This window comes from Tenrec ecaudatus, chromosome 9 (assembly GCF_050624435.1).
Source record: "Tenrec ecaudatus isolate mTenEca1 chromosome 9, mTenEca1.hap1, whole genome shotgun sequence".
NCBI lineage: Eukaryota > Metazoa > Chordata > Mammalia > Afrosoricida > Tenrecidae > Tenrec > Tenrec ecaudatus.
In genome coordinates, this window is record NC_134538.1 from 149,563,038 (window position 1) to 149,623,985 (window position 60,948).

At 51.4% G+C, this 60,948-nt stretch overlaps 1 protein-coding gene across 2 annotated transcripts; it reads right to left on the bottom strand.

Annotated features, from left to right (window-relative positions):
- Positions 1-8,606: 8,606 nt before the first annotated feature.
- CEP41 (centrosomal protein 41) lies at positions 8,607-53,506 on the bottom strand. 2 transcript variants are annotated; one of them, XM_075558666.1, is made up of 11 exons: positions 53,413-53,506; positions 39,812-39,875; positions 27,668-27,715; positions 23,149-23,210; positions 21,672-21,741; positions 15,469-15,613; positions 13,369-13,520; positions 13,001-13,068; positions 11,672-11,786; positions 10,803-11,018; positions 8,607-9,979 (listed from the first exon to the last, which is right to left on the bottom strand). In XM_075558666.1, exons 1-11 carry the CDS (start codon positions 53,443-53,445, stop codon positions 9,846-9,848), a joined length of 1,107 nt encoding a protein of 368 aa, XP_075414781.1. In that variant the 5' UTR covers positions 53,446-53,506; the 3' UTR covers positions 8,607-9,845. The 2 variants fall into 2 exon arrangements, with proteins under 2 accessions (XP_075414781.1, XP_075414780.1); XM_075558665.1 differs by lacking the exon at positions 8,607-9,979 and adding an exon at positions 9,992-10,296.
- Between the last annotated feature and the right edge of the window lie 7,442 nt (positions 53,507-60,948).

Here is a 60,948-nt window from a genome sequence, read left to right on the forward strand (position 1 = left end):
AGGGGGAACACACTTAGTTAGACACAGATCACATGCAAAAGCTTGAGACATGCGTCTTTGACATTTCACCTCCGAAGCCTTCAACGTGACCGTGGTGCTGCTGGGTGGGTTTGGGTGCAGAGACACACCACGTGACAGCGATGAAAGGGCCCCAGAGGGTCTTCCCGGATGTCAGCTTGATGGGAGCAGGTTGTCACGCCGCCTTTCTCCCATGAAGCTTGTGTTCGTCTGGGTGGACTAGAGAAACAAATCCATGGACACACACATGTGTATAAGAAAGAGGTTTATATACAAGAGCAATTGAACATTGAGAAAATATCCCAGGCCAGTCCAGATCAAGTCCATAAGTCCGATATTAGCCCACATGTCCGATACCAATCTATAAAGTCCTCTTCAGACTCATGGAACACATGCAATGATGCCGAATGCAGGACAATCACAAGCCATTGGGTAGAAAGTCTTTGGGCCCAGTGGTGGTGTAAGATCTCAGTGCTGGCAGAGGTCTCTCTGTGGCTTCTCCCGGTTCCGAGGTCTGGTTGCGTCCATGTGGCTTGTCTTCTGCAGTGTCTCCCAGGGAGTAGCAGAGAGAAGTGACTTCCTCCTCTAAGGAGGAAGTCCCAGATTTCCCAGAATTCTCAGGAGAAGGCCATGCCCACACAGAAGTCTCATTGGCTATCTCCAGATTGACAGCCTAGAGACTCCACTCTTAATCCTTAAATTGACACTAGATTGGGTGACTACCACAGAGCTGATGGGTGATCCCAATCGCCAACCCATCACGTCAGTCAACAGCCAAGAGCTTAACTATGTGTGCCACTAGGACTTCTTGGCAGATAAACCCCAAACACTTACCGTCGTCAAGTTGATTATGACTCCTATTGACTAGAAGACAGAGTAGAACTGCCCCTGTGGGTTTCTCAGGCTTTAAACCTTTACAGGAGCAGGCAGCCTCATCTTTCTCCCAAGGAGTGGCTGCTGGGTTCCAACTGCTGACCTTGTGGTTAGCAGGTCAATTCAAAGGCCACTACGCCACAGGGACTCCTTGACATATAGATGTCTTAGGATGATCAATATGTAGATGCTGAATACATGCTTTCTGTTTTTCTCCTAATACATGCAGACATTGTATAATCTTTGTCACTCAGGCTTGCTGGAAAGAACAGAACTCACAGCCATTGAGTTGATTCTCACAATGACCCTGTAACCAAAGCCAACTCACGCATATCACTCTGATGCTGACTCAGGGCAACCCTGTGGGCAGTGGTGAGATTCAGCCCATTCTCACTGATTCCGTAGAACCGTTACTTAATTTTTTGTTGAGTTTAGGGAACCGGTTGCTAACCTGGCACTTTGTAATCAGGGTTCTTTATAAGGTGGGTGCCCGGGCAGCCGCCACCCATTGTCGAAATAGCATATCCACAGCCCGTACTGCTCTAACTTTCATCTGTGCCACCGTGTATTCGAAGCACTCAGACAGCAATGTTCATTCCATCCATAGGTATGAAAACTTAAGGTGGAACTGTGCTTGTAATACGTATTGATTCATTTCATAAAACTGGTTATCCTTTTGATGGACTATGACATTTTCACTTCCGTGCGTTTGGTACCTCAGGACACAAACACATGATATGTGTTTGAGGGGAAGTGCCCAACAACCGGAGGGGACACACTGTTGTCTGTTCAGCTTTTTGTTATGCCCGACCTTCCCACGAGGTATGATGGGTGAATTATGCACTTTCCAAAGGGTTCAAAGAGCTAAAAATATTTGCCAGGACACTTGATGTAAGTTTAGCAGAAGCAGAAAGGGTTTGTTTTTTTCTCTCTCAAAGACATGCAATATGTTCAAAGAAGTGGCCTGTTTCTAATATGCCACACACAGTCGCTATTGTCGAATTGGCGACCACTAAGTCTACGGAAATGGCTCTTATTCCGACAGTGGAAAGCTGGTTGCGGATAGATGACCCCGCGCTGATGCTTAACTGAAAGTGGAGAGTATTTCAAGGGAGGATGCCAATCAAGAAGCGATATGGAAATATCTTAAATGACAGTTGTATTGTTTTTTGGTCAGTTCTTATTTAATATTTCTTCATTAGTATTTTAAAACTTATCTAGCTTTGTGGACCTTTTATTGTTCTTATTTAGGTATTAACTTAAACTGTATGAAGTAGTAAAACTTTCATTATCTAAATTTTTTATACTTAACAGAAGCATTAAGCCAGTGAACCAGATATTAAGTCACGACTGCCTACTAGGACAGGGTAGAACTGCCCCTGTGAGTTTCCGAGACAGACTCTTTGCGGGAGTAGAAAGCCGTCATTCTCCCGGGGGTCAGCTGGTGGTTTCAAACTGCTGACCGTGTGTATCGCAGCCCAACATGTAACCCTGTGATGCACATAGGAGGCCTTTCGCAAATGCTTGTTATGTGGTGACACGGGTGTCCTTGGTATTTTTATCACTGTTGATATTTTCAGGTATAGGAAGGGTTTGCATTTTCTTTGCAGCTATGAGTTTTTACTCATTTTTGGGTAGAAATTCTTTAATTTAGAAATGAAGACATAAAACTAAAAGACCAACAGTAATTCTGCTCAGTATCGACAGACGTGAGGGGGCTTCAAAAAGCTGGTGGGGAAATTGTCTCTTTCCACCACATTTTCCAATGGGGTTTTGGAAGTTCCTTTGTCTAGAAAAAGCATGAATGACCTCATGGGGTGGTGGTGGGGGAGAGCAATGATAAATAAAGGACATTTTAAAAAGGACCCAATATCTCAACAGGAGAAGCAGGCACATGCACAAAGCCAGCAACGGAGGAAAAGATACCGATTTCTTCTTAAAGGGAAGCAAACGAAGCACTTCTCTCCCGTCAGATTAGCAGGCTGAAAAGATGCATGGCATGGCCTTATCAAGGGTGTGAGCTGGCATTTCCAGACCCTGCTGGTGCAGGCTGAACTTAGCACCTGCTGGCAGGCAGTTTGGCAGATAAGTCAGCCTTTTACATGTACATGACTCTAAAGAGTGTGTGGGAAAAGTTCCATAATTTTTAAAGCCAATTTTCATTTCAAAAATGAGATTTTTAAAGGCCCACCTGGACCTCACCCCGTGGCTTCTTTGATCCAGAACATTCGCAAGCAGGAATTTATTGTGTAGCCATATTTGAACATGTTAAAAAAATGCAGACTTAACAAGATTGTTTTGTATTGGTAAGGAAGGAAAGAAACTAACTACACACCGGGATCCCCAAACCAACCTCAGCTCTGTCAAGTCCATTCCGACCCACAGCGGCCCTACAGGCCAGGGTAGAACTGCCCCACGGGTTCCCGAGCCGAGGAAGTCCCGCCCAACATCTGGCGCACCAGCATAACAGGTAGAGCAGGACAGCGCCACACAACGGACTATCATGACGCTGTTTCCGTCGGTGCTGGCCTGGGACAATGGTCACAATGCACTGAGTGGAAGAAGTTGCCTGTGTGTTGGGATTGTTCTCAAGCCGGCTGGTGGTCATCCTTCCTCAACTCTGCCAGTCACTAAAAGCCCCTGCGTTCACTTCCGATGCACAGATTTGATGGTACTTGCCTTCCACCTCAAAACAGTTGCTGCTTTTGAAGCTGGCTACTAATAGCGTGTTGAGTCTGAATTTGAGTTTTTCTCTCTCTCCCTGGAAACATACACTCCCAAATAAGAACTGTGGTTCCCTTGGCCCACAGTAGGTCTCTTTATATTATCTTGGGGTTGTTTTTCTTGTCTTTTTAAAATTTAACAGTAAGCCTTCAGTACCACTTCCATGATCAGAAAAACAAAAACCAACTTAACTTGTATTTCAAATACAACCAAACCCACTGCCACCAAGTCAATTGCAACTCACAGGGACCCAACATAGGGTTTCCGTGGCTCGAGGTCTTTATGGAAGCTGACAGCCTCCTCTTTCTCCCCCAGGGTGGTTGGTGGCTATGAACTGCAAACCTTGTAGTTGGCAGTCCAATGCTTACCTGCCAGCGCCACTGGGGTGTTATCTGGGCTGTTTGATATGAAGTTACCTAACAGCAACTTAGGAGCAACACCCAGCACTTCCATGGCCGTGATGGCCCAGACCCTCTTTGATGATGTGTCCACACGCATTCCTTCTAGGCAGGCTTCCTCCGGAAGGACGCAGTTCGTTTGATCTTCAGAAGAACCAACCCCAGAGAGAGCTGGGGGCCCTTGGTAGGAGCTACTCACATCCCCGTGCGGGGGCTACTTCTCTGCTGTCGTTCGGGTGAAAACTCAATTCAAAGCTGTCTTGGGAATTGATTGTGCCAAAGCCTGTTATCCGGGTTTTCTCTTGAGATAAATCTTTACTTATAAAGAGATTTCTTTAATTTTTTTCCCCTTAGATCTGTCCCATGTGGTTCTCCGGTGACCAGTGGGCCATTGGTGACCTGTGAAGACAATCCTTGGGGTGGCCTCTGGAGCTCACAATCAGAGCTCGAGTGTCTAGCTTTCTGGCTTGGGTCCCAAGTTAAAACTGAAATGTCATTGAGTCCCATACCTGACCCAGGGCAGGGCTGTTGGTCACCCTGGCCATTGCTTTATACAAGGGGATGTGGGACCAGGTGGATGTGAAGCTGCAGGGGCCTCGTGCTCCGAGGACTACGGAAACAGCCTGTGACTGCCCAAGGCCCCGCTCTACGCCACTTGGTGGCAACTGCTGTGGCCAAGCACAACATCCAAATTTGCCAGGCCACGGAAGAGCAAGGCGAGAATGCCCGCCCACTCCAAAACCCTGAGGGTAAACCGATTCTCCCCAAAGTTCTCACGAGCTGCATTCAGTTAGCAATTCAAACTGTGAGCATCCTCGAGCGGCCCCAGAGACCAACTACCGATATTGCCAAACTCCGAGCAAATGAAGCCTTCAGCTCAACCTCAGTAACGAAGTCCAGCTACAGTTCCATGGGGAGGGAATTTGGCCTCCGCGAACATGGGCCAACGCTCAGAGCACGGTTGTTTCCTCCCAGGAAAGGCCGGGCCTGTGGCCGCAGCCAATTCACACAATTTATGTTTCAGCCTAAATCAGAAACATCGCCGCACAGGAAATTAGGGCTCAGACACAAATCATATCAACATGGTTCATTGAGTGCATGGGTCGGAGCCTCGCTTTCTCCTCGGTTCTAGTTAAAAGTTTGTAACTCTCGCTCATTGGATGCCCGTGCACAGGGCAGGCCTCAGGAACCCAGGCGACCATGGCAGTCAGTCCCCATGCCCAGCGATAGGTGTTCCAATCCCCGAGCTGACGGTCTCTTTCGTGCTGGCCGAAGGGAGCACTCTTCATGGACCCCGGTGCTAAGTGGGGAAGGGGAGCCGACCGTCCAGGGAGCTTTGTTTTTGTTCCCTGGCTGGAGGCATCACCGACCGAAAGCACGGCTGTGCCCACCCCGAGGGGGCGACGAGGGCAGGCGCGGGTGGGGAGAGCTGGCGCCACAGCCACAAGGCGGGGCCAGCTGCCTCATTTCTACACGGGCCATAGTTCCCCCCTCTGGAAATGGCGGAGGGCGGTGCCCACCTCATAGGCTCGCTGGAGTCAACGTTACATACAGCTCGTGATAACGACACTCCCCAACCTCCCGACCCCCCCAAGACGCCGTCCAGCAGTCTATGCTGCTCCCACACACACTTGCTCCTGGTGACTGCCTGGGACTCTTCAAGAATCCGGGCCGGGCAGTACCCCACCATCAGGTGGAGGTGGAGGTGGTGGGGGCACCTGTACTCACTGAGGTACTCAAGGGCACGACTGCAGGCTGAGAATAGCTCCCTGGCAGATCTTGGGATGCCTTGGAGGGTGACCCCCAGCTCCTGGGGTTGGGAACGCCCCACCACAGGAGCAGGGGACAAAGAGCGAGCTCTCCTGCCCTCCCCCACCCTGAGAGCGGGAACCACAATGGGCTCCCATGCTGGCCGTCAACCTCAGTGAATGAGCCACTAAGTCCTGGTTCAGCCCCTTTCCTCACAAGGCGCCTGGGATGGGGTCGATGGCTTCCACCCCCTGGGAGCTTAGAGGCCAAATGATTCCAAGTTGGAGGTGCATTTACATCCTCTAAGAAATTCAGCCAACAGCCCACAGCATGGCCCTCCTGGCCGCTGTTGGACCTGAGCACGGAGAGGTAGCAGAGACGAAGGGAATTTGCTCCTGGATTGGGAACAGAGAGGCCCAGCGTGGGCGAGGGCCACTGCAAAGGGCTCGCCGTGTGACAAATGTCGTTTTGTGAACACATGTTCCTGGTACCAACTGTTCAGCCAGGATTCGAGGATGACAAATCCCACCCCCCCAGTACATACTTAATGCACCTGCTGGCCTCTGCATCGAGTTTGGGACCCCACGATAATCATTCCCACAATGACCGCAGTCCGAGGGAGGCACCGCCATTCAAAGCTACCCTGGAAGCACCGCATGCCTTATTGATTGCTTTTTGTATGAAGAACAAATTTGCTGATTAAAAAATTAATTGAATGGCATATACACTCTTGACATGCCCACGCAATTACACTGATGAATTAGAATCCACGTTTCCCGTGCTTCTTGGGGCGGGGAGCGGGGTTGTGTTCAGGGAGTTAAGTCTTTGAAAGAACGGCATGGAGGGCCGGAGGGGGTGTGTGTGGAACTAAATGCACGACGGTAGTGGGACCTTTCTGGAAGTGGGCAGAGAAAGGTTCGCTCGTAATGACAGTGGTGTGCAGAGCCAGAAGGGGCACGGAGGGCTGGCAGCGTGGACATGCCCCAGGAAAGCCAGATGAGGTACACGGCACTCCTGACAGAACGACGCCAGCCCAGGGATGGTACCCGACATGATTCTCCTCAGCCCAGGGTCTGACTTTACATATTCTCCACAAAGGAACACGAGAAAAGGCTTTTGTTTTATTCTGTTGGCTTCATGAACACCCTCAAGTCTTGAGAATTTTTGTATCATCTAAATTGCAGCACAGGGGGTAGGGGGGCCCCTAAGCAACGAATGGACACGACTTGTTCTCTCTGAATTCTGACTTGATGGTGCTGGTTGTTTCATTAAAAAATATATATTAAAGAAAAAAGAATTTTAAGCAACGGTCAAAAGTCCAATCACTTTTCGGTCATTTGAATCATTGTGCAGATTGCAGCCGAGAAGGCCTTGTGCTATCGAACAGTAAGTGGGCGCCTGCCTCCTTCCTTTCCCCGCTTCAATACATGCCCCTTCTGGGTTAAAAGCTGCTCCTTCACTCGAGCAGCTAGAGCCGGAGCTGTGTTTCGGTCAAGCCCCTTCCATCCAGGGGTTGGGGGGTATGTGTCACAGGTTTGCAGGCAGGGGCTGCTCGCCGACCCCCGAAACACTGACCAGAGGCTGTGGTGTGGTCTGGTTATGGTGCCCAGGCACAGAGGACGTCAGGTCTTCTGTCGGGGGGAGGCCCTCCTCCCTCATGGAGTACTTCCGGATCCACTTCTAGAATGAGCATATCCTTTCCCGGAGGGGACAGCGAGCTCACGGCGCCTTTCCCAGTCACTTCAGCCTCACGTGCCACCCTCCACCCGCTGGCCCTGGCCCCCAGTCCTCTCGGCGGGGAGGGAGACGGAGGGGGCATGGGGCAAGGTTTCAGCGCGAGGGAGCACACAACACATTCACAACCACAAGCTTTAATCTTCTACCTTTGTCATCGCACAAGGTATCACTCATCGGTTGAGCAACACATCCACGGATCTAAGGAAGATGCTGGTGAACTCAAATGGGAGAAGCAACCCCACCCGGCCCCCCCACACCCCCCGAGCATGTGCAAAAGATGCCTGCTGGCAACATGTCCCCATCGGCGCGCGGGGTCCGGGACAGGCCTGCTGTGGGGTGCGGGACAGGCCTGCTGTGGGGTGGTTCTTCAGAAATGCTCACCAGCAAGGCCGGGTGCTCCTGCCAAGGGACGTGGAAATGCCTGCACTCTGCCCAGTGCTGGAGGGGGCTGGGTGGCAAGGCCGGCAGGGTTCTAGAGTTGTCTGGAGAGGGGAACCCAGCAGAGGACCGGCCCTTTGCTTTCACACTGCAGCTGGGTGCGGGGGGAGGCCCACGCTCCCACATGATCCACTTTAAAATGGCAAAACCAGAATTGTGTTACAGAGGGAAAACAATCAGGCAGTTCTTAAAAATGCCTCTGTGTCCAAAAAGGCCAATACCCCAAAAAACCATGGCTGAGAAGGGTCTCTTAGTGGGGAAGGCAGGGGGAGAGCGTCTGCATTTCCGAGCTGGGCTGTACTTGTGGCAATCTCCAGAGGCTGGGCCAGGCTCTCAGGCCGTACATTTGGGAGGGGTCGGGGGAAGAGGCGTGACAGGCTCCTCTCGAAAGCGGTGTGTATACGTTGGCTGGATTTTATACAAGATTCATGGATCTTGGGGGAAAGTTGGGCACGGCTTGACTCCTGAACGTCTCCGGCCTGTGTGGTTTCCAAAGCTTCGGAAAATGCGGCGCTCCCAAAATCAAGAGGGAAGGACACAGCCCACCACAGAAGCGGGCTGCTCGGATGAGTGTTTCTTCCCACCGGTCTCTATGAGATATTGACTGCCTCTGTTTCGCTAAGGAACACAACCCCCTCCCCCTCCACACACTCCACTACCCGCCCCCGCCCCCACCTCCGAAATACTGTGGTGGCCCCCTCCCCCGCTGCAGTGTGGAGAAAATAGTCCCATTAAGGCAAATCTTACTCAGCAGCAGGAACCACCTAAGAGCAGGCAATTTTCAGGTGGCTTTTCAGAAGCTGGTTGCCATGACAAAGGGGACAATTTATTCCTCAGTCCCTTATCGCAGCCCCAGATCGCAGACCATAAAAATTAACAAGGCTCGTTCCCTTTTCCGCAGGATTCCCCACTCCCTCGGTCGTCCTTACCTGCGGTCTTTTGTTCCCCCAATTAGATGGAACGAATGTCAGTCACCCAGCAATTCAATTAATGCTGATTCAAAATTCCGGCCTGAACCAGAATCTACAATCACAACCGCCTAATCACAGCTCAGTCGTGAGCATGAAAAGCAAGCAGAAAATTGCACTAATTACTCAATTAGACTAATACTGTACTTTTAAGTGAGGGCCTAAGGGGCTGTCGGCTCTGACAGAGAATCCTGGTCGGCTCTCATCTGCAATGCCCACTGAACCGAGCAGACGTTTGTGAACGGCCACTGTCTCTGCCTGGGCTGACAGGGTCGAGCTGGGCCATGGGGATTTACAACTGGTCAACCCGCCTCTGAGGAGGATGGAGGCCCGGTGGGTTGGGACCCTGGTACAATGCTCCCTGGAGGACCCCCTGGTCCCCCGTGTGGGGACAGCTGGGCACACTGTGGGCTGACTCAGGAGAACACTAGTGAGGAGGGAGGAGCTGGCCCACAGTCACAGAGAGAGTGAGTGCTGGGAGAGAAGGTCACGGGCCGCTAGGCCTTGGTGCCACAGAGCCGGCTGGCATCTGTGTCTGTTGCCTGTTTGGGGCTCCCCTTGAAAACCCAGACACTGAGAGGGGTGCTGTGCACCAGCAGAAATAACTGGCTGGTACAGAAGAGCGTCGTACAGGCCAGACTCACTGGGCCACCCAGGAAACCACACGAAGCCTAGAAAGAGTAGGCGTCACGTCGTCCCAGCCCCGTCCAGTTCCAGAGACAGGAGCATCTGAGCCCGCCAGGCCTCTGGGTCTGCTGGTGACCAGTTGAGATCCTTCCCCGTAGACGTTGGAGGTGGAGGCAGGAAAGGGGCAGAGGGCCTGGTGCATGGGGTGTGCCCAGCCTCTCCTCCGAGCGGCTTCTCACCATGGCCCACTTGGGGAGTGCTCAGGGGTTCCAAAAGGAGGGAGACGGTTATTTGACTGAGAGAGGTGGAGTCTTTACTTCCAGGGCTTGCCCTGTGGGGGGACGCTGCTCAGGGAGCGGGAGTTGGGGGTGCCGGTGGCCAGAGCCTTGGAGTCTCTTCCACCCTTGGCATCTCTGGCGGCGGTGGAGTTGGCGTGGCTCAGCCGGCCTGCGGGAGAGAGAGAGAGAGAAAGAGAAAGAGAGAGAGAGCGTGCGAGCGAGCAAGGGGAAGAGCTGCAGGGACGCTCCAGGCGCCATCTGCCAAGTACTCTCTTAGGCTAATGAAGTCTTCTACTGCCATGCCACTTGTCAGCTAATGAAGTCCTATTCAGCATCTCCTTCCAGCTCACGGTGACCTAGACCCCAGCCTTGACATCCACAGGAGGGGTGGGAACGGGGGCAGGGAGAGGAGGCCTGGAGAGCTTGTTTTTTCCTCTCGGTTTATCTGCAGCCGACCTGGCCCGTCTTCCTTCCTTCCTTCCTTTCCTGACAGAAGGATAATGACGAGAGATGGTTAGGGGAAGGGGAGAGAAAGTCCGGTGTGGGGTCAGGTTGGAAGGCAGACCACCGGTGCCTTGCCAAGTGGCTTACGTGTGCTCAGAGGCAGCTGGTGGAAACCGACTTTGCAGGAAAGTGCCCGGTGCCCGGGGCTTAACTTCTCCACGGGGCCTGAGGCACGTACAGAGCAGGTAGCAAGCAGTTCAAGGTAAAATGGAGCGAAAAGACACCAGGATTTTTCCCTCCAGCCTTACGGAGCCCCTCGTACCTATTGACTGTCTTCTCTTTCTACGTTTATGCTCAATGCTTAGACTAGTTGAGATCACTTCACCTTGGCCCTCGGAGCAAGGCTTCTCTCTCATTCTCTCACTCACCAAGACTCTGAACATATCAGAAGAGATCAGGCTTTCCCCATGATGGGATGAGGCGGCAGTCACAGCCGACACACCCAAGCTCCGCAGGAAACAATCTATCCAAAGGTCAAAATATCTTACCAGGATTTTCTGCAGGGTTTTGATCCTCTTCCAGGTAATCTTCTATCTTTTTTAAGTCCTCTGGGGTAAATCTCCACTTATTCTCAGCTGGTGAGGGGGGCACTTTGGGGCTGGATCGCTTCCGGGCAGAACCAGGAGGAGGGGCCTGTTGGCAGGATGCTGGAAGGGAACCAGTGATCAGGCCTTCCGGGAACTTCTGAGCTAAGACTTTTAGACCTAGGTGTAAAACATCAAGGGGGCGGGGGCGGGGAAATCAGCATTAAACGTGGTAGAGCGAAGCCAAAATCTGGACCGGGGGCCGGGGGAGTCAGTGTTTCTCCTGAGTTCTGGTCAGTAAGTAGAGGCCAGCAATCTAGGGCCCGGACACTTTCACCATGAAGCAAGCTGAACCAGAACATGTCAGTGGATAGGTGGGATTCTAAGAGGGAGCCCTGGTGGTGTGGTGGTTACACTTTGGACTGCGATCCTCATGGTCGGCAGTTCAAAACCACCAGCGGCTCTGAAGAATAAAAACTGGGCTTTCTGCTCCCGTCCCCAGTCACTGTCTGGAAACCTGCATGAGGCTACCACAAGTCGGCACTGAGTCCAGGACAGGGAGTCTGGTTTCGGAAGCATGCCACACAACCCTTCTGCCTAAACCTCCCCCGTTAAGGTTTTCTCACAAAGCAGCTCATGTGGTTCCAGAGTTTGGCAATGCACCCACAGACCGAACGGATGTCTTTCTGGACTCCTGGTCCTTCTGGGCCATTTGGCCTTTCTCACGTCCCAGAACATTAAAGAGAGCTGAAAGGAAAATGTGGGTGGGCTGGGAGGGATGGGAGACCCGACTCCTGCCAGTGATGTCCCAGGAAGAATCAAAGCTGGCTTACCCCCGGAGAGCATGAAGAGGTTCTCGAAGCCCCGCTCGCACATGGTGGTGGCCGCCTGGCTGGCCACCCTCTCGTCGTCATCGTACAAGATGATGATTTTGCCGTGGGCGTTTTTCTAAGGGTCAGTGGGTTAAGGTTCCACAGCACTGAGCTGAGCAGGCTCCCTCCTGGCCCATAGGAAACCCCCTGAAATGAAGGCTGGGATTGGAGACGCCGTGTGACTGTGCTCACTGCCACCAGGCCCGCAGCCGTCGGGTGGTTTCCGGTCTTGGTCGTCTTTGCTTTGCAGACTCACATCGCTCTGGTCCAAGGCAGCACTAGCTAAGTGATGTCCTCTGCCCTTGTGTTCTTTTCTCCTGATCACGCCGGGAAGTGACTACCTGCTATAACAACCCGTTACAGATGGGAAAGAAGAAAAACCCCCATGCCCAGGGAAGGTGTTCACTGCAGCGTTGTGAGTCATACCGAACCAAGCCAAGCGCACTGCCATTCACGGCAACCCCAAAGGACGGGGAAGCACTGCCAGGGCGTGTCCGAGACTGTAACCATGGGAGTGGCTGGTTGGTTTCAAACTGCTGACCTTACGGTTGGCAGCCCAACTCGTAATCACTCCACCACCAGGAATCCTTCTTATTTACAAATACTGGGGGCAGGGGGAGGAGGGGGAAGGAGGAGGAAACCACGCCAAGTTCAATAGAGGAATGGGTTGGCAAACAGTAAATCTGAAGATGAGACAGACTCTTGTTTCAAAAATAGAGGGCCCGAGATCTTGACTTAGTGGGGGAGGTACACACAATATAGATGAAAGCAACAACAACAACAGGAAGTTATTCCAACTTTGTTAGGAAACACACCCGTCTGGGATGAAGCCCTGCCATGTCACGGGACCTGGTGCTTCATCGGGAGGCTCAAAGGGAGTCTGACCCCCCTTTAATAAATATCTTACAATAGTGAAATGGTTTTCCATCCATATGCTTTTTTATAAGCTGGGGGTGGGGCGGGGTGTAATTACAATTTTCAAAAAGGAAAAAAATCTAATTAAAAGAAGAAGGAGGAAAATGACCGACTTCTTAAAACGTTTTCCATGGGAAAGTTTTCTAGGTAAAAAACAAAGCACCCTTGGGATGGACCCTCTATGAATCCCACATCAGGGTCCGAGGTTTGGAAGCGCCCGCTTCTATTGGACTGGAATTCCCAGCAACCACCAAGCACCCACACGCACAGCTCCTTGCAGCTGATTCACAACAAAGGCTTGCAACCCAGGTGGCTTCCCAGGGGCCTCTTTCCTGACTGGGTCTCTCAGCTCTCAGACGGGGCCACAAAGGATACGTACTCGAGGATGTCGCTAGAGTAAGGGTTCATTGTTCTGGACAGCGTGGCAATCGGGTAGCTGTAGGCTGCAGAAAAGATTGGGGGGGGGGTGTGAGAACTGAAGGCATGGGTAGCTTCCTCCTGGAGTCAACCGGACCCCATTCCCAGCAGCTTAAAGATCTAACTTGGAGCTGAGGGATCTGAATGAGAGTTCAATGGAGCCAATTTCAAGAACATTAAACCATAAATCAAAGTACTTCTTTGAGAGATAGTGACGCTGCCCCCCACTTTAGCGTGGGGTCCCTGCTCCCCCGGGACCTTGCCAGTCTCTCTCAGAGCGGGCTCTGCTGGCCGAGGAAGTGTGTGCATGGGGCCTTCTCTCTTACCTCCAACAATGTGTCCCTGCTGGTAAGAGTCTCTATCTCGCACATCTAGCAGCAGGAAGGGGCAGTCTGGATACGGGCTGTCTTTGGTGTTGGGCTCAGCTTTCTTCACTGGCGCTTTGTCTAGATCCAGCTCCCCAACACCGCTGATGACGCTAAAAAGGAAGAAATGGGTCAGGGCAGAAGTTCCTCCAGGGGGTGGCAGGGTGTGTGTGTGGGGGGGGGGGCGTGAAGGTCAGATGCACTCTGTCGGGACAAGAGGATGAGGCTCACTAGCCTTGGAAGGAACAAGGAAGGTGGGTGGTGTTGATGCCTATCCCTGATTCGATCTTCTATCTCCCTGGGCCCCAGAGGGAATCCACAGGCCCAAACTCGCCTTGGAAGAACATGTGGTAGAGGGCACGGGCAGAGAGTGGGCAGCGGTCCCACCCAGGGGGTCTTGAGGATAGGGAGAGCAGCAGAGATGGAGGCGGAAGAATAAGGTTGCTAAGAAGCCCCATTGTCTTTGAGTTGATTCCGTCTCAGTGATCCTCTCAGGGGCCCCTTCAGGTATTCTCTTTGCAGGAAGAGATCACTTGGGCTTTCTCCCACATTGCTGTTGGTGGAGCCTGAACCCCCAACCTGTCAGTTCACAACCAAGGGTCTAACCACGGAGCCACTAGGGCTTCTTCATAAAGTGATGGGCCAGGAAAGGGGCGATGATGTGTGTGTTGTCCTGTGTGGCCCGAGGGAAAGGTGATGTTTTAATCTATCTCAGATAGGAAGGGGCTTCAAAAGATTCAGGGGGCAACACCACACTATCTTTTTGTCCCGTGTGTCTGTGGTCTAACCAAACGGGCTCTCCTGCTGGCCCTTCAGCTCTTAGACTAGGTGGCACTCTTGGCCAAGTGTAGGGAAAGGGGAGGAGCTGGGATTCGAATGTGAGCCCGCACAACTCTCTCCGTTCTGCCCCTAAGGTCACCATGTCACTAACATGGGACAGATAATGTGGGGACACTCGAATGAATGGGGAAGACGTCAGGGTGTCACAAAGAGAAAGTCAAGAAGGGAGGCATCTGAATTAGAGGAAGGTGATACTTTCTGACCCCAATCTTGAAGCACACACGTCAACACACAGCTTAATAAGCAGCAGGGAGCGTCTTCCCATCGCAGCCCTCAAACACCACGCTTCAGTCAGAAAACCCCGGAGCTCCAGGCTCTCTCGGCCAGGGTGTCTGACTCATGGTGATCTGCAGGGTTTCTGGGACCGTAACTCTAGGGAAGCCTCAGCAAGCTCCTGCAGAGCTGCTGCTGGTTGCCAACTGCTGATCTTGCACTTGGCAACCCAATGCGGAACCACTCGGCCACCAGGCTCCCGTGAGCCCGTGCTAGGGGAGGGCATCTATTCTGTTGGCCAGGGGAGGCGAGAATGCACCCTCAGGGCGGCCTGCCCACTTCTGGATGCCGTGTGGAGTTTACCACCCAGCTCGCTGTGCAAGCAACGGCAGTGCTGTGGACGACGGTCATTCTCTGTCCAGAGAATTGGTCTGTCAACCAAAGGCCGTGGAGCATGCCCACCATCAGCACAGCCTTACACGTGACACCATTTGTGGAACAGTCTGTCTTAGTGCAAACAATGCGGCCCAGGCCTCTTTCAGCTTCAGCGTCAAGGCCAATGGCAGAAGCAGGGTGGTGGAGGGTGAGGGGGTGGCCTTCAGGCTTTGTGCCCGCTCTCTGTTCAATCTCCGAGCGCCACGTGCGGCTTCTGCTGCTGCTTCTCTGACTTTAGACAGGGTGACTGAAAGTGGCAGGGGGGAGGGGGGTACCGCACTCTTTGGCTCAAAAGAACATAGCTATAAAACTAAGTACTAACAGCAAACATGTGTGGGGCAGGCCGAGAAGAATGGGAATAATCTCCTGCTAACAACCTTATAGGAAGTACTTGTGTGGCTGGGGAGGGGGCTGTGCACACACAGGGGCTTGGGAGGCAGGGATTCAGTGGGGCTGCTGAGGCAGTCAGGCCTGCTTTGGAGCTAAGCTGCTGGTAAAATGGCTCCTAGATTCACGGGAATGGAAAAGGCAGTGAGCACACACATGTGTCATGGGCCGAGCAAGCATGGGCACCTCTGAAGCGTGGAGCGGCTGGAATCCCCGGCCCCGCTGTTGTTGATGACCTGGACGGGGCTTGCAGACTGCTCGCTGGGGCTCCCCTTCCCATTGGTCCGCACCGTGTTTTCCACGTCAGGGTCTGAGGTGCCAGAATCGTTGTCTAAGAGGGACAAACGAGGAAATCATCCCATGTAGCCCCAGGACTTGCATGGACACATTCGGCATTTCCCAACCCAGGGGCCCCAGGAGTCCCTGGTGGGTACACAAAGGTTAAGCACTCAGCCCCTGGCTGAAAGGCCGGCAGTTTGAACCCACGCAGAAGCGCCTCGGAAGACAGCCTTGGCGAAGCCTGCAGAACGCAGTTCTACTCTGCTCCCCTGGGGATGCAGGCGTTGGCACCAACGGAACTGGCATGGTTTGGGTGACAGGCAGGTCCACTGCCATCAGGTCACGACTAGAGAATCCTATCACCGCAATAAAGTTGCTCTAGATGTTCTCAAAAACCTAGGGATCCCCGAAAGCCCTCGCAGGGGAGGTTGGCATGCTAAAAACTACTTTTGTGTGGTCAAGCTACATTGCGACCTGTTTTTTTTATGGTGGCGGTATTTGCATCAGTGGCACAAAAGAAATGGTGGGCACGCCAGCGGGGACCTTGGGAGAGCCAGGCTGCGGCACCATTAGGATGCACACGCTCATGGCAGGCAGGCAGACAGGTCAGCCTCGTGGGAAAAGGTCCTCAGCGAAGCAACCAAAAGTAATCATTGCCTTACGCTCACCCTTCAAGGGACAGCTTTCTGCATCCTGTGTGATGAGGTGGCAGATCCCCCAAGGGCCTTTTGCAGAGGCTCCACGCACCAGCCTCGGCCTCAGCCGTCTCAAGGGCAAGTCCTGGCGCGCTTGTGAGTTACAACCCGGACTGGCCACCGTATTTTGTGAGTCTCATTTTCACTCGGTAGAAAAATGGGCTTGGAAAGCCACCAGTATTCCAACCGTGGCAGGCATTTTCTCACGAAAGAACGGGATGAGCCTGTCGTTTCAAGGAAAAGACAGTGGGCTGGGCCGTTGCTGTGGGTGATAAAACGTCTGGCAAGAGCCAGGAGTCTGGAAATCAATTTTTCAGCAGGCGCTTGACCGCTTCCCAATACTTAAACTTAGCCTTTTTCTGATGAGCGAGACGGTGAGCTTGAAGGATGTGGTTTGCATTAGGTTGGGTAATGAAATGGAAGCTCTACTTAACTCAGGGAGCTGGCAGTTTCCAGACACACGCTGTTACAAAATCACACGCGAGGATAAGATCCACTCACAGATCCCACCAGTGGATTTTACTCTAACTAACCGAGCACAGAAGGCTCATTGAGATGGTTTGAGATTTCACCTGGCACCTCACTTTTAAGAAACCACCCCAGGTGAGTTTGGGTGTAGGAGTAAAGAAATATGCCCACAGCTGTCTGAAAGGGCCGTGAAAACACTCGGCCCTTTTCCCTATGGTCTACCCGAGGCCAGGTTTTCTTTATATAGTTCAACCCAAACAGCATATTGTAACAGATTAAATACAGAAAGATGCAGAGGAAAATCCAGCTGTCTCCTATGAAACCTGAACCCACTGCCATCCAGCCCACTGGGACTTACCGTGAACCTATCGAAGAATAGCGCAGAAACGCCTCTTTTCAGTCTCCAGGCTGTGACTACGTGCCAGAGCAGGAAGCCCCTGCTTGCTCCCGAGGGAGGGGCGGTGGGTCAGAAACACTGGCCTGCGGGGGGGCAGTTCAGTTTGTGACCCATGACACCACCAAGGGCCCTTGTCTTCAACGAAGATAGAAAATTACAGAGATTTGCAAAAGGGGAAGGCAATGCCATTTGTCAAGGCGTTTATTTATTTATTTTTGCTCCCCTAACAAGCTCCAGCCTCGGAAACCCACAGGGGCAGTTCTACCCTGCCCTACAGGGTCTCTGAGTCAGCATCCACGAGATGGCAGTGAGTTTGGTTTGCGTTAGGAACATCAACAGTCGAAAAGAGAGACTTTATTGAAATGTTCATCCTTTCTAAAGTCCATCTTTAACCCCAATAGCATTAAAATAAAGAAAAGCTTAAGGGAATTTTAAAGATGAGAAGAGAAAAAAATGTATGTATGTAGGTGTGTGTGTGTGTGTGTGTGTGTGTGTGTGTCTATATACACACTTTGGGGAATCTGCTGTATCTATTGTATGACCTGTATTGCACATGGAAGATGTTGACAGTGGACATGAAAATAACCCTAGATTACGTGCTATAAAACATAACCTGTTTAAGATGGCATTGCAAATCAGCAGCCAATGAGAAAGCCAACCAGTCACTGGTGTGGGGTGCTTTAAGGAACTTAGAATACCCTATGTTGACAATGGCCCCACATCATCGACCGAGGTCCAGAGGGGTCAATGTAGGTGAAAGAAGGAAAGAAGCCAGTAGAAGAAACGCAGGAACTCACTGGACTTTGGGTTTCGGAGTCTGAAGCACCAGAAACAAACACAGCCACGAAAGGCCAATGGCTCTCAGGTGAAAACACAGACCACACACACCAAGAAAACTAAAGGGTGAGTAACACATTAGGACAAATATCTGTAACATACATAAATGAGAGAAGGTTAATACACTTACCTACAAAAGTTTTTTTCTTTTTAATTTTAATGAGTTGTCTCTTTAATTGAAACCAGGTCACGTGTCCATGGTAAATATGCAAACAGGATAAAATTGCTAATATGCCAAGTAAGTCCCCTTCCCACTTCAATACCAACAGGCCCTCAAGCCCCCAGCCCCAAGGGAACTCGGCTCACACACGGTATCTGCTTCCAGAAAGAAACGGTCACATCTTTCTGTGTGGATTCTGCTCTCCCTGTCTCACACATACAGGGGCATACCACTCAGACGCTTATTCTGTGTGTGCATTTTAGATATACTCAAGAACATGCATCGCTTAGAAATTGTCCCGCATTAGCAGTCAAGCGGTGTCTCGTTCATTTCCAAGGCTACACTCGTTGCCACTGGGCACAGAGGCATCTTAATTATACAGAGTGCTTACAAGTCAGAGGGAACCAAACGAGTGTCCTGTGATGAGTCAGGTCATGCCAGGCCTCCACGAAGAAACAAGTACCCACAATGCAAGACTCACCCACCTCTCAGATTCGCCAGTCTTTACAAGACGGGCTGGCCCAGGGAAGCCCAGGCACTCACACATGGGTGGGGGAAGGTCCGAGGGTAACAGCCACTCTGGCGGGCAGTGTGGCAGTGACCACTCAGGAAGGTCTCACAACGGTCCTACCTGCTGACCATCTCTCAGCAACGGATCCGCAGGAACCACGCAGACGAACCCACAGACACTCCCGGCCATTGCAATGTTATGGGGGCACACACACCATCATGCTCAGCACACGGGCCACCATGAAACCAAGGCCACCTTCACGGACAGGCCTCTGAAGACTATTCAGTGACACAGGGACACGGGCAGGATAAATCTTAACGCGAAGATGCATGAGACAACACTACCTGCAGAAACATGAGGCTGGCTGGGGTGGGGCTTGAGGTGGATGGGTCGGGGAGAGAAGGGCCACAAGTTAACAGTGATGATGAACTGTTTCCATTTTTCTTCTCTTTCCTTCTGTTGCAGTTTTCTAATTGTCTACGGCAGCGGTTCTCCACCGTCGTCATGCTGCGACCCTTTCATGCAGCTCCTCACAGGGTGGTGACCCCCAACCATGACATGATTTTCATTGCTACTTCATCACCGTCATGTTGCTACTGTTATGAATCGTCATGTAAATATCTGATGTGCAGGATGTATTTTCACTGTTACAAATTGAACATAATTAAAGCATAGTGATTCATCACAAAACAAGATGTAATTATATACTGTGAAACATTTATGTTTTCCGATGGTCTCAGGCGACTCCTGTGAAAGGGTCGTTCAACACCCAAAGAGGTAGCAACCGACAAGTTGAGAACCGCTGGTCTACAGATAGACATTTAAAAAACTTTTTTGGGGGTACTTGTGTTGAAAATAGACATAGCCAAATCTATCCCAAAGTCACCAACTCAACTATACTTTTCCATCAGGAAGAAAGCAGCCAACATTCTGCACCGCCCTCTCTGCTACTTCAGCCGGCCTGTGCAGAGCCACGCGGCCCCTGCTCCCCAGTGAGACGGGGCTCCAGACAGACCCTGCTGTCACTCAGGTGTGATGGTGGCCTACTTTCCAAGCGCCCCTTTCGCTCTGAGGTGCTGTCTCAACAATGAACGAAAGGCCCGAGGGCAGGCGCTTCCGTAACCAGGTTAAAAAGTGGGGGTGCTGGTACAGGAGACAAGATTATCTCCGGTACAAAGAGCCCGGCCGAAGGAAAGGCAGCTGTCACAGAGAATTTCCTGTCTGGTTCAGGTTCGCTCTATCCTCCCGAGCAAAAACCAGCCCCAGGAACCTGGCGCTGTTCAGAGTTGCTGAGAAACTTGTCTTGAAATGAGAAGTCACATTCCTGGCCTCCATCAGCCTGAACAAAAGCAGTCCCGCCGGGGACCAGTCCGCATTGACTGCCTGGCGCTGCCAGGGAGATAGGCACCTTCCTTCTGTGGCTCCTTTTCAGGAAAGGACAGCCACAGGGTTTCACTTTTCGACTCGCTGTTTCAGAAAGGAACTCTGGAGCTGACCTCCTCTCTCGTCTTATCTCCGACCCAATATCGACCCAGGTACTAACTGATGGATATACGCACGCCTTTCACTTGTCCCTCTTCAAGGCACAGCTCAGAAGTGCCCTCCTTAAAGAGACCCGCGTTAGCTTTCTCACCGGAATCCCTTCACGTCCTCTGAACTCCAAGGCGCCTGGCATCCCCCTCCTTAGGGAACATTCCAGAATCCCAAAAGGAGACAGGGAAGGCAGTGGGAAGGCCCTGGATTGGGTCCCTAGACAGGCTGAGATCTGGGTCCCAGATTCGGTTCCTCCTTTTCTTTTGTCTGAGTGTTGGGGTACATCTGACAGCTGTGCCTCCTTTAGCTTGGGTTTCTCATCTGTAAAGGACAGGTGTCAACACTTCCTTCTAGCCCTTGTTTCAAACGTTACATAGTTATATGAAGTACCTAGCAAATACATTCAAAAGCGACAAATTCCATCCATATTGCCATGATTATAAATTCTGCCACATTAGCCCTTTTGTGCTCCTGGCACCGTTTTACACACACACACACACACACACACACACACACACACACACACACACACACACCAAACTCCCTAAGAACAAATCAAACCCACTGCCATCAAGTCAATTCCAACTCACAGCAACCCTACAAGAAAGAATAGAACTGCCCCTTGGGGTTTCTGATAGTGTAAATCTTCACGGGAGCAGCCAGCCTTGTCTTTCTCCCGCAGTGCGGCTGGTGGGTTTGAACCACTGACCTTGTGGTTAGCAGCTGAAGGTACAGCCCACTATGCCACCACCAGGGCTCCTTAAAATGAAAGGTGTTGTGTTCACCTTTGTAGGCTCTTAGCACCCAATCCTGTGACCTGGAGAGCAATGTCGGTGTTGGGAGCTGTCAAAGCAAATGCAGCCCGGGGTGAACCTACACACAGCAGAATTGCCCCATCGGGGCTCTGGCTGCCATTGGTCTTTTCTCCCGTGCAGCCGCTGGTGGGCTTGAACTGCCGATCTTTTGGTGCTAGCAGAGAACTTAATTATCAGCCCACCTGGGCTCCTTTGTACATGAATCAAAAGCCTAAAATCAACCCTTTGAGTTGGTTCTGGCTGATAGCGACCCGACAGGACTATGTAGAACTGCCTCTTAGAGTTTCCAAGGCTGCTATCCCTACGGAAGCAGTCGGCCCGTCTTTCTCTCAGGGAGTGGCTGGTGGGTTCACACCGCTGACTTTTCAGTTAGCAGCTGAGTGCTTCACCACTGCGCCACCAAGGTTCCTTGTCGACACTTATGGAAGGCATCGGACAGCACTTGTAGGGAAACAGTCATTTGTAGAGCAACACATTCACTACAGAACCCCAGAAGGCATCTTGTTTTAAAGAATGAGAATGAACACTTAGCACAGTGGCGAGCGGTTCCCTGAGAGGAACAACTTAATTACAGGTCTCCACATCAAAGTCCCAGTCCCGTCCCGAGCAAGCACAACAAATGTGTCCTGGCAGGTCCTCCCGGCAAACGGCGGCTCCACTGATTTCCCCACAGCCTCAATGACCATCCTATTACCTTCTAGCCTTTGAATCTCCTCAGCTGTCACTTCCAGTGTTTGGTCAGACAGGGAAGCAACCTGGATGACCTGGTAGGAAAAAAAGAACAAAACGTGTAGGTGTGCGCACGCGTGCGAGAGAGTGTTTTAAAGACAGGCAAGGTTGCCTGTGCTTTATAAAAGGTGCAGAAAGGCTGCAGTGTCTAACCGGAAACTGCATTGTGGCTCCCCTCACTCATGGGGGGTGGTGGTGGTAATTACACCGCAGAGAGTCACTGTAGAAGACAAGAGTCATGTTAAGCATCACACAATTAACTTAAAAAGCCCAGAAGTGCAATTTAGGGGAAGAAATATAAGCAAGGGTTTAAAACCACATTTAGATGTGCTCTGGTCGGAGTATCCCGCGGTACACTTCCTGAAAACACAACCATGACCTGCAGTTACCAAGACTCACGCCAATAACTCTTCATCTAAGAAAGACACCAGGGTAATCTTGCATATTTTGATGACTGTATTGGTGGTGGTGCTGCTGCTGCTGGTGCGTCAGTTGCAACTCAGGGCGACCCTACCTGTCACAGAATGGAACGCCGCGCAGAGGTCGCGATGTTTGAGCTCACGGTTGCAGCAGCTGCCAATCCACCTCACCGACCCTCCACTTTACCAAGTGTGACGTCCTTCTCCGGGGGTTGGCCTCTTCTGGGTGTATTTCTTCCCAAGCTAATCTGTCTGTTCTTCTGCTGGTCCATGGTGCACTCGATCGTCTTTGTCAGCACCACGCCTAAAGCCCTTGGAAATAACTTCGCTCACAAGACCCAGTATCCAAATCGAGTTACACTGATTCGACTCTTGTTCAGGGCCCGTTGTCCACAATTTAAAATGAATGTGCCTTGCACGTAATTTGAAATGATGGAAGAAAGTGACCTGCCCCAACTAGCTGGCCCATGGCAGAGGGCCTTGGAAGGGAGCTCAAAGATGAGACGAGAGATCGCTTCGTTTCCACAAAGAAAAATGTCCAGACCCAATATTCTAGGTTCTAAAAACATTCAATGGACTAGCCAAGGAAAAATACACTTAAACCACAAGCTTGGTGAATAATCAAAGCTAGAATAGCTAAATATCTTTTTTACTTTACAATAAGGTGACCAGGTATCCCACTTTTGGTGGGACAGTCCCAATTTTTAACAATTTTTCCCGCTTCCCGCAGCGTTTTAAAAAATCCTAATTTTTGGAAAGAATGAACGATAAGCTAGGGTCAACGGTTTTCAGCGGCCATGTGGCTATTTCACCAGGATATGAGTTTTACCAATGGTGTCCTGCTTTACTCATGTTAAAATCTGGTCATACCACCCCTGTGTGGACACACATACACACATTCTCCCTGGTGTGAGAAGCTGAAATCAGGAGACACCCCTGTCAACATCCCCGGAACGGGCTGTGGAAATGCTCGTACGCACACACGAACCACTCTGTACTCCAGGGGCCGCTCGGGGGACTTACCAGCTGGGCAAAGGTCGTCACTCTAAGTCTCTTGAAAAGCTCGTCTTTTTTGTATCTGTAATCTGTAAAACAGGAGAGGGTAAGTATTTTTCTAGGCTTATTTCACTTTCTTGGAGCTAACAATAATCCATGACTTCGTTCTCATCATTAAACTGCATGCTGCAATCCTTTCCCAAGTTACTTATGCGCTCACACCGACTGGAGCTTTCCCTTCCTGGCAACATCACATGCCAGGTGTGGTGGGTTTTACCAGCACGGCTCCTCATCCTTCCCCTTTGCCTTTAAGGCTCAGTGGAGAAGCCAGCTTGCCGTCGTGAGTGACTTGATTCCACACCATCATTGTCTTTCTCCCAGGCTGCTTCCACGGATTCCATACTGTATTGTACGCATACCTGCCAGCACCCCGAGTCCATTTTTAGAAATGAATGGGACATTCTGCATAGTGCATGCTGCCCGTGCGGGGAGACCGGGGAAGCGGAGTGGCCCGCGGGTCACACAGTTGGGCAGGATGTTTACACCACACAGCTCTGACCCCAGCTGGGAAATGAGCATTACTCTTCCTGAGGCCACATACCACCCTGAGGGTATAGGATGAGGGTCCTCCACCCCGGCTCCCTGGGGTGAAAGAGCGAGCACACAGCTGTGCGCCATCGTCATGATCCCCAGCTATGGGCGCCTCTCCAACCCCAGGGCAGATCAGCTAAGACAGCACTCTTGACGCAGTGCCCCCACACCAGGGGGGTCCACGGGCACCAGGTCTGTGTCTTTACAGGCCCGAGACAGAAGTCGAGTGGGAGGTCTGTCTGCACGTGGCTGGCTCATTCTTCAGATCCCATGGACCAGGCCTAAGCTGAACGCGCTTTGTGTAGGAAGACACCCACAGCTACGTGCCAAGACAGCTTGCGGAGAACATCGCCTAAGACGGCCGGTCGTGGAGGAGCTCCCAGGGTGGGTCTCCCGCCTGCTCCCACCTCTCACACCTCTTTTCTACATTGTCAGACTGGCGACCAGGACTCCTCGTGATTTCAAAATGGCTCAAGGGTAGTTGGACACCTCCTATGGCCTTTACACCACAACTGTCTCATCAACCAAGACCTCCAGAAACAAAGGAAAGAGCTGAAAGCATTAAAAAAATTTTTTTCTTGAAACCCTGGATTATGAATCATCGTCCCCCTGGTCCCCTCTCCCCCCCCAAAAACAAAAACACCTGCACAGACCAGGTGGTCTCTTTGTGGGATAATGTGAGCTTGGTTTACCAAATACCTTAAGACACAGGGCCAGGAAATTGTATTTCTTTAAAACCTAGCCTTTGGTAAAAAAAGACCACGACTCTTACGCAGAGACGCTGAGCTGCCCTGCTCAGCGATCTGGCTGACAGCTGACCATTCCTACCAGACAACTCTTAGAACAGCTTCTTCTGAATACAACAAGCTAACAAACTTAGAGGACAGAAGTGCCTAGAACCTGCCGGGCGGTGGCTCCAGGCTTCCAAAGTGTGACTGAATCACCAGAGCCTTTCACCCTACTGCCAGCAACTCCCCCACCCAACGTTATTGATGTCCTGAAAACGGCAATAAATCAAACCATGGAAACAATCAACAGCTTTCAAGTCGTTTGCAGTAGGCCATCGATCCGTCCATCTCTCTCTGGGACGCTGCCCTAGTTTGCATTATGCCTTCTCCAACTTCCCACCTCCCCGGCCCAAAGTGTACATGCTCAGCCCCCTCCCGAGAGAGATTAGCTTAGGCCAGATACCACCGGCTGTGCGGTTTTCTCACAATTGACAACTCTTAATGTGCTCGGCCCAAGTGGCAGAACACACCCCAGCTGCCCATTTAGCCTCAATTCCACGTACCTGGTTCTGGTTTAGAAGGACAGCCATCACTAGGGCTCTCGGACATTGTTACCCGCCAAACTCAATGTCTACGGCTAAGTTTGAGATTTTATAATTTTTGGGTGTTTTTTTTTAAAAGGCTGACTTGGAAAGCTCCTCGCAAGAGCCAACAGAGCTTTAAGGATGGAGCTTCTGCTGCTGTAGCTGCTCCCCAAACTCTGTGCTGAAGACAAATACTCCTCGTTTCAGCTGTGTTATCAAATTTTGCTTCTCCAGCAAGTCTGGGGGCTCAGCCTGTCTCTCTCAAGTTACTGGAAGGACAGAGGCCTGACTATCCAGGATGGGTCACACTCGGTCCATCTAGCGTCATCTAACCACCAGGAACCAAGAATGGCCTTTGTGAGCCGTCAATAGACACAGTGTCTACTTTCCCCCAGACAGAGGTGAAAGAATATTCGGATTACAAAGGGTTTTCTTTCCCCCTGCGTTTTCAGGATTCTGTTCAAACATGTTATTAGCAAAGGGAAGTTGGGCTCACAGGAGACGCCAGATCAAGAGAGGCCACAGAATGGGCTTGGGATTTCAGAGCGAGACACGGAATCTCAGGTAACCGGAGTCCAGGGATGGGTCTGGGATGTCATGAAAAAAGACGATACCCTCCTCCCGGTTGACCCCGGAGAACACCTACAGCCGAAGGTGGGACAGGAGAAGGAAATCACTTCCACAAAGGTAGATTCCCCCATGCGAAAGTCAAAATCATTCTAGTCGGGCATCTAACCCAGAGTGCATGAGACACGGTGAGGGGGCGTCCAGGCCGACGGGAAGGAAGCCTAAAGAGGGTCAGAAAAGGACTCAGCTCCTGATGCACGGCTCTGGGGACCTGACCTCCACTTTGCGGGTAGGTCTGAAAGTAGGTGCTGTCCTGCTCAGAACTATCTCCAACGGGGGCGGCACGGGCCGTGTGTATGGGACATGGTTCTGGATTGGAGAGGTGAGGTGACAAACCAGTCGAGGGTGGACGAATGAAGGACAGCAACGTGACGCTGGTGAGTAAACGCGGCTGAAAAGTGCCGTGTATTTAATATGCTCATCTATGGGATGTACATCTTTATCTTGTAAAATTTAAACATATTTCCATGCGTACATCAATAAAATGTATGATCACAAAAGAAGATAGGGTGATTTTATGATTGATTAACTTTTTTAAATGTCGTTCGCATGACCCCTCACTGCTGGTGAAAATGGCAAATGAGGAGAAGAGCGGGCATAAGGCTGCTTCTCAATCCACATTGGCCGGCAAAGGTTTCCCAGTAGGGGAACGATTCAAAAGGAACAGAAAGAGCACCCTTTGAAATGAAAAGGGCTTGTTGTGTTAAAAAGGACAAAAAAAAGCAAGACAACACAAAACACAGCCTCTCCTGGATTTGCAATCCTCTCTTGCATGAGCATATTTCCCGAGCCCAGCCCTGAACTGCTGCCAATCAAAGGGGCGTCTTCTCTCCCAGCAGGGGGTTCCCCCCCCCCCCCACTGAAGCTTTGAGCACAACCCCTCAGAAACCCGATGTTCAGACTTCTTCTCCCTCCCTGCCCTCGATGTGTGCCCTTCAGAGACATTTCGGACCCAGAACAGACAATGGCATAGTTGGTATAGATTCGTCTTAAGGAGGGAAGGGGATGCAGTGTGGTTTCTGATGCCAAGGAAACCAGACTGCAGTGTGTTGATGATGCAAAGCACCCCTTTAAAAACCCATTCTTTCTTTCCACGCCTCTCAGTCCTTCATGAACACGCTCTGCGCGCTACTCAGAGGGACGCTATGACATGCGAGGGACATGATCACCCTATCCCAGAATACTAGAGACAGGACAGACAAGAGCCCCTTAGAGAGACCAGGAAGAGCTCAGAGCGATGGAATGAGACGCCCTGGAGTTTGACCACCCATCTGACGTCAGCGTACATGCCGACACCCACATCAACAGTCCCATGGACGGCCCCAAGAACCAGTCCATGTGTCTTGGAGGAAGTACGTACGGCCGGCATGTTCCTTATAAAGGAGGGTGAGCGACTTTGTCTGGTGATGGTGTCAGGAGAGAGGAAAGGACATCAGGCTTGGTCATGTAGAAGGGAGGGCAGGGAGAAGGAGGATCATGCTGGCTGCCACCATGGGCTCAGGCCCAAGAATGGCTGCAGGGTGGCCCAGGATGCAGCAGGGTTTCTGGGTCACTGGGAGTCAGAACCATTCCACCTCAATTGACCACCAACGAGATCCGGGGGAGCTTCTTGGCCGTGCAAACCTACCCCACAGCACTGAAGAAAGGCCTGCCACCTGCGTGGTGAAGACGATTGTAGTCAAGGTAACGCTGTGGGGCACTTCCACTCCGTCACACACAGGCTTGGCTCAGAGTTGAAACCCACCCCAAATGGACCGGGTTTTGAAGAACCTGGCAGGTCACAGGACCCACAGGTCAGAATGTTTGCAGCTGGTGAGGATGGTGCAGCGTTCCCACCTGCTCCTTGGAGGCTCCGTGGCCTCCAGCTCCCGCCTGCCCGCCCGCCCGCCATACTGTCAGGTGGGCCTCAGGTCCCACCCCTGCAGTGTGTGTTAGCCAGTGAGCTCACAAACATCTGGCAGAAAGCACAGCTACGGCGGAGTTCCATTTCTCCCCAACCACCATAGCATTACTCACTCTTTTTCATTTCCTCTAGCTTCTCCGTGTACTTCGTCAGACTGTTACCTGGAGAGAGAGTGACACAGGAGAGAGTGACACAGGGAGAGTGGTCACGGCTGCACAATGGGATGCATGGCATTAAGAACGAAAACAGGCCCCCAAAGCCCAAATGACCAAGGTTGGGTGGGAGCTGTTTTCACTGCATTTTTCTTAAAGACAAATGAAAGCCAGCATTTATGCATGTCATCATCTGATGAGCAAAGCAAAAGAGCTGGATTCCATCCCCCCCCCACCCCCCCCCAAGTCAAATTCTAATCATTCAACCTTGGTCTCACATCCTTCTCACTATGAAATCACTTGCACAAAAAAGGTCACTGTAAGAGAAGGTGACAACATAACTGGCCCTCAGTAGGCACACCTGGGGAGTACCTTTTCTTCCCCTTAAGAGCGAGGACAAAGGGTTTTGGTTGGTTTTTAAAGAGAAGAAACGGAGTCACCCTATGAGTGTAAAACGGAGAAGTATTCCCTAAGCCTTCCCATCTGGGCACGAGGCTGATGGGCCACACAGTCAGCCGTCTCTGGGGTCAGGCAGCATCATGGCTGGATGAGGCGGTGAGGGGAAGGTTTGGGTCAGGGACATGTAAGGGGCTGCAGACCATATACATATCCACAAGTTACAGTTTCCTGTGCTTTTCTGTCTTTTTTCCTTCTTCAGTCCAACTTTCCTTCTCCTTTTATGGCCCTGTAAACTCCCCATGGGGAAGGCAGGCAACGGGGGAGAGACAAAAGCCATGTCCTTTGAATGTGCCCTGTGGTTGCCCAAGCCAGCCCTCCCTCTGGCTTTGTCCTGGCGGGGGGTCCTGCTCTCTCCTGCACTGGGCCTGTCCCTGCTGGTGCCGAAGCTGCAGCCTAACTGGACCACAGAGCCTGAGACCTGTGGTCCCCTCGGATCTGATTCTTGAGAAGGAGCAGTGCCGTCCCACCATGTGGAGCAGCCCGGTTCTGCTGTCTGACGGCCTGATTTTACAGCGCGAGGTCCTGGCCAGTGTGGGTTGGACAGTTTTCCTGCATTAGAATGGGGCCAGGGTGCTTCTGGTTTCCGAAGGAAGGAAATTTTAGCTCTCCAGCCAGGGGCTCATATTATTATTATTTTACTGGCAGGCTTCAATTTTGGTTCAATCCAACCCAGTATGAGCTATTTGGCCCCTAAACAGTAGGGGAAGAAAAAGAAAACATTCAAAATAATCTCTCATTAGTGAAACTGTGTTCCTCGCTTTTTAAGCCTTGAAAAGATTTAGTTGGGTTTGGCCTCAATGACAGGCTTAAGAAGTGCTTCTGGTTCACGGTCTGAGCTGAGCAGATGTTTCCAAGGCCTGCTCTAACCTTTGGGGTTGGAAGCAGAGAAAGAGCATCCTTGCTCCGAAACTCAAAAAAATGTTTGCAAGGACCACCTTGACTCGTTTGCTATGAAGACAGCTTTACCAGGAGTGCTTTGTGGAATACCATTCTACCGAGCGCTGCATTTTGTTGGGTTTGGGTCCCTCTTAAGACTCATCCTGCCTGAACCAGGGCCTGAGAGGAGGATTCACTGGCGTCTTCTGACGAGTCGCCTTGGAGGGACCACAGAACAGGAGTGGAGCCAAATAGATGGTTTCCAGAGTCTACGGCCTGGGGCTGACTTGAGAGATGACCAGCTCCCTAGAGAAGAAATGGTCACTTCTTCCTGGACACACATCCTTCCTCCAGTACCCCACACCCTGACGGGGCTTAAACAACTCCCTGTTCAGTTCCACAGGAGGGAAGATTGGGCAAAGCAGTATGCTGTCCACCTTCCCATAATCCTATTCTGAAAATACTTTCCTTGGTGGTTTACCATTATGGGGTGGCTCTCCCCCACCCCGAGCTGTGTGTTGTAAAACCCCGCAGTGCCTTTCTTTGGGCCAGGGAAGCTTTGGGCAGTCTAGGCAGGAAACTGAGGAGCTCTGGTGGTGGTGCCATCCAAGTGGTTCACAGTTCAAAACCAACAGCAGCTCCAAGGGGAACGACTAGGCTTTCTTCCCTGGTAAGTAGCGACAGTCTCCGGAACCCATGGGGGTCGCTGTGAGTCAGCACGGACTCGATGGCAGGGAGGCTGGTGTTTGGTTTTGGAGTGCGCCAACGGAACAGACAGCAGTTCGCGTTCACCCAGCAATGGCTCTGGGGGAGAAAACAAAGGCCTGGCCACCTGGTCCGGTGAAGATGGCAGACCAGGATGCCCTCTGCAGCCTCTCTATTCTGTCAGACGGGATCATGGTGAGTCAGAGTCCTCGGCGCCGACAGCAAGAGCTGGAAACCAGGAGGACTGACCTATCCAGTGACCACGCGAGTCCATGATTAAGCCAAGACCAATATCTAATGGAGCTCCCAAACATCTGGCTTCTCGGGTTGTGCTCTCTGAGAAACACAACTTCCCCGGAGGTAAACGTGTAGGAAGTGTTGTTTCCTTACTGGTGGGAGGTGGGAAACATTTCAGGCTCAGGGTCCCCCCGAGGATTTGCTATGTATGGAAAACAATAGGCAACCTTGCTACGGGCTGTATTATCTTTTTGAAAACTGCACGTCCAACTTCCAGCTCGTTAATCTAGAAATGCACCTTTGTTTGACGTTAAAACAAAACCGTTTTTAATGAGGACCGGTAAACCAAGTTTAAGATAAAACAAAACAAAAAATAAACAGCAATGGCACCAGTGCCCGATCCATTTTCCAAGAGAAGGCTTTGATACCAAATGTCAGCACTCCCTGGCGCTTCCTGAGGAAAGTTTAAATTCTTGGCTCTGGCCTGGGAGGCCCCGCAGTTTACCTACCTCTTCAATCTTGCTTTAATTACTAAACTTGACAACTCTCTGTTAGTCCTCCCGGCTCTCTAATGTGTCACCTTGTCGCTGTAATCATAACAGATCACCCACCAGAGGTGACCTTTCCCTCCTCGAAACTCTGACAGCTCCCCGATTACCACTCGGCAAGGCATCTGTCAGTGTACTGCTTTATTTCTGTGCAAGTCTTGTCTGCCTTGTTATGCTGAAAGCGAAAATCATCTCCACACAGAGTTTGTTTTCATCCCTCCCGTTGCCTGGCATGGGCCGGCGCTGTGTGTCATCAGGCTGGTTCTGAGGCATCTTGGCCTTCCATGGTGGAGGTGAACTTCCTCATAGGGTGTCCTGGGCTGTGGTCGAGCTGTGAGCACCTAACCAGGCCTTTTGTCCAGGGGGTGCCTGGTGGGCTGGAACCCCTGACCTTTCGTGTAGCAGCCAGCTCTGCCCCACTGCGCACCCGGGCTCCTGGGCACCAACCAAAATGCATTTCCCACTGGACGAGCTCCTGCGTGAAGAACCCACACACCCAGGTCTCCGCTCACATTGCAGATCGCCACCCCAATGGGCTTGGAACTTTATTAGTTCACTTGCTTTTCCTTCAAACGCCACCCGGTTTGGTTTAGACACCGAGTGTACCGCTTCGATGAGCCACGGCATTTCAGGACTCAGGCCCCCTAGGCATGGAGGAGGGGGCTTCGAAATGTTTGTGGAAGAATCCCATGGACTTTTCCATTCCTGTGTTCCACAGTCTTTTAGAAGCCCCCTTGCCTGGGCCGTGTTCAGCTGCCCCTTGGTTGACGACGTGAATCGGGACCAGGAGACAGCAGATGCCTCGCCATTAGTGTCCACACCAAAAGGCCTCCCGGTGCTATGCCACGAAGCGTCCAATCAATACTGGTGCCTCATTGGTTAGGTCCTTCCCACTGTTTGTACTGAGGCGGCGAGAGAAACGTGTGGCTGTGAGCAGCGGTGGTCTAAAGTGGGCCGGATTGATAAGGGGAGAACTCGGTTGCTAAGAGACCATTGCGGGGCTTTCTTTCTCTTCCATCTCTCCTTCCTCTACAGAGCCCTCACTCCTGGCTCAGAAGGAGCCGAGTGCGTGGGTAGAGGCCCAGTGGTGCTTTGTGAAGCGTAAGGAACGGTGTAGTGTGGATAGTGGTGCCTGGCCGGTTAAGGGCTTCTGTAAACATGTCTCCATTGGACCTAGGAAACAGAATTAGATCCCCAAGAGACATGCCCAGCGGCCCTCCTTTGTGGTGAGGCTCAGTCTCCACCAGGATCCAAGCAGGCGTTCCGCGGAAGCTGCCACAAGAGCAGAGAGCAGGCGGCCAGCTTGTGTGGAGCTAAGAGGAGGCCAGGGTCCTCACGAGGCTAGGAAGGGCTGCCTGGAACACATCTAAGGCATTTGGAAGAGCTAGGAAAGCTGGGGGAATGTGTGGGAGTCTGCAGGGGCTGATCCAGGGGGAGTCGGGCAGCTCGGACAGTGTCCCCGACCAGCCTCGGGGCTCCAGAGCAGGGGCCCAGACAGTGCCCCAGGAACATTCGAGATGCCTGTGGCGGCGTCTGAGCAAACACCAGGGGGGCTTCATCAGAGCAGAATCCACCGATGGCCCAGGGTGGGAGACTGGGGGTGTCCAGGAAAGGCAGCTGAAGTGCAGTCATTCGGAGAACTCTAGCGGGGGCTTGACATCAAAGTTGGAGTCCATCCCAAAAGGAGAGGCAGAGGGACGGGGGCAAAACAAGAATTGCCCCCCAGGAAAGAGCTAGCGGCGTCTTTGAAGAACTCTCAGAAAACTCACTGCGACCCCACAGGACAGGGCAAGAGTGCCCCGTGGGTTTCTGAGACTCTATTGTGGCCTGAGTAGAAAGCCTCATCCTTCTCCCCCCCAAAAAAAATGGCTGGTGGTTTTGAACTGCTGACCATGTGGGTCATCACCAAGTTCCTTGGAAGAACTCGGTAGGAGGCTCTCTACACCTGGCGACATCCTGGAATTCTCCATGTTCTGTGATCACCTCTGAGTTGCTCTTTGGTGAAAACAGAGGAGAGACCCAGCTCGTGCACCCAGGATGGAGAAGGCTCATGCCTCCCTGTGCCCACTTCCGCTGCTCCGAGGGAGAGCGCAGACACCTGACAGGCAGAAGTGCAGCCAGGCCACGCTGGTGCTCTCAACCAGGGCTGCTCAATGCTGATATCTACGTGACAGGACCCTGGGGCCTGGGCTGACGGGGTTGGGAATCTTGGGCCACAGCCCACGGGCCCCAGGCCCCTGCGCAAAGTCCTCTCAATCCTCAAGGTACGCCACACAGGCGAGCAGAAAAGCACCTGTCAAAGAGGAGATCTCTCCGCTGGCGTTACAATCATTTCTAGATTTGAATCAACACCACCGACAGGGTTTCTTCTCCCACGCTGTCTTTAAAATACTTGAGGTTTTCAGCAATTAAAGAATGCCTTGGGCCCTCCAACAGCTATTATCAAACTCATTTGGGGAATTTCTGCTTCCAGGAAGGCGAGAGCCATGAGCGTTTCTTTCTCCGTCAGCGGAGAACAATAAAGAGCCCCAACAACCCACAGAACGGGAGAAAATATTTGCCAATCATATTTCTGATCAGGGCCTAGTATGCAGATTAGATCAAAGAACTCTTGCAACTCAACAGTAAAAAGACAAGCCAATTCAAAACAAAACAAGCAAGCAAATGACTTGAAGAGGCACGTCCCCGGAAAGAGCCACACACGCCATTAAGGACACGAGAATGCAAATCCAAACCACAAATGAGATGCCACTTCACACCCACTAAGACAGTCATAGTCGCATAATCAAAAGCCGGGACAGGAACTGCTGGTCGGGGTGGGTAGGAGACGGCTCCCTCCCACACCGCTAGCGGAGACAGCAAAATGCTGCCACGGCTTTGGAAAGCTGTCAGGCCCCATCTCAAAAAATCAAGTCTACGGTGGCCCCCAGAGCCAGCCGTTCTCGTCCTGTTGTTGCTGGCTGCCGTCCAGCCAGTTTCAACGCAGAGGGAAGCCCGGCCCACCGGTCCGTGCTGTCCTCCCAGTTGTACATTAGGTACCCGCCACTGTGGCCACCATGTCACTCCGGCTGGCTGAGGGGCTTTAGATTTTCTGAGGACCCTCTAGTGCTAATCTTCCCCAAACCAAACACGTAACCCACTGTCACTGGGCCGATTCACAGTGACCCTCCACAACAAGGTGGCACTGTCCCTTTGGAGTTTCCAAGGCTTTGACTCTTGAAGCAAGTAGGCAGCTTCCAGGGTCTCCTGTGGGGCAGCTGCTGGGCTCAAACAGCTCACTCTGCGGTTCGCAGGTCACAGTGCACAGCCTACTATGCCGCCAGGAGTCTGATCCTTTGTTCTCAAAATCAACACATAAAATAAACACAGTTACTGTAGGAGCCAACCATTCTCAGCCCAGGTCCTCAACAAACTGAATAAGAGTTACTATAGGAACCAGCAATTCTACTCCTAGGGATGCCTACACCAAAAAGAACGGAAAACCTCTTGTTTTCTGTTGCATACAAATGTTCACAGCCACGTTATTCATAATAGTCCCAAAGGGTAAAGAAAACAATCACTATCCACTAACCCATGGATGGCCAAACAAAATGTAAAATATCTATCAGAAAACAAACCAACCCCCAACCCCACTGCTATAGAGTCGATTCTGACTCACAGAGGCCCTTTGGGGCCAAGAAGAGGTGCCCCACAGGGATTCCCAAACTGTAACTTGTCACGAAAGCAGCGGCTGCGGCTGTCTCCTGTGGAGCGGTTGGTGGGTTCCAATTGCTGCCCTGTGGGATAGCAGCTGAGTGCTTTAACCCTGTGCCACCGCGGCTCACACAGAAGATCCAGATAATAAGATGTAAGGTGGCAATCAAAAGGTCTGAAGTGCTGAAGCACACGATCACGTGGACGAACCCCGTGAGCATGATGCTAAGTGACAGGAAGCAAAGCCAGAGGGCCATGCATCGTAGGATTCCATGTACGGGCAACATCCAGAGTGGGAAAATCCTTCAGATCAGTGGCTCCCAGGGCCTGGGAAAGGGAGGAAGGGAGAGTGGCTGACTGCTAATGGGCCTGCATTTCCTTTTCTGAGGTGGTGGAAATGTTCTGGGTAGCCGATGGCAAGCCCCCCCCCACCCCATTTAAGAATAAACTCAAAGCCTCTGAATTGTGTTCTTGAAGTGGATGGATTTTATTGTATAGGATTTAGATCTCGAGTTGTGAAAATAACTAATAGAAAACATGGCTAAATGTCGTAGGAACAAAAATAAACACAACAAGAGTCTGACCGGTGGGGAGAAACAGGAGTGCCTGAATGGCTGAGTCCCTCGCGTTTTCTTTTTGCCTGCCCCACATCACCCAAACCTGGGGTAGGGGAAAAGGTAACAATGCTGAGGCACCGTGGGTTACGGTGGGGAGGATGCTAACCACACAAGGCCAGCAGTTTCAACCCACCAGCCGCTCCGTAGGAGAAGAAAAAGGAGTTTCCTATTCCCATACAGCTTTATGGCCTCGAAGTCCACAGGGGCAGTTCTACCCTGTCCAGTGAGCCGCGGTGGCAGGGAGGTTAGAGTTTGGAGTAACGGTGTAAGGAGATGGGAATAAAAAGGTGGATAAAGCACTCTCAGCCCGGCATTAAGTGGAGGACAGGGGAGTCCTTGTAGGAGCATCACAGAAAAGTCAACTGCTGAGAATGGAGTTCACCAGAGACGGGGAAGGGCATTATAGAACAGAGAAAGGGCGAGTTCACTGAGGAGACAGAGCGGTTCTCCTGACTGCCACACACTGCATTCAGAGATGGACAGAACTGAGAGCAGGGCTGGAGAAACCCACAATCAGCGAGGCGGCACCACGTGGCACCTAACAGGTGACAAAGAAGCTAGACAGGGAACTCAGCAGGTCTCTGGGGGCATTCACACCCGCATCGGCCAGCAGGGGCTCACCGGTATTTTCACAACAAGAAGATGTTATTCAGTGTCCACAGGTCCTGTAACAGGGCAGGACATATTCTGGGCAATGAAAGCGATCTCTAGACATTTTTTTAAAAAAAACTAAAACCACACAGAGTATGTTCTCTAACCACAGTAGGATCAAGCTAGAAACCAATGACCAAAAGATAGCAGGAAAATCTTTAAACACTTGGCAACTAAACACATGTTGAAATTATTCTTGGGTTAAAGAGTAAGTCTCAAGGGATAAAGTACACAGAATGGAATGTCAGTGAAAAACATAGCAAAGTGTGTGGGACGCGGCTAAGGCAGTGCCCCAAAGAAGGGGAGCGCGCTAGCTGCACACATTTAAAAGGAGGAGAACGTTCTAATTCAGAACCCAGGCTCCCGCCTCAAGAAGCCAGAAAAAGCAGCGCCATGTCGACTCAGCACAACAGAAGAAAGGGAGTGACGAGAGCAGAATCCCATAAAATAAAAAAGAGTAGAACAATGGAGAAATCCAGAAGAGACCAAAGGCTGGTTTCTGGATGAAACTGGCTAGCAAGACTGACCCCAGAAGGGCACACAGCCGTCCCACAAATGCCAGCGGAGCTATCACGAGCAGCCCGGCCGGCGGCCAGCTGAAGGATAGCAAGCGAACGGCACAGCCGCCCCAAACACATACATTTGACACCTCAGAGAAAGCAGACGAGCGCTCCAAACACACGGGCACACTGGATATGAAACAGAGCGTCTGAAGAGCCCTACTGTTCTGTTGCCTGTGAGTCAGTTCTGGCTCACAGTGATCGTGTGTACAACAGAACAAAACCGGGACTCGTCCTGTAACTACCAAAATATTTTGAATCCAAAATTTTAAATTTTTCAAAAAAGAAATTCCAGGCCCAGATGGTTTCACTGGAGAGATCTGTCAAACATTTACACGGAGTCAGTATGATTTTATCCAGAAAGCAGAAGAGAAGGAAATACTTCACAACTCATTGTATGAAGCAAGTGTTACACTGATATTAAAAACAGTCCCAAAAAATGACTCCATAGACCAACATTCCTCATGAGTATACACTAAAATATTTAGCAAAACTCAGAAAGTATAATTCAGCGATATGGATAAAAAGAAAATCATACACTATGACCATGTTCATAAAGTAGAAGATGTCAATTTGCCCCCAAGTGATATACTACCAGATTTATCACAATGATGCACAGGTAACTCATAGATGTTGGAACAATCTGACAACCAAAGGCAGGGGTGAAAAATAACCTCCAAGTCTCACACCGTATGGAGAAATTACCTCAAAATGTATTGTGGACTTAAAATGTAAAAACCAAAGCAACAGAACTTTTAGAAAAAGATAGGGAAAGAGTTCTTTGGCTCAACTGCAAAAGCATGCTCCCTAAGATGAAAACAAGGGTAAACTGTATTTCTTTGCTCTTCAAAATGCCCGATGAAGGGAATGCAAAGACAAGCTGCAAGCGAGGAGAAAATGTCCGCAAATCAGAGACCCTGCAGCAGGATTCGTAGCTAGACTACTGTATACAAAGAACTCCCCAAAATCAACAGTCAAAAAGCAAACAACCCTTATTAGAACTTAGGCCAAAGACAGGGACAGCTAGGTCTTTCACCAGAGGATGTACAGACGGCAACAAGCACATGCAAAGACGATGGCCATTGCGAGCCATTTGGGAAACACAATGGGAAAGGACCCTGAGAGACTACAACTTAAGGAAGAATGATTCAAATACAAAGGGGCGATGATGTCAGATGCTAGTGAGGATGTGGAGAAACTCGTGCATTGTTGGTGGAACGCAATAAAATACAGCCGCTCTGGACAACAATTTAGAAGCTTCTTTAAAAAAACTATACATGTAAATCTTACCAAAGTGAATGAAGGGGGAAGTGCAGAGTGGAGACCCAAGGACCATTTGTCGGCCACTGGAGATCCCCTTGCAGAGGGGTCTAGGGGAGGAGATGAGTCAGTCAGGGTGCGATGTAGCACCGATGAAGAATACAGCTTTCCTCTAGTTCCTAAATGCTTCCTCCCCGCCCACTATCATGATCTGAATTCTACCTTGAAAGTCTGGCTAGAGCAGAGGTTGTACACTGGTGCAGATAGGAGCTGGAGGCACAGGGAATCCAGGGTGGATGATACCTTCAGGACCAGGGGTGTGAGGGGTGATACTGGGAGGGTAGAGGGTGAGTGGGTTGGAAAGGGGGAACTGATTACAAGGATCTACATGTAACCTCCTCCCTGGGGGACGGACAACAGAAAAGGGGGTGAAGGGAGACGTCGGACAGGGCAAGATATGACAAAATAATAATTTATAAATTATCAAGGGCTCATGAAGGAGGGGGGAGTGGGGTTGGGAGGGGAAAATAGAGGACCTGATGCAAAGGGCTTACGCGGAGAGCAAATGCTTTGAAATTGATGAGGGCAAAGAATGTACAGATGTGCTTTACACAACTGATGTGTGATAAGAGTTGTATGAGCCCCTCATAAAATGTTTAAATAAATAACTATACATGCAACTATCATCTGACTCAACAGTTGCCACCCTCAGGCAATTGCTCCTGACAAATTTAGACATAACATTTGCACAACAATCCAATCTATGAATGGCTATACTACTATTATTAGTGATACCGAGCCCTGGTGGCATAGTGGTTACTTGTTGGACTGCTAGCCCCAAAGGTCAGCAGTTCTAAACCATCAGCTGCTCCACAGAAGACAGAAAAGGCTTTCGACTTGTCTCCCTCTCGGGCGCCCACAGAGCCATTCTACCCTGTCCTATGAGCATCGACTCAGTGGCAGTGAGTTTGTGTTCTGCTTTTGAGTACTGGCCTCAGATGTGGCAGAGCAGACCTGTGCTCCACGAGGTTTTCAATGGTCAATGGCCAGACCTTTCTTCCCAAGTGCCGCTGGGTGGCCTCAAACCTCCGGCCTGTTAGTCAGCAGCCGAGTGAAGCATTTGCACCAATCAGGGACTTCAGTCTTTGCCAACAGTCTGTACAGTGCTACCTGGATCCGGAGAAAAGCATGGCATTTTCCTCCTCGATGCTTACCTCACCCACCAAACCAAGCTCGCCGCCATCCAGCCGACTGCAGGTCACAACACACTACGAAGAGTTTCAGAGGCTTTGTGAAACTTTCTGGGTGCAGCCAGCCTCATCTTTCTCCCACGAGCGCAGACCAGGCTTGGAACCGCTGATCCCGAGGTTAGCAGCTCAACCCTTACCCAGCGGCGCCACCTGGGCTCCTAGCTGACCTCACAGGAGAGCTCATAGCAGAAGGGAGGGTCACGGGTGCAGTCCAGGGGAGACAGACAGGTGACGGAGTTGGAGGCAGCGTAGGGAGAAGCAGCAGGTGAGGGGGAAAGGCAGGGTATGTGAGCCCTGAGCCAGGACACTGAACTTGGCACCGGCCACCAGCACCGACACCCTCATCCTGCGTGCGTTTCATTGGAAACGTTTCCGCCCGTGGGCGATGAGGAAACCCACAGGAGAGGGTAACGCTGGTGAAGGTGACGGGAGGAAACCATCGACAAAATGAATGAGGCGATTTCAAGTGTCCACATCCTGACTCTCCTCCTCAGCCTAGTTAATGAACGCGCCTGCGGGGACGGATTCACTCTTAAGAGTCTGGTGCTCCGCATGGAGAAAGCAAACACGCGAATAAACCGGGCTGTCACGGGGCTGCACATCCGCCCGTTCCGGTGAGCTGTCTCCTCCACCCGACGCTGCAAACTCCCCTGAACAGGTAAATTAGCGCGCCTCATCAACGTCACGGCTGCAGCACCCAGTTAATCATATCGGGTGTGCTGCTAACTCGTTCAAGGGTGCTCGCCTACACTTGAATCTCAGCTTTTTGATTGAAGCATCATGACTCACACTCTGTGTGAGACCTCTAATCAGCCGGATTCTTCGTGTGGGCGGCACTCGGCAAATATCGACCTGAACAAAGCGGGTGTGCGTCATGGATGGCCGCCAGCTCAGAGGAACCTTCTCCGGCGTGTTCCCAAACGGACGTGGAGCGCCTGATTGGCTGCAAGGCCGTGACCCTGCGGCTTCCCCATGTCTGAAGGTTTCCACCTCTCCGTTTGAGAATTCTAACCCTTTCTTTCCCACCGCCTTGGTGGTGAGGAATCATTAAGCAAAATTAGGCGAATGCAAATGTCGACGGATGCACTGAAAAACGGCTTTTAAAGAAAGTCCTGGGCGGCCCTGAAAGATTAATTAGTAAGATGGGGAGACACTTTCAGCTGTGGCTTAAGCCAGGCACCCTTTGGTCATGAGCGAGCGCCTAGATTTTCAAACAAAGACAGGCAGAGGTTTTCAGATCGCTACTCACCCGTGTCCAGCCTCGACTTGACGTGTTGGTACCTGGGATTCTGTGGAATCCTTTTCATCAGATACTACAAAATAGGAAAAGTCCACCGTCAGTTGGGCTAATGGCAGGGTAAGGGTAGCCACGTTGGGAGACGTTCCGGTAACCTGAAAACCAGGAGGTGTGCCACAGTGTCACCCAAGGCAAAGAAGGAAGGTGTTTTAGTAGCCCGCCCCACAGCAGCCATCTAGCCTCAGCACCCCACGGGTGAAAAGTTCTTGTCGTAGGCGCCAGTGAGCCGACTCTGCCTCCTAGCCCCCTATGGACGACAGCATGAAACACCCCCAGGTCCTGTGCCGTCCTCACAATGGTTCCGGGTTTGTGCCCATCGAAGCAGCCACTGTATCCATCCATCTTGCCGAAGGTCTTCCTCGTTCACTACCCCTCCACTTTACCGAGCAGGATGCCCTTCTTCAGGGGCTGGTCTCTCTTGACCACATGGACAAAGGCTCGCCATTCGTGCCTCTAAGGAGCATTCAGGCTACACTCTTTCCAACACGGGTGAAGACAGCTATCTGTTTCTGTCAAAATACTTCCACATTTTGTCAAAATACTCTCTCGGGGTTGAAGCCCACAGGCCCCCAATGCCTTTCGTGAGCCAAAAGCAGTCTCCCTGCAAGGCCCATCCTTCAGCCTGTTGTTGTAACCCAGTGAGTCACCTCCCTCTGCCTCAAGACATCTGTTAAGATCACAGATTTCTTCTCCTGTGTTGGACGCGTTATCAGGAGACAAACCCCTGAAAGACATCATCATGCTTGGTAGAGGGTCAGCAAAGAAGGGCAAGCCCCTCAGTGAGATGGGCTGGCCTGGTGGCCGCAAACAGTGGCTCAAATGTTGACAAGCGTGAGGCTGGCTCGGGGACAGGCAGGGGTTCATTCTGTTGTTCAGTCTCCAGGAGTTAGCGCTGACATGGGACACCTAACCACAACATTAATAGTCTCCAAGGAGCCCTAGTGGTGCAGGGCTTAAAGTGCTTTGCTGTGAACCCAAAGGTTGGTGGTAGGAAGCCCCGGGTCACTCTCCAGGAAAAAGCAGCGGGAACCTGCTTCCATCCGATTTACAGCCTTGGAAATGCTATGGGGGGGGGGACTCTTCTCTGTCCTATAGGGTCACACTACCAGTCAGAATCAACTTGGTGGCAGTGGGCTTAGGTAATCATGGTTACTAGACCATTGCTTCTGGATGTCACCAACCTCTGCCCTAAGAGCACCGTATACAATCCAGGCCTGACATGGTAGACCTGGTAGGGCTGGCCTCTCTGGCTGCTTGCTGCTCTAGGGGGTGGCTCTGCTCAGAGTAAGTCTGGGGTTCTACATTTTAGTCCTCAGCTCTTGGGAAGCAAGCACAAGGCTCATCCGTGTGCATGGTTGACGAGGGGAGGCTAATGAACAAAAAGGCGTTCTACATCATCACACACTCTTCTGCTCAGGCCTTTGGCTAGCCCGGAAGTTCGGAACATGGCATGTTTGGCCATGGGGCTATGGAACAGGGAGTGGCGTGTGCAGGAGCGAGTGGGTGTGGAACAGGAACCCGTGACTACGGTGCTAACCCATCCTCGGGGAGTCCTCGGAGGCCCAGCCGGGTGCTTGACTAGCAGTCGGAAAGTTGGTGGCTGGGCTCCATGCAGAGGTAACCGGCCTGGTGCTCTGTTTCTGAAAGGGTAGCGAAAAAAGCCATGGAAACTCCCCAGGAGCAGATCTACCCTACCCGCATGGGGTTCCCAGGGGTTGGAATGGAGTCGGCCACGGACCATCCGCCTTTTCCAGCCTCATCTTCTGCTCTCATGCAGTCTTGGCAAACAGCTGCACCGAATGCCTTTCTCCACACGTCCGTGTGCCCGTGCCTCTCCTCGGGAGCACTGCAGTGGTGCAATGAGACATTTCCTCTCCCGAGGCCTCACAGGACTGACATCCTGTCCCATTGTTGCACTTCTATCTTCTTTCCTAGTCTAGGATTTCCTTGCAGGTAGGGACCAGAATTTCCTCCTCCTTGTATCCCCCCACACCCTCCAAGACTTAGTACGTAACAGCTATGTGGAAGTACTCAGTCATAAATCATAAATGAAGATCTAGAACAGTGGTTCTCAGCCTTCCTAATGCTATGACCCTTTCGTACAGTTCCTCATGTGGTGCTGACCCCCCAACCAGAAGATTATTTTTGTTGCTACTTCTTAACTGGAATTTTGCTACTGTTATGAATCAGGAGACCCCTGTGAAAGGGTAATTTGACCCCCAGATTGAGACCCGCTGATCTAGAATGAGGGTCGCATTAATGTGACTACTTGGTTTCTTACACAACATCAAACTTAACAAAAACTCTATCACTTGCCCTTGAAAGCATAATTAACCACAGCATACCCTCTTGGGAGAATTGAAAAAGTAATTTACACATGAAAAACACCTTTGACAATGACCCAGAAGGCATAAAAACAATAGAGGGCCCTTATCAAGGACACTTAAAGTATCTGCTAGCCAGTTTGGTTGGGTATCAGTAATTGGAGGGGGGGTTATTTTTAATTTTTTTTTAAACTGGAAGCACCAGAAGAGAATCCCCAGTTTTTAATTTGGCCAAGACAAGACATACAAGCAGAAACAGAACTGTAGCCCCACAACGACCAGCGACTCTTTCACACCATAAAGTGACCGAGGTCCCCAAGTGAAGAGGACCCCCACACATGGAAAAGCTGTGGTGCAGCCAAAACACTCCCACCATCTTCCCTGCGGTGAGGAAAACCTGCTCTTGAGGACCGGGAAGCAGCCTGGGGCTCGAGATGTATATCTGGAACCAGGGAGCAGATTGATCCTCCCAGAAAAGTTGAGAATCTCCTTTCCCCACCCTTCCGGTAACACCGTCTCCGAGAGAAACAATCCACAGCTCCAGCTTCAGCTCCAACTCCCCTGAACGAAGTGGAAGATTCTCCAAGGAGACAAGGAAAATGTTCAGGGCTTAAAAGGGGGGCTTTCAGACAGGTTCCCCAGAAGGGGGGGCATAGAAGGGCAAAACAAACCAGTTAAACGAAACAAATATAAAACAGGGAGAACAGGTGCCTGGTAAACTGAGTCAAATAATCTCAGACGTGATTCAGCGTCTTAAGCATTGGTTCTCCACCTGTGAGCCGCAACCCCATTGGGAGTAAATGACCCTTTCACAGGAGTCGCCAGATTCATCACAGTAGCAAAATGACAGTGATGAAGTGGCAAGGAAAATAATGTTCTGGTTGGGGGGGGGGGTTCACCACCACATGAGGGACTGTAGGAAAGGGTCAAGACATTAGGAAGGTTGAGAACCACTGGGCTTAGGGGATGGGACTTTGTTTCCTGTTCGCCTCCTTCCCATTCTGCATCCTTACCATTTCTATATTCTGATTTCCTGTTTTTTACTGCTGCTTTGTTTTTCCCACCAGTTTCCTAGCAAAGCTTCTTTTGAAAAATTCCAGGCTGGTCTCTGCTGAACCAAGGGGATTTGTCCACACCTAAAGCCAGCATAGCTGAGCAGTGAGGGGGTCCCCGGAGACCAGGTGTGGTGGCAGCAGGCCGAGGAGGGGAGCCGGTGGGGAAGGCTGGGCCCCCACAGCCCTTCCGCCCGCTCGTCCCTCGTGACACGGACTAATGAGAAAGTCATCTGTCTGAGAGAAGGAAAAAGGGCCTTGTTGCTTTCCCCGGTTTCCGTTTCAGTCCGCTGGCTTGGCCCTGACTCTCTGGTTCCCACCAGCCACGGACAGTTATAGATTTTATAGAATGGGTGGACTCTGCCCCCTTGAAATTCTTGCTTGGTGTGGTGTATACTGTTCTTGACCTACTGACCGCCTGGCTCTCTTTCAATTGCATCAACAGGATGGAATGGTGGTCAGTGAAAGAGCGGTTTCGAGGAGGACTCCTTCATCCTGCAGAGAAAGACGCACTGAGCACCAGTCAAGGGATGGTTCCAGAGCGCCCGCTAGCAGTGGACCACTGGGTTGGGGAACGGAGGGACAAGACCCAGGCTCCACTACCCAGGGCTGCGGGGAAGACAGACAAGGGGTAAAGAGATGTGGCCCTGCCTAGGGACGGACCCTGCTGTGACGTCGGCCCGATGCCTGGCACCCCCACATGCACAAGTGAACACAGCCTTGCTGCCCCACCCTGCCCATCCCCACGTTCAGTTAAAGCTTGGACTACCTGCACAGAACCCATACCCGGGGTGTCAACCATGGTTTCCTGGGCTGCGTGTGGGTGGGAGTTCCAGGGTTCCTGGCAGAGGGGACTCCCTGGTACAGGCAGAGCAAGGAGGACCCAGAGAGGCTGGCCATTCAAGAGCCTGAAAGTGACTGGCCAGCCTGGAGCATCCAGATAACACTGGGCCTGAGGAGGAGGAAGGACACAGGGTGAAACAAAGCATCTTGTGCTCACACCCTTTAGATCAACAGTTCTCCAACAAGGCTGATTTTGCCCCTTCCTTCCTCCCACGGACAGACCATGGTGGTGCAGTGGTTACGCGTGGGATTGCTAACTGCAGGTCAGTGGTTCAAACCTTACTAGGCAGCCCACGGGAGAAAGAGGTGGCAGTCTGCTTTTGTCGAGCCCACAGCCTTGGAAACCCCATGTGGCCGGTCTACGGGGTCCGATGGGTCAAAACGGACGTGACAGCAACTGGGCTTCTTTTGTTTGGTCTTTCCAAAAAATAGGACTGTCATGAAGAAGAGCGGAGTGTGCTAAGGTTATGAAGATTTATAGGACCAAGGAGCAGCCGAAGAGTGAGGAGGAAGGAATGAGTTCAAGAAATCTTTCAGCTGTCAAATCAGAAGGATCCCCACCTCCCTGGGGCCACGTGAAGGTGGTGGTGGGACCGATTCCCCCAGGAGGAAGCATCTATGGAGACCAAGAGCTGTTCATTGGTGGGTTATCCAGAACGGGAGTGCCCAGGTGGTTATCTGGGTCCGGAGCTCTCAGGAGAGCGGTCTGGGGGAGAAAAACCAAGATCCGGAGTTGCCAGCATATCAGCAATAGGTGAAACCATGGCTGACTGAGAAGACTCTCCCCCCCCCCGCCCCCACCCCCACCAGTGATTACGGTCAAGTGCAGAAGAGGAGCCTGAGGATGAGACTCAAAACTGAGAGCCTGTAAGAAAGGGGGGTGGGGGTGGGGTAGGGAGGGGGCATGACAGTGAGAAGAGAGTTTCAAGAAGAGAGTGTGGTCAGCAGTGGCCAATGCTGCCAAGCGTCAAGTACGTGAGAGAAGGGCAGAACTGTGCACTTGGCTCTGGCACGGCAGGGCACTGTTGGCACCCTTGCTAAAAGCCGGGCTAAAGCAAAAACAACAGCTTTGGGGGCGGGAAAGGAGCCAGAAGGTGTTTTTCTTTCCTCAGGCTTACTGCTAAGAGATCGATTTGTTGTTTTGTTTCCCAGAAAGCAGAGATTTGGCTAAGTTTGGTGGGAAAGATGACAGAAGGGAGAGGGTGGGGGCATGTGCAGTGGGAGAGATGAAAGGAAAACAGAAGAGGAGGAGGTCCCAGGCCCAGGAGGAAGGTGCAGCTTTGGATACATATTTAAGAGAAAGATAGGAGAAAGCAGGCAATGAAGAAGTTCATCCGGAGGACACAGGAAGTGGACGTAGTTCATCTTTGTCCCAGGAGTACAGGCTCTTGGGTAGTAACAAAAAATATCTTTTTAAAAATGTCTTAAATCTCCAGAGAGAGAGTCAAAAGAGAATCTACCCCTACGCTATCTAGTCCTAGCTCCCAGGAGCCTTCTCAGAATACACTCCTCCTTTTTGCCGTCCCAGAGAGGGCAGCGCACCACTGCCCCACCGGATTTCTGAGGCTATAAATCTTCACGGAAGCCGAGTGCCCTACCTTCTTCCCACGGATGTCCAAACCCTTCACTTAGCAGCCACACCTGGAGCCACTAGACCATCCCCATCGGATGGGGAAACCTCTCCTCTGCCTGAGCTGGATTTTTCAAGATGGCCACAGTAAGATTTCCAATCCCACTTACATGATGAGGATGACCTGCCTGCCTCCCATGAAATTCTGGGTGAGCCTGTGAGGACGCAAGTGACACTGACTCCGGAGGCTAGATCACTGCAGGAACTGTGACCTTACGTGGAAACAGGCTCTTCGCAGAGGGAGCTGGTGGCACCAGGAGTTAAACATTGCTTCAGCTTACCAGAAGCTCAGAGGTTCAAACCCGCCAGCCAATCCAAGGGAGAAGGACGCGGTCGCCTGGTTCCGCACAGACTTACAGTCTTGGACACCCTATAGAGCAGTCCTGTTCGGTCCTATAGGGGCCCCAGGAGCTGGAATCCACGTTTGGTTTCCATAATGCATCAGGGTGGCCAGTCGATCTCACGACTGTGCTTGTCAGCTAGTTGACGCCACCTCTTTGCAGTCAGTTGTGGGCGGAGTCGAACTGCTCCACGGGGGTTCAAGGCCGTGAGCCTTCAGAGCTGACTGCCAAGAGAGGCAGCGGTGGCCCAACGTGCAAGGAAGAAATCAGCAAGGTAGCCTGAGCCTTAGCAACCGCTACCTTAGCAACCGCTGCCGGCAGAAAGCCCCGGGTGAGGACCTTCAAGCTGAGCCCAGCTAACCTCTTGTTCTACAAGGAGTAACAATAGACCCACTGCAGTGGTGAGCCACAGAATTTGGAGGTGATTTATTACAAGCCAATATACACCTGGAGTACCCCCATCCTTTCTATTGAAGGGCTTGGTTTGGGGTGCAGGGGTGGGGGTGGGGGCAACTACCTTGGGTATCTGCAACTTCCGCCTCACTCCCTTGCAATATGCTGCCGTTCCCACCATTCTGCGGGGACAGGTCTTATGGCAGCTAAGGGTTAAAGTAGCAGATGAAAAGGTCACTTCTCAGTCCTTAACTTGCAGGATCAGTTTGTACCATCTGACACCCCTTTCTAAAGCCTCACTTTTGTCCATTTCCAGTCCCTGGGTTTTTGTCTCCCTGACTCTCCAAGGACAGGCAGGCCCTTCCACTGACAGCCACTGAAGCACTGAGTTCCCCCAGGACTCTACCTGGTGGCCCAACAGTTCAGAGTGAAAAGCTCACTGCTAACCCCAAGGGGGGCCGTGAGCCCACCCTGCGGGCAGCTCCACAGGAGCTCTGGTGGCAGCGTGGTCATGCTGTGGGCTGCCAACGGCAACGCCTGTGGGCTAAAATCCCAGCCAGTGCCTTAGGAGAGAGATGGGGCTTCCTACTCCCACAGAGAGTTACAGACCCAGAAACTCACAGGGGCAGTTCCACCCTGTCCCATAGGGTCACGATGAGCCGGCATGGACCCAACGGGCGTGAGTTTGTTTTGTCTGAGTGAGGTGCCATCTGAGAGCAATCTGTAAAGATGACAGTTTAGGGAACCTGACAGGGGCAGTTCCACTCTGTCCCTGGGCCACCAGGGGCTGGAATCGTCTCTGTGGTATTCAACGGTAGCCATGAGGGGCTGGTAGAGGCCTCTGCTTTCCAAACGGGGAACTCTCGCCCGGGCTTCTCTGTGCTTCAGACAGATGCTCATTTTCTCATTCACCCAACAATTACGGAACAACTACCAGGCAGTGGGACGATGAAGCCGGCGTCGCTATCTGATGTTCTTGCACAAATGCCAGAGCACAAACACGCAAACCAAATAATTACAGATTATGGTCTGCTGGGGGAAGATGGCATATTGAACAATGCATATCATTTCACTCCCTCCCAAACCTCAATACGTCAGGAAAGGGATATTATTTTGAGAGCCTCGAGCGCCGCTGACAGAGAGTGGAGGCGGCAGCTAGGAAGCAGACCAAGTGAAAATGGCTTGATGGGCTCAAGAAAGCTGTGTCCTAGGAGGACAAGAGGGGGCCTGGTGGTATCGTGTGGACTGCTAACCTCAAGGTCAGCAGTTCAAACCCACCAGCCTCCTCGGGAGAAAGACGAGACTTCATAGAGAGTTACAGTCCCGGAAACCCACAGGGACAGTTCTAGCCTATCCTACAGGGCCGCTAGGCATTGGCATCTACTCGATGGCCAAGAGTTTGGTTTGGGTTGAGGAAGGCCAGAGGCAAGAACAAATCGGTAAAGGCTGAGCAATGGAGAGTCCTAAGGACCCCTGGAAATGGGGTGGGGGTGAGGGAAGGGAAAGAGTGGGTGAAATCAGGGCTGTGAAGGCTGTTTGGGAAGCAGGCGACCTCTAAGTCCTTCTCCCCACAGAACCAGGGGCTGGTGACTCTTCCCGCCCAGGCAGAAGCTGCCAGTAGATTCCCTGGAAAGGGCTTCTGAACTGGACGGTCTCCAGACACGGCAGAAGACAGGGTATCATTACTGAAGACAGAGATGCTAAATGAACGGTGCCTCGTGCTGAGACTGGTTCCCAGCCCTGGTGCCTCTGAGAGTTCAAGTTCACTGAGGAGCCACCCCTAGGGGCGATGTCTAGCCTGAGAGGAAAGGGTTGAAGGGACTGAGCTCCTCAATCACGGTCCAGTGACACCAACCTATCATGAAGCCCCCAATGTATGAAAATCTTAACTCAAAAACTTACATGAACAACTGAATATCCACACAAATTTGAGGACATCGTCAGTGAGAGGGGGAAAGAAACCTCAGCAATTTGGAGGACGCGGTATCTGTTATTCAGGGAGCAAAACCAATGAAAAAAATGATTACCAGAGAAAGAAACACAGACACCCACACCATGACTTGGACACAGATATTCATAAGTGCATTATCCGTGATTGCTAACAAATGGAACCAAGCCAAATGTCCACCACTTGGTGCAGGGCCTAAAGAAGTATATGCAATCTCTCCATACAATGGAGCAATAACAAGAAATGAAGTTCAGACACGTAACACAACAAAGATGAACCTTGACAACGTTACTCTGAGTCAAAGAAGCCAGACTCAAATTGCCTGATCCCAATGGTAATGAAATGTAAGAACCAGCAAATGCAGAGATGGAGAGGGGATTCCCGGTTGCTAGGGAGAAGGTATGGAGTCCTGGTGGTGTAATGGTTACGAGTTGGGCTGCTAGCCACAAGGTCAGCAGTTCAAAACCACCACACAGCTCTGTGGGAAAAGAACACAAATGAGGCTTTATACTCGCATGGATTGTTAGTCTTGGAAAGTCACAGGGGCAGCTCTACCCTGTCCTTTGAGTTGCGGTTGAGGGTGGGTGGGCTTAGGAGGTAACAGCTAAGGAGTATGGGAGTTCTTTCTGGGAGGATGTGAATGGTCGAAAGAGGACCGCAATTACGGTGGTTGCACCCCATAAATGCACTAAAGTCACCGAGCTGAGTGTCTCGACTGAATGGGTTTATGGAACTGGAACTGTATCTCACTAAAGAGGTTACAAAAATATTAACTATTTTTGGAAATTAAACCTAAAAGGCGCTATAAAACATACTGTTGAGAATGAAAAAAACAAGCCACAGACGGGGAGAAAGCATGTGCCAAGCCACCTGTGTGACAAAGGACTCACGTATAAGATAGAAAGAGCTCTCGAAGCCCCAACAGTGAAAACACTGAACAATCCAATTAGAAAACAGGCACAAGATAGATTTCACCAGCGAGGATATACAGATGGCAAATTGAGCACGTGGAAAGATGTTTAGTACCACTACCCGTTAGGGAAATACAAATTAAGACTGCGATGAAATATCACTACATACCTATTAAAGCAGCTAAAACACAAAACAGTGACAGTACCAAATGTTGCCAAGGAGATGCAAAACCTGGATCCCTCATCTACTGCTGGCGGGGCTGCGAAATGGCCCAGCCGTTCTAGAAAAGTGTGGCAGAAAAGGAAATTGTTTCAAAAACTAAACACGCACGTCATCGTACAACGCAGCCACCGCACTCCCAGATACCTATTCCAGAGAAGTGAAGCTTCTAGTCCGACACAAACGCCTGCACACAAAGGCATAGTCTTACTGTAACTGCGCCCCACTGGGGACAGCCAGAATGCCCTTCAATAGGTGCACGCTGAAAGCCACTATAGTGTTGGCTCACTGCACGCTGTGACCCAGCCCTAAGAAAGAACGACTGACTCATACGTATGACTCGGATGTGTCTCCGACGGCATCACGTTGAATGGAAAGACCCATCTCTGATGGCCGCATACTGTATGACTTCTCCAATATTCTTGAAGTGACGAAATCGAAGAGCTGGAGACGCATTAGTGGGTGGCGGGTTGGGGACCCAGGGCTGTGGGTATGGCCAGAACCGGGAGATCTTCGTAGTGCCCAGACAGCTCTGCATCTCGATTGTAGTACAGGTGACTACACACATCTACAGAGATGAAAACGTAGAACACACACACACACACACACACACACACACACCTGTCCAAATACCAATATCCTGGTTTAATCTGGTGCTATAGTTACATAAAGGAGCCGCAATGGCACAGTGGGTTACTCGTTGGGCTGCTAACCTCCAGGTCTGTAGTTCGAACCCACCGAGGGAGAAAGACGAAGCTTTCTACTCCCATAGAAACTTACAGTTTGGGAATCTCAGAGGGAATGTAGTTCTACCTTGCCGTACTGGGTCGCTATGAGTTGGAATTGACTGTAGCAGTGAGATTTTGAGTCTGACAGCAATGCAAGAGAACTTTATTGGGGTGGGGAAAGACTCCATAGCACCTCTCTCAACTGTTTTAGCAACTTTTGGTAACTCTCTATTGCAAAAGGCAAGTTTTTAAAAAGGAAACACGAGTATCAAACTGAACTCTTAAAAAACGAAAAAACTCAGTAGAAGACTTGAAAGTCGAAAGCTCGAGGTGTAGACGTCAGAGGGCTCAAAGTTGAGGGCACGGGAGGGTCGGCCACATGGGCACACCATCCGAATCGTGAGTCGAAGGTGGAGAAAACAGGAGAGGGGAAATCATCAACAAAGGAAGCCGTGAAATTGTCCTCAAGTGGAAAGAGCTGAGTTCCGGGGTCCACCAGCTGCCCAGAGAATGAGTGAGAATGGACTCACAGCACGGCTTGTCTTTGTGCAGTGTCACATCACTGGGGAAGAAGAGATGAGTCTACCGGCGCGCTGTGTGTTTTCTTCTAAAGAAACAAAGGAACAGGACGTCTCGGTCTTCTCCACAGCAAGACTGTGGATGTTCTCGCTGATGGTGGAGGCTGCCATGGCAAAGAAGCCACCAGGAAGCCAGGCTGTTGACATGCTTACAACTTCCAGCCATGAATTCCACATCCAACCGAACTCATGGGCAAATAACCAGGTAGGATAAACACATTCGTATGCGTATAGCTAACAGGTTCGGCAATGTGGATTTCCTAAGAGCTCTCTCCAGAAGCTGCTAGTGGTCATGTCTCACCACATCCAGAAGCTGGGCACCTTTGCCTAAGCATAAACTTAGAACTGCACAGGGCATCCCTGTTCCTCTGCCCCTACACGCCTTCATGCTTCCTGTCTTTACCCCATCTGCCTGAGCTCATTAATGGGGCCAGAACCAGTGAGCATCCCAAGCCAGAAACCTAAGCCAAGAATCACATTCTTGTTTCTCCAACCCAATCCAGTCTTGAGCCATGTGTTGCTGCTCCTGGGGGCAGCCAAGTTGATTGGGTCTCATAGCTACCCCATGCAAGAGCCAAAGATGCGTGGGCTCCACGGTCAATGCGCATGGACGCGGCACTCCAGAGATCAAAAGATGCATTGCATTAGGTAAGTGTGCGTGCGGCACCTCTTTAGAGTACTGAAAAGCAGGGATGTTCCTTTAAGGATTAAGGTGCACCTGACCTAAGCCACGGTCCCTTTCAATGGCTTCCCATGTGTGTGAAAGTTGGACACCGAATCCGTGGAAGAATGGATGCGTACGTGGCGAGACTTCTACCACTTCCCCCTTCCACCTCTCCCACAGGCCAACAAAACCAAACATACTTCAGGCAAGCCGAGTCTCCCACTTAGGGACACTATAGGACAGGGTAGATGTGCCCCTGGGAGTTTCCAAGGCTGTAGCTCTTTATGGGATTAAAGAGCTTCACCTTTCGCCCTTGGAGTGGCTAGGGGTTAAGAATGCTGAGCCGCCCTTGGGAGTGGCTAAGGGTTAGGAATGCTGACCTTGTAGTTACCAGCCCAGCTCCTAACCCACGGGGCTACCAGGCTCCCTTCCCATGGCAGCCCTTACTCATTGATCGTGAGCAGCCTCAGCCACCTGGATAAGAAACCATTTACAAGTCCTGCATGAACCTACCAGCTGCTCCCTGGGAGAAAAGATGAGGCTGTCTGCTCCCCTAAAGACTGAGACCCTCGGAAACACCAATGGGCATTTCTTCTCTGTCCTATCGCGCTGCTGTCCGTGGGACCGGGCTCCTTGTCACTGGATTTGGGTTGGGTTGGGTTGGGTTGGGTTCCATCTAAAGGCTAAGGAGGTTACAAGGGACAGAGGCCTTTCTAACTTCACACACGCCTTTGTGGAATCCTGCAGGAAACAAAAGGAACCCTTTTGTGATGCAATGATTAAGTGCTAACCCAAAAGGTCAGGGGTTTGAATCTATCAGCTGTTCCCAGGGAAAAAGACCTGTGAGAAAGACCCCGTAAGGATGGTCGTGTGGCCCTGCAATTCTGACTCATAGCTCCTCTTATAGGACAGAGTCGCTGCACTGCACCACAGCTCCGAGTCCTCTCAGCTTTATGGGAGGGGCCATGGGGGTGCAGCTGCTAACCAACAGGTCAGTGGGTCCAGTCCACCCAACAGCTCCTGGAGAATGATGTGTGATTTTGCTCCCGTGAGGACGATGGCCTAGGAAACTCTATAGGGCGGTCGGTCCTACTCTGTCCTCCAGCGTCGCCTCAAGGCCGAACCCGGTCTTGGGCACACAGCACCAGAACTATCTGGATTTTGCCATTCCCTCGATGTTTCACACCTCCTCCCGGATCTTCCTGGCGAGCTGCCTCCCCTTGCCGCAGCCTTGTCTCCCATCCGGCTCCCAACGGCATGGTCCTCAAGACTGCTCGGCCCTTGTCCCGTCGTCTTTCCAACTCTACCACCGGTTCGAGGTTCATTGAGTATTGGTTGAAATGAAACGGCCCCAAACGCCGCAGGGCAGTGGGGATGAAATCAACACAACAAAATAAACTCACTGCCATCAGATCGTGGGGCAGCTGCTGGTTTCGGACCAAAGACCTTGAGGACCGCGGCCCCAAAGCCTAACCACTAAGCCACGGGGGCTGCTTGGCGATGGGCCCGGGGGCTATAAAGGCCCAAGTGGAGATGGCCTAGCTGGCCCCACTGTCAACTGTCTTGGTCCGCACTTTCCGGCGCTTCCCACAGGCCCACGAGCGGAGCCGTGGCTGCCCAGCGGTCCTAGTGGATTCCGCATTTCCGTGTGGCGACGGGAAGCGCTCTGCGGGCAGGGCAGGTGTCTAGGCGAGCACCGCCCAGGCGGCGACCACCCCGAGGCGCGGTAGCAAGGGCGGGCGATCCCTCGGCCGCAGTCGGCCAGGCCGGCCCCGGCGCCCCGCCCCCGCCGGCCGGCCGGCCCCCCCCTCAGCCCGGCTCCCCGCCTTCCGGAAGTCGCCCGCGGGCCCTGCCCTCCCACGTGGAGCCTTTTCCGGTCCGCCCGCTCCCGCCGGCTCCCGGGCCCGGCGCCGGCCCTCACCTCTGGCTTCCCAATGTGCCTCCGGACGGACATCGTGTCTCCAACCGACTACGCTCAGGGTTCTAGCCTCACCGGCGGCCTCTAGCCCCACTTCCTACCCGCCCCCCCCCTCCGCGGCCTCCCTAGAAGCTGCTCTCCGATTGGCCTGACCTCGCAGGCAGGCCAATGGCGGCCCTGTTTACTGGCCCATTGCAGGGTCCGGGAGACGGAGCCGCCGCTCAATGGTTGCCTAGGGCAACGCGGGACGCCTTTGGCCCGGCCTTTTGTGCTTCGGGCGCGCGCGCTGCGGCTTTTGCGCGGGAGAGGGCGCGGGCCCGGGAGGGGCGAAGCCGAGGGGCGCGGGCTGGCCGGGGGCGCGGGGTTGGGAAGCCCAAACGTCCCCAGCTAATGTGCAGCACAGGCACGGCCCAGTATCCCTTCTCCCCCTCTAAGGCCATTTTAATCAGCCATCTGGGCTGCGCCTGCCACAAAAGAGACAGTATGGGACAGGGTTATTCAACAGGAAGGGAAGTGCGTAGCTTATTATTTTCAGGTTAGGTTAATATGCAAATTATTCAAAATCGCCTGCGTAAATGCAATAATTACTGTTGCCTTAAAAGCTTTCAGGCGAGCTCCAGAACGGCAGCGTTAATTGCAAAGCGCACACACCATTCTGATTTCTCATTCACTTAACAAATATTTAATAAGCACGTTAGGGGGTAAAGCTGCGGCGGGTTTTGTGGAGGATGGGAGGGTGACGAAGACGCAACCCCATCGTCATGGAAACCATTGTGACTCCTGCCACCAGACACCACCTGTTCTTATTCCACATCTGAAAATTAAGTCCTAGCACCTTTGCAAAACAATTACACACACAGTTTGACTTGGCTCCAAAATGTCCCACCAAATCCATCAAAATGATGATTTCTTTTTACCCGGCAAGGGACTATACAATAACCCTTTGTCCTTTACTCTTAAGTTGTTTTCCCAGGAGTGACTAAATGTTGCCCTGAACTGTTGGCCCTCACTGGCCCCATACTTAACAAATACTAGGGTCTGGCCAGGTGATCCATTCAACATGCTGGGGCAACAAGCCTGGACTCTCTGAAAACTCCACCTTGTGCTGTCACACAGCACTGCTTGACCTACCCAAAATCCAAACTCCTTGAGTCGATTCCTACTCCTAGCGACCCCTGTCGGACAGAGTGGAACTGCTCCTGGGGATTTCCAAGGCTGTCACTTGTGACGAGAGTAGAAGGCCTGAATACATTGGAATGGTGATGCTGCAGGATACTACCGAAAGGACCGCAGTCTGCTAAAAAGACGAACCAATCTGTCTTGGAAGAAGTACAGCCAGGGTGATCCTTAGAAGCAAGGATGGCAAGGCTTCCTCGGACATACCTCGGACGTGTGGTCAGGAGAGACCAGTTCCTGGAGAAGGAAATCATGCTTGGTAAAGCAGAGGGGCGGTGAAGGAGAAAGAGGCTCTCAAAAGAGAGGGATTCACAAGTGCCTGGGGAACAATGGACGGAGGCAGAGGCTAGCAAAAACCGATGGATCCCACTTCCACAGCCATCCGGTCGGCTCTGTCTCACAGCAGCCAACAAGACAGAGTAGAACTGCCCCTTTGGGTTTCCAAGAGTAAATCTTCACGAGAGCTGAAAGCCTCATCTTTCTCCTTTGGGACAGGTGGTGGATTTGATCTCCTGACCTTAGCAGTCCAACTGGAATCCACTACACCAGCAGGCTCCCCTTACGACAAGCCAGTGATTGATAAATATGGCAGTCCTTCAAGAAAAGGACTTGATGGAACATGAACAAGCATCTTTCAAGGTGTCATTAGGCAACGGAGAACTATTCCTGAGAGAGAACATTGAAAGGGCAGGTAGGAACTTTGTGAACAATAGAACTGATTTTCAGGGAGGCGTTTATAGAAAAGGCTGGAAAAGATACTTAACAGGAAAACCACCTCTGAAGGATGGAGAGCGGATAATTGTTTTATTCTCTATACTTTTGTATATTTTTGCTGATTTTCTTCAGTGAGCCCAGGTTAATTTTCCACGTTGAGAGTAAACAATTTTCTCTCAGGAAACAGCCACACACTAAAAAGCCATCCTGATGCCCACTTGAGCCTGAACCCCGTGGATGGCCTTTGTCTGGACCAGTTTAGACCGGCAACTGAATCCCAACCTTCCTCCCTCTGCAGGGCCACCACTCCCCGTTCTCTGGCACTTGAGGAAGATGTCTGCAATCAGGGCCGTGATTGCTAAGAGCTTCATGCTTTGTCTGTGAGAGAAGCGGCTCTGATTCTTTTCTCTCCAAGTTCCTACTTCCACTGATTAATCTTATTTTTCGTGAACTTCGAAGTGCTCTTGTGAACTTCCATGGGTTCGAGGTCTTCTTTTTGAACCCGGACGTGTTCAGAAAAAGCTTGCCATGTCTGCAGCTTTGGGGGGAGCCCCACCCGGGGGCGTGTGGCTTGATTTAGGGAGACTTGTTTGGAGGGACTCCTGCGGGTCGTCAATCTTTGCCAGACAGGGTGACCCTCCTCTGACCCGAAACCTTCTGAACCCACCACATCCTGAACAGCCCCCTCTACCCGCCTTTCTTTTCCCTTTGTCCGGCTTAGCCCTTCCTCCAATGAGCTCTCAAATTCCTCACCTTGCGGCTTAAGGTTGATCTGGTCGGAGCCCAGCTTCCTGCCTTCAGACCTGCCTCACCGTGTGGCTTCTCAGCTATGGGCCTTAGCTCCCTCTTGGGCTGCATTTGACCCACTTCCTGGAAGTAATTGGTGTATCCAGATGCGTAGTAAGGAGACAATTGCATTCCATCAGGTTCAGCCTGAGGTGCTTCCTCAAAAGAAAAGGACAATACAGCTCCAAGCCTAACCCCATCCAGTCCCTCTGACCCACGGTGAGCCTGGAGGAGGGAGTAGAACTGCCCTTGTGGGTTTCTGAGACCGTGACTCTTCACGGGAGTAGAAAACTTGGAACTTCTGGCCTGTGGTGGACAGACTAACAGGTACCCCACGACAGCACCAGGGATCAACTTCCTCAGGCCGGGAGAAAGGGAGCTGTGCCCGGAAGCAGGGAACTCATGAGGATGGGGGGGTGAGGGGGTACCCTGTGGGAGAGGTCACCCTGCCTCAAAACCGAAAACCCATCTGAGGGAGTGAGACCAGACCCAGTACAAAAGAAAGGATGTACCAGTCCGGGTAGACTAGAGAAACAAAATTCCTAGACACTCATCTGAGTATAAGAGAGAGTTTTATAAAAGGGTAATTGTACATTACAAAAGCATCCCAACCCAGTCCAGTCCAAGCCCATAAGTCCGATATTAGCCCAAATGTCCGATACCAGACTACAAAGTCCTCTTCTGACTCAAGAAACACATGTAATGACACTGAATGCAGGACAATCACAGGCCAGTGGGTAGAAAGTCTTTGGATCCAGTGGCGTTGTAAGCATCTCAGCGCTGGTAGGGGTCTCTACACGGCTCCTCCAGTTCCCAAGGCACAGAGTCTATCAGCTTAGTGTCATGTGTCTTGTCAGTCGAGCGTTGTCTCAAGCAGTGAGCAGAGAGGGAAGTGTCTCCCTCCTCCAAGGAGGAAAAATACCAGAGTTCCCAGAATTCTCAGGAGAAGGCCCACATGGAGGCCTCATTGGCTATGACCCAATGGACAGACTAGACTCCACCCCTTCACACTTAATCCTCTCAAATGGACACCAGATTATGTAACGACCACAAAGGGGGGTCGCTTGGAGAAATGTTATCTCCTTTAGGCCCAGCACTGCACTTAGGAGGAGGAACAAGCGTTATTTCAGCTACCTCCTTCGGAATTCTTTTCAGCACGAGTGGCTAACTTAGCAGCGGTTTTGCTAGAGAGTTTGCTGGTTTTCTTTTACTAGAGAGTTGGTGTTCAGGATATGGAAGGTTCGGAAGGTATATGGAGGGGAAGCCTCCAAAGGGAAACCTGACCTTGGCCTGCTTCAGTCTTAGGCCCCCAGTTGAAGACTTTGCCTTTGGCCAAGAGACGGGCCTCTTCCCGCTCAGCCACCCCTGTAGTCCCTCCCAGGGAAGAGCTGTCTGTCAGGGTTTCTTTGGATCGCCACAAACACCTCACTTTCTGGTGAACCTAAGAGCTTGGCATCTTGGTTACCTAGCTCCTTCCGAGAGCCACGTGGAACACCTTAGCTGTGGTCCAAAGGAAGTCTGATGGGCCCTCCCAAGACAAGTCAAGCTCCTTTGATTGCCTGGGATATAGCCTGGAGTAGTCAACTGCTACACATCACATTCCGGCTTCTGGCTTGGGATTGGCGTAGAACAATGAGCTCCCACATCCCTCCTCTCAGAGGCCCACCTGGATCTCAGAATGGCCCCAACCCAGCAACATGTAACCAGCTCACAAGTCTGTGGCTGGGGGGGAGGTAAGAGTGCAGGAGAACCTCCCTGTGTGCTGTCGGTGTGCTGAAAGCTGTTGGTACCACAAGGATATTGTGAGACACACACACGCTCCCCAACCCCCACAAGCCATTCCCCACATCATCCTGCACAAGGTCAGGGACATCTACGGAGGAAGAGATCTGAAGGCGGATGTATTCAGGGTAATGATAGCAATCACAAATCCCACGTACCTACTGACTAGACTGATGCAACCCTTCCCTGGGAACAGGAAAGCTAAAGGCGAGCTGTGCCCGTGTCCAGGAATAAATAAGACTCACCTCAGTCTCCGGTGGCTTCTATATAAAATATGAACAGACGGTTATAACACAAGAAAAGATTTTTTTAATTAGAGAAACTTCTTGCCAAAAGATAAACCAATCAACAGAACCAGATCCGAGCAACAGGGGGAATCTATCAAACAGGGATTAAAAATATACATCTAACGACAGTGAAGATATTTAAAAATCCAGGGGAAGGCAGAACATATGCGTGAGTATATGGGGAATGTCAGCAGCTAGGTCAAACTGGTTTTTTTTAAGGCAGCGTGAGAATGGAAAAGGCAATATCAGAGACGAAGAATTTGGCAGTAGATTCTGAGCCATTTGGATGCTGCTGATCAAAGAATTTGTGCAGTTGATGTTGTTAGTAGAAGACAAAGTGCCGTAAAGAACACACAGAGAACAGAGCACGTTGGAAAAGGGGGGATGTTATCCACGAGAAGAAGGAGTAGGGGCAGAAGGCTATTTAAAAATATAGGGAGGACTTTTACAAAATCAATGAGAAGCAATAAATTAAAGCTTCAAGAAGCCCAAACTGGACAAATACAACCGACTTCAAACAGAGCACACGACAAATAAAAATACCTAGACTCATAATCAAACTGCTGAATCCCGAAGATACAGTTCAAAGGCAGCCAGAAATAGGAGGAAACATGACATACTGAACCTTGCTGGTCAGATTATATCACGCGTCTTGATAACTACGCCAGGGAGAAGACAGTGGCGTGGAAGGTTTCTGTACAGGCAGCCCCAGGGTTAGGCAATCCTCTGGCATACGGACAGCGGTCAGGTGCCATCAGGTCAGCGCCACTCACCCTGTGGAGTGACCAGTGGGTGTGAAGAGCCAGCCTTGCAGTTAGCAACTCCGCCCAGCAGACTTCCACTCTTCATTTTAGAAAGGATGCATTCACAGACATGTGCAAAGACTGGGTCCACAGATGTTGACTGGAATCCTGTTTTGTAAGAATAAAATATGGAAACATTCTCAATGGTTATGAAAAACCAAAGCCACTATCTTGGGTTGATTCTGACTCACAGGGACCCCGTAGGACAGAGCAGGACTGTCCTTTGGGGGTTCGGAGGCTGTCAATCTATACGGGAGCGGCCCGCCTCAGTTTCCCCCTTTGGAGCAGCTGTCCCTTCCCTAGTCCTAGAAAGAGTGACAGGCTCAGGAACCCGCAGGGGCAGGCCTGCCTCGTCCGATAGGAGCGCCAGGAGTCAGAGTGAGTTTGGTTTTTGGTTTGCTCTAGTGTGGGGTCTAGCATAAGAATGGCACTTCATAAATATTTCTCAAATGAGTGAAATTCTCTGACCGTCCTCATGAAGACGCACAGGAAACTAAAAACCAGAGACGATTTAGAGCTAGTCACATTTATCTTCTCTCTCGATTTTGAGCTTTGTCCCCCCCCCCCCCCCACCTGGCTGTACCGTGAACTAACAACAGCCTTTGACGGTGACACTGTTGAAATCCACACACAATGGTTGTGGATCAATGTCTGCAAATGTATCCCAAGAAACAGGATGTAGCTGCGCCTGGAAATCTAATCAAGGCCTGAAGGAATGTGGAGGAAGGCTGTAACCTAATCAATGGTCCCAACAGCTGAAGACAGAATATGTGAGCAGAAGGGGGGTGGTCTGCGGGGAGTGATGAGAAGCGGAGCCAGAGAACAAACATTTGTCATTACGTCTCCAGCCCTGACAGGGAAAGAGTTGTTTGTGACCGTCAGACACAAATATGTGGCCCACCCTCTATCCCTAAGGAAGTCACCGAGCGCATCCAATTCCCACCCTTTGGTCGGATTTCATGCTCACTAACAACCTCTTGATTATAATTTAGTTTTCCATGTAGATTTTCCACTAGGAGAGAATGCGCTGACCAGTCAGCATGAACATCTGGTCCGTTTGGCACGGAGTGCTCTCTTTGTATATGGATGCGCTGGATTCTGGCTTATCCACCAGTCAGTTTCCCCACACCAGGGGCTGCAGAAGGGCTTGTTCTTCCAGCTCGCAGCAGAACTTCCAAGCCAGGCCCTGTTCCCCTTTGTTTGCACCCCCAGTCAGTATGGACCGAGGAGCAAATGCCCTAAGTCTGCCACCGCAACTGTAGGTTCAAGACCACTTTGCTTCCGGTCCACCTCTTCTCTGGGGGCAAAAAGGACTCTGGACCCACAATAATTAGCACCGATGTGCCAGGACTTTCCTTCGCTTGACCTCCACTTTACATGGCTGGCTTCTATTCATGATATAGTCTTCCTCTTCCCGTACCTTGGGGCTCTGCCTATATGTTTATTTCTTTAGCAATTACAGTGCAACCTCGCTTGTCGAACTCAATTTGTTCCAAATTCGTGTTCGGACACTGAAAAATTTGAGAACTTTTTTCCCCATATTTTTTCCCATAAGAAGTCATGGAAAACTACTTCATTGGTCTCAGAGGCCCCCAGATTACACATATCAATTCACTGTGGAGGCTTTTAGGTACGGCTAGCTCCATCGAGTTGTTTGCGATTTATCCCAAATAACAGACACTTTTCAACCTCTTTGATGGCCAGGGTTCTCGGTTGTGTGGTTAATGATTTCACTCTTTTCCCTACCTTAGCCGGCTTCATCACACGCCTCCCTCACCCCCCACCCCGCCTCTAGTTGATAATGTCAACTTAGCCACCAAATCAGACAGTCGGCGACCTGATTCAAAGTTTGTGATTTCTTTCACGCTTCCGTGGCTCTCACAGTTTTCCTCTTCGCTTTGCGGCTGGTATCACTAAACTATTTTGGAGCCATGGTTGTGATCATTTATGCAAATAAAGCACACACATACGAACACAATGACGAATGTTGT

Coding starts and splice junctions, on each gene's coding strand:
- CEP41 (XM_075558665.1), bottom strand. CDS start 53,445: ATGTCCGTCCGGAGGCACATTGGGAAGCCAGAG. Junction 21,742..23,148: donor TGACGACCTTTGCCCAGCTG/GTAAGTCCCCCG, acceptor TTTTCCTACCAG/GTCATCCAGGTTGCTTCCCT. Junction 10,297..10,802: donor AAACCCTGCAGAAAATCCTG/GTAAGATATTTT, acceptor TCCTTCTGTCAG/GAAAGGAAGGAAGGAAGGAA.